The sequence below is a fragment of the Cupressus sempervirens genome, chromosome 4 (genome assembly GCF_028749045.1).
Source record: "Cupressus sempervirens isolate cs-2001-9-10 chromosome 4, ASM2874904v1, whole genome shotgun sequence".
In the NCBI taxonomy this organism is placed as follows: Eukaryota; Viridiplantae; Streptophyta; class Pinopsida; order Cupressales; family Cupressaceae; genus Cupressus; species Cupressus sempervirens.
Window position 1 is genome coordinate 519,132,372 of NC_143121.1, and position 72,089 is coordinate 519,204,460.

The 72,089-nt window shown below is 35.4% G+C and overlaps 1 protein-coding gene and 1 long non-coding RNA gene across 3 annotated transcripts; one reads left to right on the top strand and one right to left on the bottom strand.

Annotated features, from left to right (window-relative positions):
- The first annotated feature begins 16,331 nt into the window (after positions 1–16,331).
- Positions 16,332–17,457, top strand: LOC149562213 (uncharacterized). Its single transcript, XR_016363488.1, has 2 exons — positions 16,332–16,696; positions 17,073–17,457. It is a non-coding gene; the product is annotated as an uncharacterized LOC149562213 (long non-coding RNA).
- Positions 17,458–20,904: 3,447 nt separating this feature from the next.
- On the bottom strand, positions 20,905–37,283 carry LOC149562214 (C2H2-like zinc finger protein). 2 transcript variants are annotated; one of them, XM_089825755.1, is made up of 10 exons: positions 37,048–37,283; positions 24,936–25,551; positions 24,699–24,829; positions 24,467–24,517; positions 24,284–24,337; positions 24,027–24,131; positions 23,728–23,934; positions 23,498–23,583; positions 21,710–23,406; positions 20,905–21,591 (listed from the first exon to the last, which is right to left on the bottom strand). In XM_089825755.1, the coding sequence occupies exons 2-10, from the start codon at positions 25,417–25,419 to the stop codon at positions 21,209–21,211; spliced, it is 3,198 nt and encodes a 1,065-aa protein (XP_089681881.1). In that variant the 5' UTR covers positions 25,420–25,551; positions 37,048–37,283; the 3' UTR covers positions 20,905–21,208. The 2 variants fall into 2 exon arrangements, with proteins under 2 accessions (XP_089681881.1, XP_089681882.1); XM_089825756.1 differs by having other exon boundaries at positions 24,914–25,551; positions 37,048–37,225.
- Between the last annotated feature and the right edge of the window lie 34,806 nt (positions 37,284–72,089).

Genomic DNA, 72,089 nt, shown 5'->3' on the forward strand with positions numbered 1-72,089 from the left:
AATTAGATTTAAATACTTAAGAGAATGAACTTATTTAATTAATTATTTTAATTAAATAAGTAGAATAATGTGAGCAATATAATTAATTAATTAATAATTAATTACAATATCACGGGCTATATTAAAATTAATTAATATAGTGTTTAGGGACGATTTTAAGCATCTACATCAATAAAGTCTGCCTATTGAAGGGATAGATGTTGAATTTCATTGTTCTTTCCTTCTATCTCTTCTTTGGCCCTATCTTTTTCTTTCATGACTTCACACAATCTTACTAACTAAATTTCTGTATCTCTTTTCAGCATTCTAACTTCTTCTTGAATATTATAATTCTTTTTCTAATAGTTCTATGATTGCCTCATTAGTTTCATCTAAATTTGTTTCTAAATAGATATCTCCAATTCTTTCTTCAATATAGAGTTTGTCATTCATTTGTATTGCAAGATCTTTTCAAGGATTGAGAGAGTTTCTTCTTTTCTTTTCTTAAGTTGCCCAATAGCTAATTCTAAATCCAAATTTTCATTATCAATAGTCTTATCTAGTCTAAATACCTCCATTGCCTTTGATCTTTGGTCAAGCTGTTAAACTTCTTATTTGAGAACCACAACGCTCCGATACCAATTGTTGCAAATATAGGATAGGCTAGGTTACTAAGAGGGGAGGGGTGAATCAAGAACCAATAAAACTTAATCTTAATTTACCAATTAATCCTTCATATGTATTCTGATCTAATTGCATGCATGAAAAATTGAAAGCATTAAAACATTCATAACACTTTGACACAAGATATGGTGACCCAAAAACCTTTCAAATAGGAAGTAAAAATTGGGGTGGGGATGATGCCCACAAGATTTAGTACTATAGTATAAAGTTGGCCAGTTAAGCCTTACAATTGATCACTTTTGATGATCTACCCTGTTAGGAGCAATAAGGACTGTTAGGTCCACCTTGTGAAAGGATTTACAAAACATACAGTGAAGTATGCACTCGATAAAGAGATTTGCAAAAGACTATGAAGTCTACCTTGTGAAAGGATTTAACTAGTCCACTTGTTAGGATAAACTAGTAGTTGGTCTCTGATCTGCAACTCTTATTTGTTGGTTGAGATTCCTTTGGAGTGTGATGATCACCTTCCTATGATAGATAAATCTTTGTTGCTCCTTATACTCCATGTAGCCTTCTTACTTCACACTTCTCTTATTATTTATCACACATATTTCTTCTCTTTTTCTTACATTTGGATGTGAAAAAAATACATTACATATATACTAATCCAAATTACAATTCACTAAAGTTGGCTACAATACAAGTTTCACCAAAATACACAAAGTCGGCCCAACTGTTGGTACTCAGGTTCTGAAAACAAAGTTGGTGAGGTTCTAATACTTGAAAACCATTGTCAACACTCAAAATTATCATGCCTTTGGTAGAAATGGAAGCTCAATTCATACTAATCACTTCCAAGTAGTCTAAACCCAGTTAGTATTGGTGACTCAATGAACACTTGGAAACTCGGCATATAAACTGAATCACTTAGTTGACACTACACAACTCAATCAAAACTAACACTACAAACTCTATATAAAGTAAATCACTTGGTTGACACATCCTGGCTTAGTCAACACTACATTCACATCACTAATGTTGTGAACTTGGTAAACACTGGAGACCATGGTTTGCACTATGCAACTCAGTAAATACTATGAAGCTCAGTTTGCACTGATATTCATCAACTCAGTATATACTGCTTGATATGAAATGAATATTGATTTTGGAACTCTATAGAAACTATAGAACTCGATAGAACCTAAATTACTCAGTTAACATTGTAACGTGCAAGATAATCTCAATAGCTGCTAACCATTTGACTAAGTGTGAGTCACTAATAAACAAACTTGACCATAATGTCAACAATATGGTATAAAGGAAGGTTATTTTCCTTGTGAAAAAGTGTCAAGAAAGTAAGAAAGTGTGTGATATGTGAAGTATTTGTAAAATGCAAGTAAGATCCAAGGGATTATTTGGATGTGAAGTTGGTAATCTAGTATTGAGATCAGAAGAGGATTGGTTTGGTCAAGAGGACAGAGCAGTTCAAGATTGTTCATTTCTATTAATATACAAGGAATAATATAGAGACTATTTGGATAGTGAGTTCAATGGTCTTGCCCCTAAATTTGTTTGAACAGTGAGTTCTTCTACCTTCAACAACTCCTAACAAGGTCGGAATCTCATAACAGGGATTCAAAGTCTCCTAATAGGGACTGATATGTACTGAATGTATTTCATTGGCTCCTAATAGAATCCATCCTCTTATAAGGAACTTTTATATTAGTAAATCATTTTGTGGGTACCATCCCCACCAGGGTTTTCCCTCTGATTAGGGGTTTTCCTTGTTAGCATATCTGGTGCTATTATCTATGTATATCATATTATGGCTGTTGATTATATTGTTCACATGTTTAAGGAATAATAATATTGATAAATGTTTAAATAGTTGGATAAATAATTCATCCCCTCCCCCCTCTCACTTATCTTGGTGGACTTTACTTTCTAACACATATTCCCCTTGGGATCAAAAGAAATGAATCCACCTACACCCATATATCCTTGGTTAATGATATCTTCACAGTTAGACTAAGAAAATGTTAACTACTTGTGAAAGAGGCCTCATGTAGGAAATTAACTATATTTTTTTGCGATAAAGCAAGAAATTAAGACATTTACTTTTGAGTTTAGGGGGTACCACCATTCCTAAAAGGCTAATCGATAAAGTAATATTAACCCATCATTTTAAAAAACAAATTGACAACGCTCAAAACATGATATGAACCATCACTTGTCAAGATCTTTTTTCCATCATTTCCTTTTCACATGCAACTGCACTTGTTTCAACCTTAGAAGTAATCTCTATTTTTTGTATTGCTTAATTTTTTCTTTCCTTCAAGATAATTGTTGATTCTTTTCTTTCTTGTACAAGTTTCAACCCCTTGGTCTCCACGTGCCCTAGCTTAAGTTAATAGAATTTATTCTATCAAGCCCAAAGATTCAAGATTTTCAAATCTAGTACGCTAGATTTCCCAAGAGTCACCAAAAGTAGTAAACATTAATTTACACCTATGTGAAGAAAGTCACTTCCCACTTGAAGCACTTTCTTCATGCGAATATTAGTCAATAGTAGGTGACATGTGTTATTATAGTGAATTCCTTTCACACCCCCCTTTTTTTCTTCTTAGCTTTCCCTGATGGGTTACCATGTGTTCCCCTATTGCTTCTAGCTCTCACTGACATAGCATGGTCTTAGGCAACCCCATAGTGTATCAACCTCACAAAAGATATCTCAAAGGAAGAAGGTGGTCCCCCATGAATGATCCATATTTTGACCATGTGTTCGACTCCTTATAGTAGATATCTGTTGACACAAAAGTCTACGCCCTTGCTTGGGGTATGACCCTCAAGAGACCTCGTGTAACATGGAAACAACCTCCAAGTGTGGGACTTGTTCTCTAAGGTCGAATCTCCAGAGAAGGTTGGCTTCCTTACAATCAAGATGCACCTAACTACTCTTTGAAGGAAAAGGGAGAAGGAGATGCATGAAATCAAACTACCTAGTCTAATCTAAAGGGGGGTGATGCACCTAGATTGAATGGTTACAACTATGTCTAAAATTGTACATAACATCAATGAAAAACCCAAATACACTAATATTGACTCTATTCTACTTCCTAAGACACCATATGCAGGTTTAGAACTTGTTAAAGTGTTGAAAGGAAAGGAGTTTCACTATACAGCAACTGCTAGCAAACTTTGACACAACACATAGATCTAAGAAGATGAAAAGAAACATTCAAAACAAGGCAATATCATGCACAGATTAATGAATGGAAAGAAGAGGTAAGAACATAAATATTTCATTAATGGGAGGCAATAGTTGCACAACATAATGCCACTACAAAATAAAAACAGGGAAGAACCCTCTGAACATATTTACAATTGTCTTTTATAGAGTTCAGGGATAACTCAGGTATTACATTGAGTTCAAACTCCAAACAGGTGGAGTGAGATTATAGAGGAGTAAGAACTGATGATTAGAAGGAAATATGAGTAGATGCACATCCCCATACTGGAAGATTTCATCTTTATATGCAAATTTGGTTTTGAATGACAAAAATGATGGTCATTATTACTCTAGCAACATAGATGGATAACCTTAATGATGGGAAGATGAGAATTACATTCATGAGGCATGGAGAAAATGAAAGAGTGGTTGTAGACAATCAAAAGATCTGATCTGCCATTAAAGAACTATATCAGATCGTGCCTCTATGCAAAATCAGCCATGTCATCAATTAATTGAAGTCAATCGCCTAACCCTGCCACGTGGCCCAATGCCATTCAAATATTTTGCCACCTCGCTAGCCTTCCTTCTTTTTTTTGACTTGTTGACTGCCCAATGTTTGTAGCTTCATAGCCTATTTTCCAACTTAATTGTGTCACCTTGTGAAGTTGTGATGCCTTCATCTTTATGCTTATCGTTGCTTCACAACCTTTTCTCATTTTACCCCCTTGACTATTGCAACCTTGCGCTCATGTGAAATCAAACATTCGCACCATCATCATGGTTATAGGTCTAACATTTTAATTCCTTGCAATGATGTGAAGCCATCATTTTCCCTTGTTGCCCCTTTGCAGCCCATTTCTTTCTTGGCATTAAATGTCTGCAACCCTGCAAAGACCACGACCCTTGGTTGTTTGATGCTCAAATTTAGCATTGTATCTTGAAGAAACCTATCTATTTGGGACCATGTGATGTTGTGAACGTGGCTATCTTCCCCTATTGCACCATCAGGACTGTCAGCTGACTTCCCCCACTAATTGCTACAAATGAGCGAAACTTCTATACTGACCATCATCATGCCTTAACATTTTTGTCAATAGCTTAACTATGCGATGATGAAAAAGCATGGAAATTGCTACAACTACCCTTCGCAACTTCACAACCTAGATTTCTCTTTGACAATGCTAGCCTACGAGGCTGTGAAGACATGACTCAACTGTTGATCACCTCATTGCAACCTTAACCCATGATTACTCATTAACTCCTGCAAACATGCAAACATAAGCCATCACCATTTTGTTGCATTGACCTTAGGTTAATCTTAGCCACCAATGAAGATGCAATGAAGGAAGCTCATGCATGGGGTCAACTGAGACACATGTCCAAAGCTCGTTTCCCCACAATGGTAAAAGTTTGGGCATCTTTAGAAAATGCAAAAATATCAAGCGTTGATCCTCTTAGATCTGATGATCATGAAAACTGCACCGATGGCCCTAACCTTTGCAACATCACAACTTGAACTCAAAAGCTTGGTCCACCATGACACATGGCAGATTGTTTTTTCCTCACTTTGATTAAAGCTTGAGCAATTTCAAATTTCAGGAGAGCAACATCCCTAGATCTTTATCTAATCAACTGTCATTGTACAATTGGAAACCCTTTGGCGTAGTCAACATCCTCGACCAATTAGGCATTATCAATCTATCAACCGCTCTAACACATCCTTCATTTTGTGGCCCACCTCCTAAAACTAGTCCCACCTCATCTACACAGCAACCTGTTGCTTTCCCGCAATGGCTAAACATCATTCATTTTTAGAAAGTGCACAAGCGACAACCATTGATCCTCTTATGATCTGATAGTCACAAAGATTTTAGGCCCTCTAAGGTATCTTTAATGCAAATTGGTCTGTGACCTCGTGACTAACTGCATTCCCAACTTTGCAGCTTAACCACTAACCTTGATGTTTAACCTTGCGAGCAAGCAATTAAGGTAATCATTGTGTTGTAGCTTGAAATTTGATTAACTCTTAACCCTTGCAATTGTGTGAACAAGGATGATTCATGACTTTGCCACCCTGACCATGAGTTAAGCTTAACTCCATGTGAAGTTGCAAAAGAATTGGAATTGACTATTGTGGTTTGATCGCAACCTCACAACCTTCATATCCTTAAGCCTTTAACCTCTTGTGAAGTTGCATTGACCGTGGAGATAATTGGGTAAAAGCACAAACCTATGTCACCCTTTTATAAAGGAAAAGACTAACAAAAGTATAATTGTTCATCTTCAATGACATAAAAATAGTAGTATTATTTAGAACTTGATAATGAAGTAAACTAATGAAATTTGTAGAAGTGGATGAATTTTAGGATTATAATTTTTAATAATTATTTGGAATAAGAATTGATATATTTTCCTAATTTTTAAAAACAATTTTTTACTTGTTGAAAAACGTTGAAAATTATGGGTCTAGTTCCCACCATAAAATAACGTGGAAATAAACTTATTTCCCTTCTATCTTAGATTATGTTATAGATAACATATATAGCTAGAAAAAACAAAAATCAAAATTGGCTTTAGACCCATATTTTATCTTTTATAATGATTCAAAATAAACTCATTTGAAATCGATATTTTTCATCTCCAACCACATTTTTCAAAACAAATATTTTCTAACCAAAAGAAAAATTATACATTCTTGAAGAGGACTCTCTTCTCTAGAACATCATTTGATTTTTAAATTTTTTTGATATGATTTTATTTTTTTCCTTTCTCAAACTTGACATCTTCTTGAGTGTTAAAATACATACTTGTAGAATTTTTTAATTATAATATACTATATCTAATTAAAACACTATAAACTCTATATGAGAATATTCTTGACTTTGAACTCTATAAAATGGTGCTTATATGTTATTAAAAAAATATCAAAAAAATAGTAAGAGTTATTGAAACATTAGTTTTCTAAAATAATTTTATTTCTTTAGTAATTGGATACAAACTAGTATAAAGCATGCATTTAATAGACATTTCCAATTGGAAAAGTGTAAGACCATATATAACTTAGCTAGAGTGGATTTGTCTAGATCATATGTTTGAATAAAATTGGTTTTTAGATAGAAATACTCAAATTTAGTCATTTTGATAAGCCAACCTGAAAGGTGACACAGCTTTGTACTTTTACCCAATTGTTTTGCGCCTTCGTAGTCATCCTTACGGTTAAGACATAACTTCTTGCAATCATGCGAACAAGGATATGATCACAAGATCACAACTTAAACTTGCATAAGCATATGAGATGAAATATGAAGGATCTAAGACTTAGGAATATAAAATATATGCTAAGGTTTTTATGTATCCCATTAGACTTACATAGCAAATAATTGAATGATCAAATGAACATGAACATGGCTACCACCCTAGTTTTTATGAGTTTGCTCAACATTTGGAAAACAAGGGGGGCCAAAATGGTCAACATTTCTAGACACTCAGAGGGGATGCTTGCCTGCTAAGCATGGACTAGTGGCCTTAAGCATTTCATTGGGCTATAGAATCAAAAATGAACCTTGTACACTGCAAACAATGAGAAACTACAACATCTGCAACTACAAAAAATCAAAACTTTTCTATCTCCTATAGAAAATCCTATGCTTGTACACTTCTTGAAATGATGGAGAAATTGAAAAATACCTACTCTAATATGTATAGAAATTTACAGCTAGAAGTTTAAACAAACCCATTGACTAGTTTGTCGAAGTAGCTATTTTGACCAGTTGATTTCTTCTTTCATGCATACGGGTAGCTAAAAATATCAGCAAACATGACAAGTGTACTCTTGTATGGAATACTTCCCTCCCAATGCTAAGAACTACGAAGCTCTCTAGCATTGGGACACTATCAACCTGAGCACAACATGCATGCTCTTCTTTGTAGACTTCTCCCTCATGCCCTAGAATGAGCATGACCAGAGGAAACTTGCATATTTGTCGCAAAGCTAGATGCCTTATCGGGCACCCTCTTGATGGCTTCAGGACTAAGCAATCAACCTTGACCTCGTCATTGTGCTCTGCAATGGTAGCATCCAACTAATTTGGAAGTGGCTCCTCTTCTTGTGAAGAAAAAATTTCCACCTTGTCTTCATCATGTTCATGAGCCATCTCCTTGGGAGCTACTGGTATGGTGTGGCTTTCCACCTATTATTGCTAAAGAACATGATCTTCATATACAGGAGATGATGATTCAACATCTATGGAAGAGAAGATAGCATCAAACTCATCCAAAAGATCATCCTCATCATCAATCTCCTCCATTATAGCTGCAATGACATGCATAGGTTGAGGGGCAACCCCACACATGTCAGCATGTTCTTCCTCAAGGATAGAGTTATTCTTGGGGTCCTTTTTTTCATCCTCCATATCATGGAGGATAGTCTGCTACATTGAATGATCTTTCTCCTCCTTAGTTTGCAGAAAATCCTCGTCTTTTGGTAAAGGCTCAAGAGCCAGGATTTGTTCCTCAAGAGGAGGAACAACCTCTTCTTTCTCTTCCTCAACAAAGAAGGGAAGCTCTTCAGATAAGAGGATTAGATCCTCTTCCTTCCTCTCAACCAATACCTCCTTGTCCTCCTTAGTAGACTGTAACTCCTCCCATTGCAACTTTGTGGGCTTGGTCTCACTCTCCCAAAACTCTATATTTGGACCATCATGAGTCCATACAATTGGTCCACCTTGAAAGAGTGAAATGGTGATGGGCCCATGAGGCTCATGACCCAGCCAGTTTTCTTGCATGGGGAATGGAGGGGCTACTAGAGTAGGCTCTTTTAATGGCAAGGGCTTCTTGAAGCTTGGGATGACATATTTTGGAGAAGGGAATGCCTCTACTTCCTTGGTCTGAAAATGAGCTAATTGGAGCCTCATTTCCTCCTCTCTTGCTGTAGCAATACCCTTCATGCCCCAACCTAAAAGGATCACTCCATCAAAAATGCAACCCATTTTCAAATGTAAGGGACTACTTGTATGTCATGTGTCTCCAAGTAATGGTTACGTTCAGGGTATGCTTTCACACCATCAACATTCACAATGTCAAAGCATGATATTTTTCAGGTAAATTCCATGTTCACTTAGAAGCAATAGTCGCCAAATGTGGAAATAAAAATCAACTCCTCAATGCAAGACACAAGGTTAAATAGCTCCTCCCATAAGAGTTGATAAAATGAAGAGATGCCTTAGTCTTGTCAAAATGGCGACACCATTCTCATGACTAAATATCGATTTTGAAATCATCAGGCATTCTCCCTTTGAGGCTATATATTTTCATATTTGTAACAAAGAAAGAAGACTACTGTCTCTTGAAAAAGAGGAAGAACAAGTTAGATATCCATAAGAAATATCATCAGATGATTGAAATCCTTTTCTCCTCTAGAAATTCTTTGTAGGAGAATAGGGGTTAATGCGATCATGTTTGTATCTTTGTAATAGTAAAGGATATTATTGTGCATTGAGCTATAACTATGTCCTGGAATTATGAATATGATTAATCATTCACTTGGCCCTTTAATATATTCCATGATTCATTTCATTTATTGTAGTTTAAGTGTCAGCCAAACTTTATTTTAGCTTATGGAATTTCTATTTTTGGATGGATTATGCTTTGGTTTCTTCTTTATTCTTGATGTCATCATTATGTTCTTTACTTTATGTTGTCATAGTAGTAACATATGAGCATATTGTTGTATACAATGGTTGGTCCACATAGGCCTTGTGATTTCCACTCTGAAATCACATGTACTTCAAAGTCTTGGAGTATCTCTAAATCAAGTGAATGGCCTATTGGAATTTCATCTTTTCCATTCTTTTCTCAACTGCAATAATGAAGAGTTGGCTTTTAAATCTTGGAGGTTGTAGAATGGTATGCAATCGTGTCCCCACTGCGATTATTCTTTCCTATAGATTTTTTATGCCCTACCGAAGGCAACATCATATTAGAGGCAATTTCTAACTATCAAAACATACAATAAACCCCGAAACAAAGGATCTTAACTCCACTTCCAGGCACAAGGGGAAAAAATAAGGGAAAAAAAGACAAAATCACACAAAAAGGGGTTAGTACTAAAAACAAGACTCAAGATCAACTAGTGAAAGAAACCACAATCAAAAATGTCCAAATTGTGAAAGGATGTTCCACTTGTAGGAAGAGACCCTTCAATGGAAGAGATATCGGTTGCAAGACATCTACCTTTAAGAGGATTTATTAAACAAAGATAAAATCTTGAAGACAAAGAGGGGAAGAGAACAAAAATGCACCCTATTTCTAGGTGAAAAGGGGATTCTTGATGAGGGATGGCATACTTTAAAAAACAAAGTAATAGAATTTTCATATTATGAGCATAGATTTATAAATAAAGAAGAGGTTCTGATAAAGGATGTACACCTCTTATATATGATCTAATTTTAGGATCTAGACAATAGTTGCTAAGTGAAATTGCATAAAGAGAGATAATTACAACACATAGAAAGAGATAGAGAAGAGAGCACGAGATTGATACGAAGTTCATCCAAGTGGACATGTCTTTGAGTCTAGCTTAACTAAGTGACCAATCTATTAATAATGTTCCAAATGCAGTACAATCTCTAAATAGAGCCTCCTAGAAATTGCTTTGCAATATTTTGTAGCCTATCCACAAAGTCATGATAGAAAATAATCACTCAAATCATCTCACATAAAGGATCTCAAAGCCATAGGGTTCATTTATAAAGAGCAAGAGAAGGGCTTTGCTACAAAAAGGGAACATTATTACAACATAGATTCATTATTCTCTTCTGCAGGAAATCCTCTCATGACACTTCTTTTACAAGCAAAAGGAATACTCTCTAATTATCTTCACGTGAGAAGATGATCTTGCATTCTCCTCCTAGACAAGAGAAAATGCTCTGACTACTTCTCTTCTTCTCTCTATATCTGAATGCCTTACATAGGCCTCCTAACCCCTTTTATACATTAAAAAATTGCCCAAAATAGACTAAAACAAATAAAACTAATTAATCCCCCTTTTTACCAGGGCTTATCTTTGTGATAATATTCTAAGATTTTATGGTTTGTGGATTTATTGCATTTGGAGGGGTTGTTTAAACAAATTTCCCCATTTAAATAAGGATTGGCAGTTAGACATAGGTTAAATAAAGTGCATGCCTCTAATATCTCTAAAGTGCTCAATGGCACAGTTGCCGCCCAACATTTTAGGAGGTGGGCAATCGGGATTTTATCTCCCATCATCTATCACCTACCTCTTAATAGCATGTAGTTGTAACCATAATTTGAATGAGTGCCACCTAAATTTAGCAAACCAAAATGCTTGGTCAAGCTGCTAAGATGGTGTATGAAGGTCATAGGTTTGTACCCATGAGGAAATTTTGTCAATCCAATTCAAACAACCAATTTTTAAGGTGTCATGTCACTATGTTGACTAGGATGTTGACATCATGTTGATGTCACCAATATTTGTATTTTCCCTCCAACTTCAAATAATGATAACTTTCACATACAAACTATTTTCGATGAAACGAATGTCATTTGAAAGTTCTCGATGAGATCATTAATTTGAGACAAATATTGACCACTTTTGGAATAATGGATTTTTTCACCTTTTTGATAGCCCTTTTACCTAGTTTGACCAAAACTTTGACCAGCCATACATTTGGCATTTAAACTCCAATTTTGAGCCAGCTCAAGTTGCATCATGTTCATTTTGATGAGTTCTTCAATCTAATGCTACTTCTAGGAGATTTTGGGATACTTGTAATTTTAGTGAGGGATCCACTTGGATCAATATAAGAGAGAATCTCGAATCAAAATTAGCAATTCTTTATAATAAAATAATGTCATGTGATAAACAAATAACACTATACTAAAAAAATTAGATCATCATAAAACAAAGAGGAAAACAAACATGAAACCTTTACCTCCAAGTTTGAAGGCAAGATAAATATGTGATTCATCCCTAACGAAAGTCACTTCATAATAGATGTACAATTATAAGAAAAATAAGTTTCAAACTAGAGAGAACTCCCAATGTAAAATATACATATTAATGCTAAAAAATACATCACATTATAAAGGAATAAATTCATAAAGGAAAGGCATTAATGATATAAATGAAATGGAATATTATTTATGATAGACATGCCCTTTGAGATATGCAAAATATTGTTAAGGAAAGATGTTATTATCTTGAATGGAATAAAGTATCCCATACCAAAAAGGTTGTACCATCATAAAATAATACAAAGCCATGAAGAGATGATGAAGAATAGGAAAAAGGGATGTCCCATTAAGTTAACTTTTTGTGTAACACAAATATACAAGATATGCACTTCTAAGAAAGTAAGAAATTATGAGGTTGCTAATCTCATTAAGGAAAAAGATCATAAACACTAAGTCCATACACGAGAGAACATTGTAGATAAAAGAGATGGTCAACAAAGAGATAATGGATCCTTGAAAGTAAGGAAGAAATGCAAGATAATGATACCTTGTCCCCAATTTAAAAAGCAAGATGGTTTAATGATATTTGCATAATGGAGGGAAAAATAATAGGAAAATAACATGCTAAGGTATTTCTTTGACATTGAGGAAATGTAAAAGATCTAGTGTTAAATGAAGAAGACATCTATTAACCAAATCTTCAACAAATAACTCAACATGATCATAAAGAACGTTTGTTACTATGATGAAAGAAACTGAAATCTCACCATTAATAAGCATGTGGTTCTTTGGAACATATAAGGGAATCATATTCTAGAGTTATACTTGATACTCCAATAGATTCATTTGGCCAAAGCTAAATGATCATCAAAAGGTGATGTATCATTAGAGGGGCTTGGCAAGAGAATGTCATAAGGGGGTTTTGGTTAAGATGAACATGGTAAAAGATTGACATGAGTTGTGAAACCTACCGCCTTTATTTTTTTGTTTAGGAGGATTGGTAGGAGCCTTAATATTACCAAGTCTTAAGTATTTATACCATTTTTTAGTGGTGATATCATATCTTGTGTTGTAAGTAGCCTTTAATGTAGAGGGACAAGGTGACTCATCTTGCAGTTTGTAAATGTGTGGAGTATGAGGAGGACTAGAGGTAGAAATGTTCTCTTTGGGAAGATCATATTTCCTAACATCTTTAGGTTGTGAAGGAGTATTATCCAATAAGATCATAGAGAATTCATCTAGGAAATGTCTAACATTCAAATTATGAATTTGGTTTTGATAGGAACCAAAGGAATTGCTAACCCTTTTGAGCTATACATTAAAGTAGGATGAGAAAGAGGAGATCGGGATCAATCTATCACCAAATCACTAGGAGGTAGATTTGGAGGGAAATTAGTGGATAATGTGTGGGAGTAGGGAAATTATCATTACTCCTAGGATCATTGGCATTGCATGCATTTTATTAATATTTCAATGATGAAAGAACATAAAATGTTAAGAAAGATCTTGAAATATGCACTATAACGAGGAGATATATTGGCTAAACGTGTAATTCCATTTAACTATATTGTTTTGAATGTATCATAAAGTATAGCATTGTATACATACATGTCTTATCTTGTTCTAAAGGTTCAATACACAAACTTACTCCTAAAATAGAAGAAAAGAAGACTTAGACCACAATGTTTGAGAAGCTACAAACCCCTTTAGAACAAAATGTTTTAACATCAATAACAACATAAAAATAAATATATATTTCCAACAATATCCCCCTTTTTATTGATGGAAAACATCTATGAATAACAATCAATATCAACTCTCCAATTTCATTATCTTTTTCCTATTGTCATCAAGGACAAAGACCAATAACCTTTTTAACCGTTGCACAACATTGACAATTCAAGTACCAACATCAATCTTAAATATAAATAAGTTAGAAACTCCACGAGATAGATGCACCATTTGGATGCACCAAGTTAGCTGAAAGAGGGGAAACAACCTCAAGCACTTTCTAGAGAAACTTGAGATAATTCTAATCATATAATAGAACAAATATCTAGAAAATTTTAGCCTAGTTGAAATCTTTTTATCTAACATATAAACATCATTTGAAGGGATGGGAGAAGCAATTTTCTCCTCAACAACAACAACCAGAGCATTAACATTTTCTTGTCAATTTCTTTATTGTCCCTATACTTTGTCTTGTTGCCCCACAAACTTATCCTATCAAGATAACTTGTACAATTCATTGCATTTTTATCCAAGTCGTTCATGTGCATATTAATTTTTAGAATTAGTGGGCATATCATATTTCCAACCTACACTTGAAGACAACTTAGAACAAACAACAATCAAACAAATACTACATTGCTTATAGAATAAACAAACATTTTTCTAAACCGAACAACACAAACCATTCCTTTGCAAAAAAACTTCATGCCTTAACGTCATTTTGAGAGGATACCCAACATCTAATCCCAAGGGGGGAAATGGATTCAAATAAAAGCTCCTTTGCAACCTGTAGTCTAAGTCATTTAATAGAGGTAGAAGAATCATATGGGATGGATGTCACACCACCATCAGAACCATGTTGTATGTTCCATATCATAAATATTGTGTTCATTTCTTTTGAATCTTCCTCACTTATAAAATAGTCATCTTATTTCTCCATATATTTGTAGAACTTTGCAATATGTCATGTCATATTACATTTGTAGCAAACCAAATAATCTTTAGAAAACCTTACAATATGTTATGTCATGTTACATTTATAACACACTAGACTATCATTTTTCAATTTAGCAGCTTTATTATTTATTGCATTGATATTTATATTGCAATCAACCTTTCTAGGATCATATCCATTGCAACAATAGCAGTATCCATTGAAGTTTTTGACATCTTTATTTAGATTCGTCCTACTGAAATTCATCCTACTTCTGCACTAAATTGCTTTATGGCTAATTTTTTATAATGATATCATCTTCCATTCAAAAACTCTCATTTTTAAACTTATACACTCATTAATTGTGTCATACTTTATTTCAATGAAATAGATACCATCAAAAGAAGAGTAGCTAGAATAAACAGGGGATGAACTCCAATTTATCATTCCATTTTTGTTATTTTTTTGTACCAAATTCTTCTTGTTCTTCACTTTTTGGTCTACTAGTTTCATTTTGTCTTCCAATTGCTTCCAATTTTCCAAATTCTTCTAGCCTTCTACCTTCTCTAGGTTTACTTGTTTTCTTTCAACCTCCAATTACTTCCAATTTATTATGTTGGTTTTACCTTCTTCTTACTCCTAGTCTTCTATGTCCATTTGCTTCTAATCCATCATTTCCTTTTTGTCATCTTCTTGCATTAGATCTACCATTTCTATCTACTTCTAATCTATTATATAATGTTTATCATCTTACTTTTGGATCAATCCATTCAACTTCCATTGGATCAATCAATTCAACCATTATTTCTTCATTATTCAAAATAGAATCCACTTTGTCTCGATTTAGTTCCATTTAAGTTAATCTCCCATTTCTTTATATATTGAGTTAGAAACACATATTTTCACACTTGTCTTCAACATAGTAGATCTTTTTGTGGTCATGAAACCTTTAGCAACCCTTTTACTAATTTGTTTCATTTTCATAATACAATCATCACTTTCAAACATAACTTCATAACCCTTCTTGCACATTTGACTAACACTTAACAAATTATGTTTCAAACCTTACAACATAGCGAAGATCATCAGTTCTATGTTTACTATCAATTGAAATGGTTCCAATACCTTTGATTTGTGTCGTATTCTTCAATCTTAATTCGTGTCATATGATTTGAGCATCTGAAATCTATGATCCATGCTCCTGCAACAACTTTAACATGCAATGCAATCTCCTCTCTCTTTAGCAAAATTGTTAAAAATAAAGATGCATCAATTGTTTCAATTTAACATCATCTTCAAAGGAATGATCTTCCATGGAACATAAGCTCTTTTTACCTTTACCTTTGAAATTAAATTTCTTCTTAAATCTTTCTTTTGATTGTATTTTCTATCTTCATCTTTTAATTCATAAGGATATTCCTTATGCTCGCAATGTAAGAAAAATTTCCTATCCTTCCACAATTGAAGCACCTACAAGGTAACTTACCTTTGTATCTATTGATACTTTGCTTTAAACTTATTGAAAAATAAGTTGATCAATAGAATACTAACTTAGATCATTTCTCCCTCTTATTAAACATGTCATTAGTATGAACTCCTTTGTTATGTTTAATAAGAACTTGCGTATTACAGTTTCATCTTCTAGATTTCTACCAACAACTTTGATTACATCGCTAAGTCTGTAAATGTAACTTTCAACACACTCAACTTGTGCCTTCCTTGGGACCTCATACCTTTGTCATTCTTGTTTGTTTTGTCTTCAGATATTCTTTGTTGACCAACACTAACTTATCCTAGACCTCTTTATAAACTTTTAGACCTTGCTTTGGAAGCTAAATTTGAGCATCGCACTAGAGCATTGATAATAGTGGTCATGCGTCCCTGACTTCTACTAATGATCTGTGGTCCTTGGGGCGAAAAGAATATCCTCCAACTCAACCATAATAGCATGAAGGTGTCGGCGAATAACCTAAATATTATTGTTTCTAGGCGAGAAGGCTATTACCAAGACAAGGTGATTATCATTGTTGATCTTGATCCTGAGGTGTGGTTATTGGTCAGACTGAAGGGTCGGGCAGAAGAACTTGGGCAAGCCTAATGAAGAAAATTGTTACCATCCAAAGGATATCCAGGAGCTAAAGGCTACAATTCAAAAGATGAGCAAACTGGAAGAGGTCGATGTGACCATCAAGGATCTTGCCTAGTCCTATTATGTTGTGTGTATCTAATCATTTCTGTTGTTGATCATGTAGTTTCTTGTTTTTGCTGATTTGTTTCTAGTATCTGGGTTGTACGTTGGTCCTCTAACAATGTTTTGGGATGGGGAACTAAATGTTTTATCTATTGAAAGTTGGTCATATAGGGTTTTGGGTCTTTGAATTTTTATTTTTATTTTTTCCAATTAATCAAAAACTTGTAGACGCTTCAGCTTCCTGAATGTTGTCACATAAGATACCAAACAAATATTGTTCTTGCTTTCATGTTAGCTTCGTTTTATCTTTCGTCTTCAATAGTCAAAGGTCTTCCAAAAGAAGGATAAACCAATTTGTGCATACGTATTAATGCTTGCTGTGTTGCTCATATCCTTTTCAGCTTCACCTGCTCTGAAAGACGCATTTCAGAGGAAACTTCCTGCTTCTTTCTTCACCCCAAGGGCGGAATAATTTTTGCATTTATACGGCCTGGTTCAAGACATCAGAATGGATACAGAATTTTGAATGATAAGAAACAGAGATCAAATAAATCTGGTTCATTTGAAGACCCAAATCATTTAGTGGAACTACTGTGTAGTTGAATAGCCACCTATAGAAAGAGGTCTCTAGATTGAAGTAAGTATAAACAAACTAAAAATAAGCTACCTATAATCGGTGACCTAAACAGCAGTAAATGTACTTTACATAAAGTTTTGTATGTATGAATGGTCTAGTACCATCAATATTACATTCAACGATGGCCTGGCGTCATTCATTTACCGGAATCTGATCTGTGTTCCTTGCATAATTAATATTATTTTGATTGGGTCATGTGTTAATATTATAATATTTTTAATAATAATTGTTTTAAATAAATTACTTTACATATTTTTTATTCATTTAAACAAATTAAAATTATTTTATTTAATTACAAATTAATATTTTATCTAATTTAAAATATAAAATATTAGGTCACAATAAAACTTTTAAATTAATACATAATGTAAATATGATATAATGTCGTAATTTTTTGTGACTAAACTTGTCATATGGTAATACTGATTGTAGATTCATCATTATTTAAATACATACATAAATATTCCCATCCAGTATATCATTTATTAAACTATACCTTCTTAAATTACTACACCTTTTTATAATTTAAAGCTTTGAATTAAACACGAAGATCAAGACCAAAGCTGACAAAAGAAGTAAACAAAAAAAAACTACATAACAAGGGAACAAACACAAGTGAAAACAAAATTACATCAAGACATAATTTGAAAACAAAGCTGACAAAATAAGTAAACAAAAAAAAACTACATAACAAGGGAACAAACACAAATGAAAACAAAATTACATCAAGACATAATTTGAAAACAAGCAAATAAATAAACGTACTATATCTATGAGCGTAATCATTGCACCTTCTTCTGGTGCAAGGGCTAGTTACAATATAAAACAGGAAGCAGGTAATGAATAGAACCAGCAAAAACATAAACACAAATCTTATACATAGAAAATCCAAACTGGAAAAGACCACAACGAACACTCACCCACAAGGAATAATTCACTGATGTATAGATCTAATTGCAAAATATGGTAAGAGCTCACTGCTCCAGACTTGCGACCAGAAGCTCACTGCCAGTACAACAATGAAATAAATACGAGTTAATTGCTCTAGAGTTGCAACTGTAAGTTCATTGGTAATGCAACAAGGAGTACAAATAGGAGCTTATTACTCCAGACTTGCAAATAGAGGCTCACTACCAAAGTAGCAAGATATAGAAACAAACTTGTACACCCAAAATTCAATGTCTTCGGAACATACAACTCTTTACAGAAATAAAGAAAGATTTTTCTGACAATGCAGTTAATCTGCACAATACAATTAAACTCTGCAACACTTGATCTCTGAGTTTACTTCTCTGCCATAGCAACTGACCTGCTCTTCTGTAACTATAGATCTTCACTAGTTTGCACACTGTTCACTTGTTTCACAACCTTAACTGCTCTTCTGTAACTCTATATCTTCACTAGTTTACACACTGTTCACTTGTTTCACAACCTTACATTTTGTCAATGCACAAACTATACTTCTATACAATATAGTTCATTGGAGATTACAACAAGATCAATTATGTCAAAAGAATATTACAACTTATGTTACAAGTTGGTCAAGGCAATAGCAAAATGCAATTAAATCCTATCACAGAAGCATCCAAACCAAAACAAAGAGTGGACTAAATTGAATAAGAGATAATTATTAAATTTATGCGTCACAAATAGCACAAAACCATCCAGATAATAACAACTAAACAGAACTAAAACATTGGATGATACAATTTCTGGAACACCTCGAACAATTTCCAAAACACCAGAGAATGGCACAACCAAGACCAAAATCTGAATCCATCTTCACGAGTATCAGTACACCTTCAAGCCTCATTTCTGAAGCAAAAACCTTTCAGAAAGCACAAAATGAAGCAATATTAAACACCACTGAAAAAATTGTATTTCTTTATTCAGATCACATAGCCCTCCACATAATGAGTAAAATACCAAAGCAGTGTAAAACATCATTTGCACAAGACAACTGTATACACAACTATCTTTCATTATTCTGATTGTCTTCCAATGCACTGCAACATTGTTTTGAATGCATATGTTGTGGTAGCTTTGAATACATACCTTCCTTAAACTGGTCTAAAGATCCAACAGACAAACTCATTCCTCCAAAAATAGAGGAAAAACACTCTTGGATCACAGTATTTGAACCGCCACAAACACCTCTAGAATACAATGTTTGACATCAATGACAACAGACAACCAAACATATATTTCCAACAATGAACCTGCTCACACCTGGCAACGTCTAAACAGCAAACTAGAATACCTAAACAGCAAATTAAAAAATGTATCTTACCAGGAGGGACTTTTTTTCAGACACCTTTGTCTACTTCACATTTTAGTTGGCTATTTAACTGATACCGCTAAAACACTTGAGAATGTGCATGTGAAAAATCCAACAAAAAATCACGAATGCTGCACAAGCCATTTAAAATAAATAAAGCAGTCACGGATTGTATGAGCTCTTAAATATGTTCCCTGGCATAGTCCATTTGCATCACAAGCCATTAAAATAATATAAAGCAACCACAGTTTGTATGAGCTTTTAAACAGCAAATTAAAACGTGTATCTTACCAGGAGGGACACTTATTTTCAAACACCTTCGTGTACTTTACATTTTAGTTGGCTATTTAACCAATACTGCTAACACACCGTGAGAATGTGTATGTGAAAAATCCAACAAAAAGATCACGAATGCTGCACAAGCCATTAAAATAATATAAAGCAGTCGCAGTTTGTATGAGCTCTTCAATATGTTACTTGGCATAGTCCATTTGCACCTTTCGCTGCAACCAGACACACAAAAGGAGGCTGTAGCAACATAAGAAGAATAAGAACTCTGCTAACCAATCAAACTAAAAATATTGTATTTTATTATTCTTATGAATATTCTGAAGGGCAATGTTTGGGATTTCTTGGTTAAAGCACATCAATTGCTTAGTGATCATAAAAACAAAAAACCCTAGCGAGGATTTTTTTTGTAATGCGAAGAACCCTACTTTCTTCTTGAGGAGCTGATAAACAATCTGAGAGACTTAACAGGTGCAGCCTCAGACGCTCACCCCTACGACTAGGACATGGCACACCAGCACTTTAATAGTTGATTTGTTATGAAGCTTTTCGTACCCTCGGCCAATGTGCTCTTCCAGCGTGAAATGTAGATGACATGGCCTCTAAACTGATTAGCTCAGAACATTGCTTGGATAATTTTATAGAAACCCAAACAATTCTATTTCCAGAGTAAAATTTCCTAACTGCATACATGTACATAACGAATCGTTCTCCAATTGTAGTAGGCATGTGGAAAAATAAAATTTTATTTTGTTTTTTAGTAGGCAGAGCTGGATAGAAACACACAAAAAATATGAACATTGTGACGATAACTTTTAATACAAATATGGAACAGTAGATGGGAAATTCAACTAAAATTGTCCAAGTTAGATCCAGAATCTAAACTTGTTAGATGTATATTTTAGTGAAACAAACTTCATAGTATCCCAATGCAACTGGGATTCTTGTTATCGTAAATAATTATCATAAAGAACATGTAAAACATAAGTAGCAACCAACCCAAAAAGTGACCAACTGCAACATGCAAAGATGAACAAATTTAAATTCTCATTCACTTTCTATTTTATACAAGCCGTTGCATCTAACATCCATTACAGGTTTGACAGACAGACAAGTCATCATTTTGATGAATGGACTATGAATTTGAGGTTGACATAACCCCAATACAAGAAGCAGAACTGAAAAACAGCCTTGAGATCCACCCAACAGCATAAGAGCATTCTGCAACAATAACCTCCAAAATGGACTAAAGCAAAGCTATCAAAGCACATCCATTGCTGGAGCCCTTGGGCACAGGAGAAAATACATCAAACAGAGACTGTTTCATCGTATTCTCATTTTCTTTGCTTTGGCATGTATTTTAGATGCTCTATTTCTGGCTTTAATGCAGGAGGTTTTCTAAAATCACCCTTACTTTCCCTTTCCAGAATCTCTATTGCCTGTGAATCCTGTGAACTTGAAGATCCATCAGCCAAAGCTCCAAATCCACAATCAAATGATTTTTGCTTTCCCTGAACAGATTTAATTGATCCATCACCTCCACCTTTTGACTGAAAACTTGCACCTGACAGATAATTGATCTCTGAGACTGTTCCAGAAACAAAGCAACCAGTTCCAGAACCTATAGAAGACGCAACACTGAAAACCCCTTCAACTGCACCAGAATCCAAAATTTCTAGAACCTCTGCTTCACTGCTCGTTAATGCAGCTTCCCATCCTGCAGTGCATACAATTACAACCAAATAAGTATAATGAGCAAGATAACCTTGACTATAAAACATGATACAGTTTAGGCAAATTTCGTCAACAAAAGTAAAAACAGAAATTCTCCTCACTATGGGAAAGGAATGCCGCTGCTGCATCACAAGCTGATCCAAAATCCGTTTCACGCTGGTCTACAGTTTCAACAATTTCATTTGGTTTTCTACTAAAGCATTCACCTCCTTCATTTGTGTCATCTAACAGCTGAAGTTTGTTTTCATTTCTTAAGGTTCTATCAACAGGTTCTCCAAATTGTTTTTCATTATGAGAATTATCAACATTTTGTTGAGATTCAGAATCAGCGAAGCACCTGTCTTCATTTTGAGTACAAATCAGATGTCTTGAGTTCTCATGTTTCAAAGGGAGATGACCAGTTGCACTGATTTCAGTCCCTTCGGAATCAATCATGACACCGTTTGTTTGAACACTGTTCATAATAGAGTCTGATATACCTTCTTCCCCTTTACAATCTGTAGCATTGCTAATAGGTCGCCAAATCTTTGTCCCAGGCTTACTAATCCCTTCCTGCCTAAATTCGTGTTTGCCAAACATTCCTTGACCGTTCTGCTTAGGTGGATGTCCAAGAGAATCCCTGTCACTCAATGAGATGGCACAAGCTCTGTGAGATATTGCACTGGAATTATTTATCCCAACAGCATTTGAAGCACTCAAAAATTCAGTAGAACTGTCAATGCAATTACAAATTGAATTACAGTCCTTTCCATCAGCGTTACATTTACTTTCCTCTAATACAATGTCTTTCTTATAGGCCCCTCTTGGCTTTATTACTCCATTTGGAAAATGATCAAGACAGAGAGACATTGACCCTATCAACAACTCACCATCAGTTACTTCTGGATTTGTACAATGGCTAGAAACACTATCATCATTCAGAACTGGAGTTTTTTGTCCATCATTCACTTCAGCTTTTGTACTTGTTTCGACAGCCTTACTATCTGTGTCTTCCTGTGCTGCCATTACAGTGCTCTCACAAGTTAACCCACTGTCTGAGAAATCAGATGAAGACTTACAGGAATCAACCTGTTTGACCTCACTAGCAGCATCTGCCCCATCTTTTGGTCTATCTTCAGTTTTAGGACCTATGTTGATGTTTTTCATTGACATCTGATGAGATTTTTTGGTCCAAATTCGGTAGACATTACCTCCCAAGGAGTTTCGCTGAGCCAGTGGTTTGTTGTTATTACCAAACCTCTGGCCTGGTACTGAATCAGGATTTAAGACCCCATTTGAAGAAGAAACTTGCCAAGATGATGAAGCATTGGGAGATTTCTTAGTCCTCTTCAGAAAGGTTTGTTGGTTTTTGTATCCAGAAACATACTTCTGAGAGAGGACTAGATCTGTTTCCATAGAACATTTATGTTCTCTCCCACTACTCACAAAATTGACATCGATAAAAGCTTTATCCTTCCGTTGTCCTTGCTGATTGGCATAATCCAACTCTAGATCTACCGGAACTCCTAACACTGAATCTCGAGAAGCTCTGGATTCTAATTCCATATCAGGAGGCCCTATGTGATCTGTATTAGACACGTCACTTTCTCTAGCAACTGTTGCATCTTTGTAATAATCTGCAGAGCTTGCAACTGGAATCTGTCTAGGAGATGCATCTTCAGATAATGTGCTGGTTGTCTCAAACTCTGGAGAACTTGTTGCAGTATCCACAATTTCCACATTAACTACCTGCTCTTTTTCTTTCAACTCTTTCTGCCTTAATTTCTTGAGACGTTTCCTTTCCAGTTGTTCTACTCGCCTGAAAGAAGCAAATTAAGAAAAACATTGATCCAGTTTGCAAATGAGGAGAGTAACAAGAAAATGTTTATCTATGAACAAAAAAGCATTACCTTTTTTCAGCAGCTTCCTCTTCATCAACAAGCAATTTTTGAAACCGAAGAGCCTCTGCATCCTTGTCAACAAGCCAGGCCTCTACCTGCCCAGCATGACACATCATAATGGGTTGAATGCCAACAGGTTTAAAACTTTAAAAATAAATTAATTGTCAAAGCTTCAAGGAAAATACATTATACACATCATAACAACATGGAACCAAAAACTAAAAACCAAATGAACATACAAGTTTCTGCTCAACCAAGAACCCCATAGAGGCCACCAGGTTTCTGACTTCAAGAATAACCTTCCCTGCTTCTCCAGCAAATACAAATTTTTGCACAGAAAGAGCTGTACCCGCAGATAAAAAAGTTTTCTCACTTGCATCATCTAGTATACTAAACAGATCAGCGGCCGAAAGTGGAAATCTAGAAGACTTCATTTGAGCCACATCCTGTAACATAAACCATATATATTAACATCTTAAAGGCTTAGCTGTATACCACATACCTGAAAGTAGAGCACGCACACAACTAAATAACATACCAGGAGAGCAGCCCCAGCTTTGACATAGAACTGTGGCCAAGATGGACGACCTGGTTTGCGAATAAATGATGTCATATCCTTAATAATAGAGGAAGCAGGTACTTCCTACAAAAGAAAACAATGCACCATGGAAGGTGTATATTATTATTATAGTCTTATATAGATCAATTGTCTGAAAATCTATTTCCTCATTAAATGACAACAAATAAATCAATTATATAGACAAGCTTTTCAATAAAATTAGCAGAAAAACCCACCTCCAGCATTATGTTCTTAAATGACAGGATTTGTTTTGCCTCATCAGCAGAAAGCTGCAAATTCACACATATAATAAATATTAGACAAGAAGCTTTAGAAGCTATAAGATATATTATATATACATGCAAAAATCATAGTAAAGAACACATGGATGTCTGTATTTTCTAAAACAATCAACATACTTTGTCCCAAAACTCCGCTAAATCTGCCCTTTTTTTCTGTGTGTCACCCCGCTGAATGCAAAGAGTAAGAGAAAACATTTATAAGTATCCATTATCAAAAACAGCTTTAAATTTAAATTTTTCACAGTAGTAGACATGCATCCAACAGCAATAAATAAAAATACTTAAAAATGAACAAGACTGTAACAGAATATTAAACCACTCCCTAAGAGATGATAGCACACAAAGTAACCTTTTCCAGGTTTAAAAGGCGGCGATGCACTCGTGTATGTCTCCGATGATTAAGAGGAGAAACAAACTCGCGTGAACATTTCTCACATTTAAGCATTTGCACCTTAGATAATAACGGCCATCCAGGAAGATCTGCACAGTATTTGAAAATTGATAAGAAACAAAACAAACTTCAACTTAGCAATACAATGAAGCAAACAACTATGCCAAAGATACCTGCTGCATGACACTGACATACATTTTTCAGGCTCACCATTGACCTTTGCAGCAGCCTGGGCAATAGCAACAACAGCAGCCTCCGGAATTTTGAGGGAAGACATATGCTCCACAGGATTCTGCAGGCTGTTTCCAAATGATCTTGTTTCCTTCAGATTACTATGTAGCGACTCCTTTATGTTACTTGTTTCTGTTGAAAATGGAGTAGCAACTCCATTGTGATCACGTGTGAAATCTCTTGAATTCATTCCAAGCTCAACTGTTGAGCCTTTTGAAAATTTGTTCCCACTCTGTTGCTCAAAAGCATGAAGAAAGTGAATCAATTGGGCAGGATTCTCTCCTGACCGTGGAAATGGTAAAAGAGAGTCCTTCCCAATGGTTTGTCTTATGAGGTTGTCCAGAGTCTTCTGTTCTTTTCTCTCTGATGTGTCCGGATTTTTGGCTTTCATTTCAAAATTTGATGTTTCAAACAGACTTGCCCCTGCTAGTTTCTCAAAAGACCGCATGATAAATGATAGATTTGGAGAGACTTGCTATCCCCTTATTTTACTCACTGCAGCTGCCGCCTTGAAAACTTCTGGGTATATATGTATATATGTACAAATGGTCTATGAATGCTCAATTGCCCAACAAGGTACCTAGCATAACAATTAAAAATGACAGCTGATTAAATATGATACGAGGAATTGTATCACCCATAGCAATTCACACAAAGTTGATATTCTAGAAACTAAAGGTACATCAAAATAATGAAAAAGGCAGTTTTGGAGAATTTTGAGACTGGAATTATGAAAATCATGCTTATATATCCCAACGGTAGAAGACAGACTTGAGCCATCTATACAACTAGGCCAACTTCCGAATCTTAATATTCTATTGTAATGAATAGATGTAATTTTAACTTGATCCTCGAATTTCTACATGCTCTGAATCTGCCAATTAATGAGAGATTAAAATTAATCATATGAGTTAGACTAACGGGGGATTAAAACTTGACCAAGTAAAATTGTATGCAAAAGTATCACATTTGATTTAATTTTACATATGGCAAGAAAGTTAGCAAATCCTGCAAGTACTTGCCAACTACATAGGTTTTTTTACTGCACAAGTAATTGCAGTTAGAAGTCAACAGGAAAGTTTTTCTTCTTCTTTTGCAAAAACTCGCCATTTATTTTTGCCAGGCACTCACCAAAACTCAATGTCCATGGTGAAAAACTGCAATGCAGGGAAAAAAATCCTAAGCATATGAATCTAAAACAAAATACTTAAATGCCATACATGCTGAATGGATAAACAAGACTGACTTCACAAACCAAAACAACTTCAAATTGATATATAATTTTAAAGAGAGTCATCATATACTTTTTTAGAGAGTCGTCATAAATTCTAGTCATCAGTTAGAAGCTAGCTATTGTATCCTAAGTTGCATGTTCGAGATTTGGGTTTGAAATTCATTCAAATTTTTGGGGGCTGAGTTTGAATTGCTTTTGGGTTCGTCCATACAAAAAAATGTATTTTCTTAAAAAATGTGTGTGTGAGTGTGTACATGTATATGTATATATATGCAGCAGCAAACAAGTTCATAAACCACTATGCTAATAGTAAAGCAACATAGCAAAATAGACCACCATATATATATATATATATAAACCACCATACATATTAATGAATAAGTCCAAATGACATGTTTTACTTTTTTGGCCTTTTTAGTGGTCTATTTTAGGGTTGGAGGCTTGGATTGACTAAAATTGACCAAACACGAAATTTTAAAAAGATTTTTAAAATAAAAAATTGGTCAAATTCGGCCTAGGTCCTGCTGCAGAATTGCAAATTTTGCAATAAAAACAACAAAATTCGTGTTTAGTTCATCTGACAGAATTTGTGCAGACTTTGAAGGTCTATGTCAGGCTTTTGGAAGAACGTGACTAGGACCAGACTTTTGCAAGAACCAGACCAGACTTTGGTATTGCAAGGAAGATTTTGGTAACATAGATTGTATCCAATATCTGGATTTGCGTGACAATGCAATTTTCTAATCTATATGTATAGAAGAGTTAAATTGATAGGAAAAACTTCCTCAAGGTTTATAAGACTCATTCGATACATTTTGTTATTCAATTTTACAATAAAAACATGTTGAAGAATTAACAATTTTTAAGTTGTTGAGTTTATGCCTAGTTGAAAAAGTTTGGGCTTGCCAAGTACCCTGAGTCCAAGTCTACAAATTTTGGGTGCAATTATTGATTAGAATATCAATATCGATCATCCCATCATTGCATCAAAACAACCACTATTTCAGTAACGCCCATTAGTTTTGTTGACAATATTTTGATTTACATAATTTTGCTGATCATGCTCATTTGTAAGATGAGCACTAGTCCCATATAAATGGGATAGGTTTTTCAGGTCCCCATGAAGCAAGATGCCATTTTGATGTATAACACCACTCTTATGGAATCCCACAATGGATTTGTTTTTCCATTTGCCTTATATTTTATTCATACAGGACATGCATATCCTACTCTTTACTTGGGCCTACACAGGAAATTTCTCATTTGCAATGATTTGCTTCTGAATGGTTATTATAATAAGTGTGTAAATAAGCTTAAAACATCACAAATATGTTTTATGTTCTGAAAGACCGCCGAAAACTTCCAACAGTCCAAAAGCTTTTTAATTTAATCCTACATGCCCTTTCAATAATCCTACCAACCTATTTGGAAATGAATTTAACAGATAAATTTCTCCTGGTTCCAACATTAGATTTATGTAACGTTCAAAAAACATTCACTGGGACGACCTTTCAGCATAGAAGATATAGAGTTACTCTACAGCCAACAAAGGTGTGTAGTGCTTCCCCTACGAATTGGCACAAGTCCAAAAAACATTGTCTTTCAGCATAGATAGATATGGTTCCTTTACAGCTGGCAAGGCGTGTAGTGCTCCCCTACCAAATGGTATGAATCCAAAAACAATGTATTTCCTGCCAATAAAAAATGAAATCTGTCTCTATGTGAAATGGCTCATTCAACTTGATCTTTGGTCACATTGGCAGAATTTATGTCACACTAAGCTAGAAAATTGAATCAAACACATTAGGTCCAACTACAACCATAATTAGAATAGATATTCCATAACTAATTAGCTGAAAGGAAAATTTATCTTCGAGATTAAAAACTCAATTGATGTCTTGTTCCCTCTAGATATATTTGACTAAACTGGTATCTTGTTCCCTTCATATTTACTACAAAAGCAGTCAATCCGTGCTTTAAAAAGGGGCTATTTATTGCTGGAACAACTACAGATATTTATATGCCTGTCCTATAACAAGACGAGAACTAGAAAAATAACAAAAAGTAAAGCTCAACAACATTAGAGATTATCCTAAAAGCCCGACGTGGAAGAAATTCAGGCACAGTGATGTCCTTTCTTATCTTGCTGCTTCTCTAATGCAATTTACAGGCTTACTGTTTTATTGATGCATTCAAAGATACAAAAGAACATAACAGCAGCACCATAACATTTACAGCACTGTGTAACTTGCTCAAATGCATTCTCCCAATACACTAAAACAAGTAATAACTAAATTTAAAAGAATAGAAAGAAAATGAGAGATCTACGAAATGCTTGTAATGATCCCTAAAATATAATCACAGGTTCATGTAAAACAAGCGCATAGATAGAGGCAAAAATACCATAGACACAAGCCAAATGGTCATCCTGAAACAAAAGGTATTTTGTCACTGAAAATTGTACCCATTTCAACTTGTCCTACTCTAAAGATGATTCTGGGTCACCCCATTTTCTCTTTGCTTTCTCATAGTCCTTTAATATCAATTTTGCCAGCTTTCATATTCTCTTTAATGTTTCTTTTGCAAACTATCATTCTTTTTTACACCTATTGAGCACTACAAGCAGGGCAATGTGACTATTGGAGTTATTTGATATTTCAGATGCATTTGGATCACCTGATAGATGGATTCTATGAGTTCCCATAGAAGCTTCTCGTTGGTAACAGACTTCACTATGTTCCTTTACCAAAATATGCTTATATGCTTTCTTAAGATTTCTAAAATCTAGCCCAGTATTAGAGCAATCCCTGCTCCACATGAAATCTTTTGTACTATTTTACAGAAGTTCCATTTTTCTGTTGGTGCAGCTACTGTGGAAGCATTACTTGTTCTTTGTTGGCAATGCAGGTAGTTAAAGAAGAAAATTTTCCAGGCATTGAATGATCACTTATAAATCATCGTTCATGAATTTAACAAACATATCCTTCAAGTTCATTCATCCATCATTGAACCCTCAAGAAATCAAACAAACAAACAATCAGCAAGGTCAAGCAAACAATCATCCACATCAATCATCACTTATTTTGGGATCAAAAGTAATTCAGCAATCAAACATCCCTCTATCAGCATCCATTCAATCATCATTCAGTGTTCACCAATGTACCAAACCCAAATTCATTACACCATCACCCATTTAATCAACAATCACTTAATCATCATTCACCAATACCTCAAATCATACAATGAAGACAAGACATCAAAAAGCATCACTAATCTCATACCAGTGATCAGAGATCGGAATCTGTTATTGTCTTGGAGGCAGTTACATTTTCGCTCATTGTGGTAAGCTGAAATATATATTTAAATATGCCTGTTATATGCAGCAAAATAATGTACAATCCCATACATACTAAATAATTTAATGTATATAGCACATAACATCACTAGATATAAGTAATAATGTGGATTTCCAAATAGCAACAATCAGTAATGGCAAGTTGACGAAGGAAATACAAAGAGGGAGAACAGCCATAGGCTTCATCACTAGGTACACAACCTCATATGGATAGTGGAAGGCCACATGAGCTCGAGAGGAATGGTATATCCAATATTGGGCTCAAGGTAGAGGATTTCTTTGACACCTTAAATTACTTCAAGCACCCTAGGCATGCCATCTCATATAGGGTTGAGGATTACTTCAAGCATCCTATCATGTCTCGTTATCCAAGCTCCATTATGAATGAACCCAAACAATAAATTAGATATTTTATATGACTGAGATGATTATGAATATATGCTATTCAACCCTAGTAATAACCATTTATTTTAATGAATTGCATCTTCAATAATCATCTCACATGATTGCATGATCTCAACAGGAATCTACCTAGTCTTTTATAGTCTTTAGGTAAACTTATTTCCGACACTGTATTATGCTCCCTATTTTTTATTGAATCTATGATTGTGGGGCAAAACATAGGGTAATTTCAACAAGAGACATAATGATCTAAAAGCCAAATTCGCTAACAAAGAAACAAATCTACTAAGGGATCGAGACACAAGAGATTGTAGGACACACATCCACTTGTCTGTAACTAGCAACATGGCCAAGCTATTGTATCAGTTGCAAAATTATTTGTGCCAAAATGACTATAGCAAACATTAGATCCCAAGCCGCAACAATCAGAGTGATAATGATCTATAACATTAGCAATGCACAAAGGCATAGTCTTCAGACTTTTTAAGCAGTGATTGATTGTGTTTGTCTTCAATCATAATAAAGTTGGTTACTTAAAATTGGATATGTTAGTCCCCAAAAGCATTTTTTGTGAATATAAGTGTGATGATAATAACTAATGACTGATACATGTGCGCATCCTATCCAAATTTATTGTATGACCTCGGATGGAAGTGTTCGTATCTATCCTTGGTTCACTATGTAGATGTGGTTGTCATTACCTAACAAGGAGCATGGTAAGGCAAGTTCCACTATTGCTTATCATAAGCAAATGTGTATGTCCCTACTCATACCTAGTATTTTTCACGAATTACTGCATGTGTTCATCGAGTGTTGTTGACACACCTATTCTTGTTCAAAGTGTGATGGAATAAGGTGTGGGTTTGATTCTACATACACGTGAACCATCTAGTTCCAGTAAAAGCTTGTTGTTAGAGAGCAGAAAGTAAAGTTTGATTTGCTATAGTAAAGTTCATTATGTATACATATTCATAACCAAATCAATATACATGTGTGCCTGCTCAAGATTTCTGAAATCCAGTAATAACGCCATCTCCATCATTTGAAATTGAAGAAACAAAAGCATATAAATTTTCCATTTTCACAATGAAAAACAATATCACGTAAAGGAGGAAAATTCAATCCAACTCCATATTTCAAACAAACATCTAAGTGTATTTAGCTTCTTTGCTTTCATATCCTTTGTGCACAACTACAACCATACCTTGTCCACACTTGGTTCTTCACTCTAAATTGATCATATTTAGCTTTCTGCATAGCTCGAGTGTCCAACCTCTCTTACACTTTAATGTACCTTCTCAGTTGAACTTCAACTTTGCAGATTTCAAATGAAACTTGGTGTTTCTTTTGTTATTGTCCCCATAAGTACTTCAAAAATTGCAGTATTATAATAAATTCTTATCCCAGAGCTCTGGATAATCTTTGTTCTACCCCATCAAGAGCTCCACTAGTTTTGACTGCTTCAATATGAGCATGCATTTATGGTGAAATGAAGTACTCTTCAAAATTGCATATATCTTCCAAATGTGATCCACTACTTGCACATGAACCTTATATCCCTTTATATTGATCTAGGCATGCCAAACTGAAAACAACTCAGATGCATCATTTCCCTCAAGAGAATTATTACAAAAACTGAGAATCACATCTTAATAAACTGGTATGGAACAACAAAACATGTAATCATACTCTCCCATGGTGTATAATTTCAAAATGTGATCCAAAGCTAACAAGCCTTGTGTGGTTTTCTAAACTAAGAAAGCAACCAAACTGATAAATCGATTGCATCATTGCACTCAAGAATTATTAAATGAAATTAGCTTGCACATCTTGCAGAGACAGTCTACAAAAGAAAACAAATGATCACATTCTCCCATGGTCTAAAGGAACTGGTAGTGGCACACACAATCTCAACTTCCTTGAATTAGGCTTACATGTGCTACACAGAACACACAGCCTTATGAATTTGGCAACATCAAATTGTATATTAGACAACTAGACATAAATATGCAAAGCATTTGACACAACAATATGAACTGCAACTATTAAAATATAGTCTTCAATAATTAGCTGAATTCCTTTTCCTTTATGAACATAAAGCTTTCCCAACTTGTAGAGCAAAAATCCCTACATATAATTGGCCTTCTTGGTATCAGCATTTGTTCCTTAGACCCATGTAACTCTGGAAAGCATCTCCAAACTCTGCAACATGGTCATGTCCTTTATCATATGCCTAATGGACAAATGACTTAAGCAGATATGCAACATCCAAACTTAAAATTAAATGTGGTCTAGAGTCTCGCCAACATATCAACCAACTTGTTACAACTCTTTTCCTTTTTGATTGCCAAATTAAATAATTCTGAGAGTCCCGTCTAATTAAAATGGCATGCTCATTATATGTTTGTTTGTTTGCAAACATTCGAGCGGGCATGTAGATAATGATTTTCCTTTACCACCAGATAATCTTCTATCTAATGACCCGAACAAAGGTATACTATTCATGCCATACATACAATAATTCAAACTGCTTCATGAAAAACAACCTTGAACAATAATTATACAGAGTTTTTATCTTGACATAAGACATTCTAGCTTCAAATGATAAATTCAAATTAATAAGCAACTGAACCACCATTGAACTGTGATTCATTTGATCAGATTCAAAAAAACATTGTGGTGTTTTTTTGCTACAAGACTAATGTACCATTTATTGCAAGTAAATATTTAATAAATATTCTCAACTTCTGAAATCCCTCCTCATCTGAGTCACATCAAAGGCTTGGACCACTTCCAAATGAAATATTTGTTTCATAATTCCAACCACAAACCCAAAATAGACAAGTTAATGTTCACCAAATTCACATTTATTTTCACTGAGAAGTACGGTATTCTACTTCAAAACATGCAATAAATCAGTTCAAATGCATCAGATGTTCATCATTACTTTTAGCTGATAACAATTATACAATCAGAGTGAACAAGACAATAATCTCTAATGATATAAATAACCAATCCATCAAATTCATAATGTAGCCAAAGCATTACACAACTCAAAAGAAAGTGCAAACTTTGTCTTCCCTTGAATACAATTTTCCACATCAGCCTCTTTAATTCTTGCTTGAAACCCAAATTTCAAACTTCTTTTGTTCTTTTCAATGGACATACATGAAGAAGCCCGGATTTCAAATTACCTAACTGTCTAGTCTACATTGGAAAGAAGGTAAATTTTCCACAAGTATTAATCAATCTTTTAGTTAAGATACTCATCAAGGGGCTCGTAGATGTAGCTTTCCCTTCTTTGACCAACAAAGTACCTGTTTACTCTCATAAAAAATGGCACCTTCAATGAATTTGTCTATCTGCAGAAAAGGTCACCTGTTCTTGATGGTTATCTTATTCAAATCTCTATGGTCAATACACAGTCTCCATGAACCAATTTTTTAAGCACGATAAAAATAAGAGAGCCGGATGGTGAAGCAATAAGACAGATTACACCTTGACCTACAAAAAATTGCAAAATCGCTTTATCGCTCCATTTGCTTTGATTAGCAATTGTTTACAGAGACCATGTCAGGGAGCAGGCATTCTGTTAGCAACTAGATATCCTGCTCTACTGCTGTCCTAGATATAACTATTAAGCTAACTTCCTTAAATTGCAGCAACAACTTCTGACTTCTTTTTACATACATGAAAAAGACCACGATTCAATAATGTCAATGATCGTAATGAACTACAACAATGAAAATGTGTCCTAGTTTTTACAAATAGGTTGGAATCATTGTCTGTTAGTTTTTTTTCATCTTGCCATATATGTGTGTGAGATGATCTAGAGCATTGCAGAGATGTTTTGAAAGAGGGATGCAGATGTCATAAGTAGAAAACAAGTTTCAAGAATTCATCAGTTCCCATAGGCTGCAAAAATGAAAACAATCGGTGAAACATCTCAACCACAGAAAATTCATCATGAAATGGCTTTTTCGAAATTGTCTCTCCAAAACAACTGAATTCATCACCTTGTGGATGAAAAATGTGAAATAGGAAGGATCTTAACATTTCAACTTGCATTTTCAATATTTGATTGTCCATCCGATGCTAAGTTTAGCTCTCTTTGTAAGTCCTAGCCTTCATTATATGATAATGTTTTGCTATTGCAAGTGTCTGCACATCCCTTGGAAAGGGGTGTCCTTAAAAATAGAGTAGTCACTGCTAAAAGATTTTAGGAATGTTTAAAGGTGAGTGGTCCTGATGATTCAACTGAAGCATGTTAGAGTTAGGAGCATAAATGCTCACTCATGCTGGAGTTTTCTACTATTCAGGATTTCTCCAGGTTAATCTTGTCATTTTAGTCTATGACAACGTCTCTCTTCAATGAATTACCTCTGTCCCATACATGCAGTTTTTTAAAAATTAATCCAACTATTAATTTTCTGTTACATTTGATATTTACTTAATCTCATATATTTTATACTTGGGACAAGCGACAAAAATAAGAATCCATAAAATACTTAAGCATCAATTGCCAATTCAGACCCAAAGAGAGATGACTGCAAAATTGTGCAGCCTTCATAAAAATCATCTCTTCAACAAGATCATAAAGATGCTCTTATTTAGCAGTCCCATGAGTGGAGCTTCCTTAAATGTCTTAGTGGATGTTGCTCAAAAAATCAAGTAGCTTCCATAAGTACATGGTCAAATAGATTTTGTAAGAACTTCAAAATATTACAAAACTAGTGGCAATTTCTTTTGAATATTAATAATTGTTTAAGATGCCATGTTAGATCTCTGACGGAGGAGCATCCTGGGTGTAAGAGCAATCTTGCATCAACCAAAAATATTTCATTTCAAATATCTGAATAAGGGTTCTCTTAATGCAGAGTTGTTCTCTGTGGAGGCTTGCTACTTAATAAGTTAGTCATACAAGCTCGGAATGTCCTAATTTCAGAGGTGGATATTCACCTTGGATATATCAGTCTACCAGGTGAGGCTCAGTGTCATATCATGCATATTCATGAATTTATTGTGGATTTTTGGTTTACAATTTTGGTATATAAACTCCAAGCTCACCGTTGGAGGCCTAAAAGTGCCCGGCTAAGGCCTGAAAACTCAACGGATGGGTGCTTGCACCGAGATAAGCTTATAGATCAGAAGCTAAGGTTTCCAAAAAGTGGTTATAATAGCCAAATGGAGCAACAATTTGAGAGTTATGGCCTTCGAAAGTTGGGCCGACCAAAACTTTCAAAATAAATGTCAAAAATGTATTTGGCCAACTCTATATGTATTTTTCGGGTCTGTCGGCCCTAGATATTAAGTTTGAGTGTCTAGAACCTTCCCAAAAGGCATAAACTTGCCTATTTAAGAAATGTCTAAACATTGTCTCGTATAGCTCTGGGTGATAGTTCACAGCTTTGTCTTGTAGATTATTGTAATGAAGGCGTCCATGTGGGTTAGCACATTGTAATTCTAAATTTTGTAATTTCGCATTTGTGGCAATAATAAGAAGCCCATATTTTGTGTTCGCAAATTGTTGTTACTTCTTTGTTCCTATTATGTGTTTAAAGTATTAAAGGGAGCACCCTTCATCAATCTCCTATATTATATTCTCGGGCCAAGCAACAAAAATAAGAATTCATGACATGCCTAAGCATCAATTGCCAATTCAGGCCCAAAGATTGAAACTAAAATTCAAAAAGAGAAGTGAATGCAAAAATGCGCAGCCTTCATAATAATCATTTCTTTCACAAAATCATATGATGCTCTTAAGTAGCAGTTCCACTGAGTGCAGCTTCCCTAAATATCCTAGTGGGTGCCGTTCAGAATTTTTTGGGAGCTTTTATATCTACATGGAAGCATAGATTTTGTAACAAAGGGCAACCTTAAACTTTAAGCTGGAAAATCTAAGGAAGCTGGAAGGTTTCATGATTCTTTTAGAAAGAACGAATGCTGATCTACCATGAATCCTACAACTATATAGCTATTGGCAAGAATTTACAAACTACAGACCAATAAGATCTGAAAGAAAATATTTAGGAAGCTGGTGGTGGATACTTCCAGCCTCACCCCAAACACACCCTCTTAAATCTAAATTTTAAAAGTAGGACCTCCTATTATCTTGCTCAAAATTATAACTTATCCTATAACATAACATTCTTCTTCTGATGGGGCCCCCTCCTCCATAACAATTTTCTTGCACGTCAACATCAACCATTTGTATGTATTGTGATCTTTACAATAAGCATGGCAAAATGCCAACTGATGTGCTGAAATTAAGCCACATACAGAAAAGGTACACGCATAGGATTACAGAGTTCAAGCAAACCAACACGCCACACTGAACCCAAAGCAAGCACAAGTAAAAGATGTCTATAATCTATACACTCCCCTTGCATCTAACACAAGTATTTTCGTTCGTGGTTCTCCAAACTTCAAAAAATGCTGCTGTTATAAAGAATACTCCATGCCAGAAGAAAAAATTGCATTTTACCTTGACACATGATTCAAAAAATGATAGAATATAATCTATCATTGCCGTTGCCCAAGAAATAATCTTAATACGGAAATCTGAATAAAAAAGATAGTATCATTCGTTTAACTTGAGTTTAAAACATTTGAATTAATTGAAGCTGAATACAGGTGGCGTGCCTACCGCATAAATGAGCAAAGTCTACATGTGCGAATGAATTCAAATATCAAGTAGCAGTGCTTATCGAGGCAAAACTCTCACGTCCATTCCTTTTAAAAACTTAAAACAGACAAAGGTCCATTAAAGTGAAAATATAAAGTAAGATGAAAATAGATAATGGGTTTCCAAAAAGTGGGGCAACATATATAACTCGGCAACGTATTCCCAAGTTCCTTAACAAACACGAGTGGATCGTGATTTGAAATATTATAACATGACAAAGCGCGATTAAACAAAAGGCAGATTGAATACATGCAGGATCAACTGTCACAGACCCTGATCCTACCCTAAACTAACAAACAATGATAGGGGCATGCAGAGATCAATTACATCTTCCAAATGGCTATAATTTCAGAGCATAAATGAGATTGGATAAAAGCAAAAACGAGAGAAAGAGCAATACCTCGCAGGAAAGAAGAGGATCGAGCGAGCTAACAACCAAGTTGCAGAGCTCCGTTTGCTCTTCTTATAATAAATACAAAACCCTCGGACAAGGAAAGCTTTGTTGATGTTTGCTTATGGAGAGGCGAAATGATCGCGAATTTAAACGCAGAATGAAGAAGTCGGAACCCCTTCCTTTTCCTGCCCAAAACCAATTAAATTTGGTCTTATTAACAAGGCTTGCTTACTTTTTGGTATCTTTTATTTTCTTAATGTTGTTTTACCCACTTTGTAAGTGCGAAGGATGAATATTTAGCACTTTTTCCATTCTTTTTGCACTTACTTTACTTTTGTTATATTTTTCTTATCTAATAAAATAATAATTAGATAAATGGCGAGTCGGTTCATAATTTCACTTTTATATATTTTTATTCTTATTATTTATTATTATTTATATGTAGGTGTGTAAAGTAAAATTTGAGATTAAAATTTATAAATAATTGAAAGTATACCCAGATTAAATCTATTTTTTAACAATTTCATTATAAATTGTTGGATAAGTGTTGATTTGTGTGTTGGAAAGTGGAAATAATTTGAAATCATAACATTTTGATTGGATTATATATTATAAAATATTAAGGGATTGATCTTGAGTATAGATTTTTAGAGGAAAAATCAACTATGCCATTACAATGAAAGTTATTAAATAGAATTTTGTAATTTCAAAAAAGATGGGGGGATAAAGTTAAATTATTCAATTTAATTGATAGATAGATCTAAGTGTAAGAATGAAGTTTCTATTTGAAAGTAGAGTTGATTAGTAGATGAAGAAGAAGTTTCTAAAATCAAATGGTAGAGTTGACCAAGACAAAAATTGAAAATTTTTACTTGAAATAAGAGATGGAAAAATGAAAATATTTATTAATCAATGAATGATATGATGGTAGGATTTTTGTAGAAAAGCCCTCAAATTTTAGGGCTACATATTTAGGTTGGGGTTCCATGGAGGGGGCTTATTTAAAAATAGAGCAATCTCTTAAAAAAGTAGGAATGTTTAAAGGTGTTGGTCTCATAAATCATACAATTTATTGTAGCTTAAAAAAATTAGCTCTTTTAATTTAGGGAAGTTATTAAATTTAAAATATAATAAAAAAGAAGTAAAAACTTGTTTTCTTTCTAAATTTTAACTTTTTGTTAGGAAAAAAATAGTGAATTGTTGGCATATGGTAAAAAAAGGCTTAAAAAAATGAGGTTTTTATTTTTTTGGTAAATATTCTAAATAATCTTGTAATCCCCCAAAAAAGATTCTCATGGGACCTCCATATCCTTAAAAATAGAGCCCAAGCCCCCTTCACGTGACCACTACATTAGTGGTTGAAACTAGAAACTGCCCTACCATCTTAAGATTCTTTTAGCCACTTGTAAATTAGATAATACTTCAAATTATGCTAGAAAAGAACTAGTTTTTTATTTATTTTTCACAATGATTTTCAGTATCTTAAAATCTTGGAGCTTAAGCTTTTGAGCTAAATTGCACTACTAAACTCATAGAACCATCATCTTTAAAATATTGCTAAAAATATCAGCTTTTGGATTTTTTGAGAAGCACCCCCTATGGGACCTTCCTCTATAATATTTTTTGCACATACAAGAATGGTTTCTTAAAATTTTAAATTTTATCAGCTTTTGGATTTTTTGAGAAGCACCCCCTATGGGACCTTCCTCTATGATAATTTATGCACATACAAGAATGGTTTCTTAAAATTTTAAATCCAAATATGGAGTTGTCTTTACCTCTCGTTGTATTTTTTATGAGCTAACTCAAATTGTGAAATCATTTCATTTTTCCCTTGGTGTTGTATTTAAATGGACAAAGGTGTGATCCCATGAAGGGGGACTTCCAAAAATAATTTGGTCTGCTGAGATTTTTTAGAATACTTTTTTAAGTTGGAGGTCTCATGAATTTTTTAGTAGAGTTTCTTAAAATATTTAAGCCCTGTAATTTATTGAAATGGGTTCTCTCATAAATTTTGTTTAGTTAGAGTATTCAAATCACTTACTAAATAAATTAAAAGGTTAAAAAATATTATTATTTTTCTATTAAATATAAGATAAGTCTAATTACTAGAGTCTTTTGTAACACATTACAATATACCAAAGAGTCTTTTGTAACGCATAACAATATACCAAATGATACAGATACCATAGAAAGTATTATACAGACCTGAGTCTATTCTGATCAGCATGATTAAACATCGAGCCATCAAAAAATCAAAAAATGAAGCAAAGTGCAGTCTATGTAGTCTATTTAGCCATCCAGAATGTCCATGGCATATAACCCTCTACCCACTTGAAGCGCAGGTCATCCTCCCTGATAAAATTATGCAAGTTATTGAGAAAGACCACCATAGGTGTTAGGATTAACCAGGGACAGAAATAATAGTTGCATGCATATATAACCAATATTAGAAAATAATAAATCACACAAAAAAGAAACACAAGAAACAAGGATTTAACTTGGTTCACCCAATCCTTGGACTACATCCACCAATAGCAAGTCCAATATTAGTAATATCGAGTGATTACAATCCATAATCCCTTATAGCTTAATATCACCGCAAGAAGCTACAATATCACCATTCATTATAAAATGCCTAACCCTAAGCCATTTTATACAAGTTTTTGTCACTTACAAAATTAGGGCTAGAATAAATCATCCAAAAGAAAAATAGCAGCCAATGCCTTTTACAATAGTGAGTCATTTTTTTCTTTGGGGGTGTTGCCCCTAAAAATCCCCACAAGAGCATTGCCCCTCGACCCCACCTTGTACTATGATAGGGAATGCACCTGGGTCGCTGCCCCTGGTGCAAGGGGTGTTGCCCCTTGACCCCTGTAGAAATAATCTAGGGGGAAACTGTGTTGAATAAACCTCTAAGTCTAATTAGGCTCCACATCACAACAATCTACCACTTGGAGAGTGATCAAACTCCACAACAATAACCTTCCACTTGGAGATTGATCATAGCACTACTAAACTTGAAGCTCCTACTAGAATATCAAACTACCCTAGACTATGTTGTTCTTTTATTCTATTCAATCTAGAAGACCAACTAAAGCTGAAGAGGAGTTCAACTTCTCCCTTGTTACTGCCTTGGTAAACACGTATGTTGGATTATCATCTATATGTATCTTTTCCAGCTTTAATTGTCCATCATCCAAAACTGACCAGATGAAATGGTACCACAATTATATGTGTTTTGTCTTTAAATGTAGTGCATAATTCTTCACAAGATGAATGACACTCTGGCTATCTGTGAACAAATAATTATCCCTCAGTGGCTGTCCCAATTCTTCCATGTAGAATTGAAGCCATATCATCTCCTTGGTTGCCTTTGTAGCAACAACGTACTCTACCTCTATAGTGGATAAAGCATCAACCTTCTATAATCGAGCAACCCAGCTCACTGATGCCCCACCAATAGTAAATGCATAACCTATATTACTCTACCTGGTATCAATATCCCTTGCCAAATTTGAGTCAACAAAGCCCTGTAAATCAGTAGTAGAACCCCCAAAATGTAAACACTTACTGAATGTTCCTCTCAAATATCTGAGAATCATTTGACTACATTCCAATGCTCAATTCCAGGATGACTCATCTACCTGCTAAGAACTCCCACTTCATGTGCAATATGTGGCCTAGTACATACCATGACATACATCAAACTTCCTATAGTTGAAGCATATGGTACCTTGGATATTTTGTCCTCCTCTTTCTGTGCCTTGGGACACATCTCCATGGTCAATTTTAAATGACCAAGTAAAGGTGTGCTGACAGCTTTAGCATTCTCCATAGAGAAATGTTGCAACACCTTCGCAATATAATCAACCTAAGATAAAGTCAATTTTCTATTTTTCCTAGCTATGCAAATCTTCATACCAAGGATTTGTTTGTTCCCCCAAATCCTTCATAGCAAATGAATGTCCTAATTATTCTTTGAACACCTTAATATGATCTATGTTAGATCCAACTATGAGCATATCATCAACATATAAACATAAAATAATGTAGTTGTTATCATCTAACCTCTTAAGATAAACACAATGGTCGGAATGACATTGAGTAGAACATGATCATTCATAAAACTGTCAAATTTAAGATACCATTGCCATGGTGTTTGCTTCAAGCCATTAAAACTTTTCTTCAATCTGTACACTAAGTTCTCCTTACCTTTGACCTCAAATCCCTGTGGTTGTGCCATATATATCTCTTTATCTAAATCACCATGAAGAAAGGTTGTTTTAACATTAAGTTTCTCCAAATGCAAATCTTCAATAGCCACAATACTCAAAATAGTACGAATAGAAGTCATTTTAACAAGAAGAGAAAATATCTCATCAAAATCAATGCCTTTTTTTGTGCAAATCCTTTTACAACTAACCTAGCTTTAAATCATTCCTTACCTCCATCCTCTTCTTTCAACCTATAAACTCATTTATTCTATAAAGCCCTTTTACCTACAGGCAACTGCATAAATCCCAAGTCTGATTTTTCAACAAGGAGTCCATTTCTTCTGCCATCGCAAACCCCCATTGAATCTTAGTATCCACCTGCATAGATTCATCATAACATTCAAGTTCACCAGCATTAGTTAGTAAAATAGAATATAAAGAGGGAGAAAATCTTTCTGGAGATCTATTTAACCTTGTTGACAGTCTAACATTCACTAGGGTGTGTGATATTGGTTGTTGTAGTTGTTGCAAAGCATGAGGAATTGTTGGAACATTAACTTTTGGATTATCATTCGGCGCTACATAATCATTCTCTTTCTTCTCATGTTGCTACAATAGATCTTTATAAAACATTTTCTCATTGAATATGACATCCCAATTTCTTACAATTTTATGATTTTCAAAATCCCAAAGTCTATAATCAAATTCATCAATGTCATATCCAACAAATATGTATTCCTTTGACTTAGCTTCCAGCTTGGTTCTATTTTTAGAATCTGCGTGCAAAAGCTTCACAATCAAAGGTTTTCAGAAAAGAATAACTTGCCTTCTTACCAATCCATGCTTCCTATGGAATATCATAGCCCAAAGAGTAGAGGGACCTCTATTAATCAAATATATAGCACTATTCATAGCCTTCACCCACATGTTTAAGGGAAGCCCGACATATAACCTCATGCTCCTTGTACACTCTATTATTGTCTTGTTCATCCGTTTAGCCAGTCCATTTTTCTGTGGAGTCCTTGGAATAGTTTTATGTTTGTGAATACCATTAGTGGAGCAATAATCTTCAAATTCATGACTACAATACTCACTATCATTATCAGATCTAAGACATTTTAATCTCTTACCAGTCTCATTTTCAACCAAGCATTTCCATTTCTTAAAAGTTTGAAATACATAAGATTTATGTCTAAGGAAATAAACCCAAAATTTTCTAGTTGCATCATCACTAATTGTAACATAATAATAAGAGCCACTAAGGGAAGATACCTGATTTGGTCCCCATACATCTCTATGCACAAGCTCTAATTTCTCATTTTTCTTTTTGGTGTAGGGGCAACTAGGTAGGCTTATGGAAGACCTAGGGCTCCTAAGATATTTTGGCTTGTAGTGGTGATAGCCACACCAATAGGTGAATAATAGGGCTAACCTAGTCCTAGGTTGAGGTAATTTAAGGCTAGAAAGCCTCATGGAGGCTTAAATTGCTCATAGTTGTTTAATTAGGTCAAATGGAGCATATTTGTGTTTTGAAGGGTAGGATGGCCAAATAAGTGTTTCTAGGACCTTTTTACATGTCTTGTTATCCATTTAAGGCTTTTGGTAAGGTTTGGTAACCTTTGGAGCAAGTTCAAGGGTCAAACATGAAAAGATGTAAAAGTTGCTAAAAATTTATCAATGTTGTCATTAACAACATTGACAACTTTTAGGCCATGAACCCGCAAGTCCTCATGGAAAACCAAGAAGGGTCACGGCTTGAAGAACTCATAGACTGAACGATTGTGGCTATTTCAGATAAAGCAAGGGAAATTGGGATGAATATCTTGAACAATGTCTACAATAGTATGATTGATAACTTCAGATCAATCAAGTGGCTTTTCCATGAGCTAGAGGAGGTCAAAGAGCAGGTGGGTCATATGGAGGAAAATAGGAATGGAGCGGATTCTGATAATAGAGACGACCACGGTGAGAGGCTCAGTCTACCAGAGAGAAGGATTAACAACCTCGAGATCTACAATCACAATCTCTCGAACTAGATGATTTCGCTACTAAGCTCCATTAACAACAACATCATATCTTTAACTGGCTAGATTAAAGATAGAGTTATGAAGGAAGATGAGAAAGTAAAAGACAGGGAAAAAGCTAGACCGGTGGTCGACCTTGTAAAGGACAACATCAACAATGGTCAAGACCTGGAGGATCAAAGGGCGCACCAGCAGGAGGCTAAGGAGAACCAGATGGCCTATGAGGCTGCTCAGGTCATGCAAGAGCTAGAGAGAAAGAACAAGGACTAATCCACAGCCTGTTCTTTTGTTTCTATATGTGCCTTCTTTTGGCTTTTTGTCAAGGCTTTTGCCTTTGTTGGTTCTTGTTGTTTCTGTTCCTAGTCTTTTCTATGTTCTTTGTTTTTCGGCTGGGCCTTGTGCTTATTATCAGCCTTTGAACTTGAACTCTTTTGGTTGGGCTTTTCTTGCTTATTTTCAGCCTTGTTAATGTTTTAACTCATGGGTTTCAAGGTCCCTGTAAAACCTATTTATCTAATCAAAAACATTGACAACTTTTATTGCATTCTAACAACTTTTCTGTTGGAGCTTGGTAACTGTCTGAAATAGTTAGGATAGGAGTTGGAATGTGTTTATAAGGCCATCCTCGACCTTTTGAAAGGGTTGGGAGTTTCAGTCATTTTGGTGTGTACAGATTGTCAGCAAGTTAACAGTTACAGTTTTATGTTTTTTAAGGATCTTGGCACTTTAATGGATTGAATTTGGATCTACAGAGTTTGGAAGTTTTAAAGGATTTTTATTTATTATTTTGTACAACTTTAGTTTGTGTTTTTGTAGGGTTTAAGTTTCTTGAATAAATTATTTTGTTTCTGGATTGCTTGTTGTTCTGAACTAAGCCACTGGGCAAAATGGAATCATAACTCCTCTTCCCATCGTAGGATCTAGATGCTCTCTTGGGATTAGGAGGATGACTCCTTGTACATACTATAAAATGAAGAAGGGGCCCTGGAAAGCAAGGCAAGCATTTTTGTGGTGATGCCCTAGGCAAGCCAGAGATGCATGGCTAGGGATCGTAGTCCAATGTAGAGCTGATAAGTGGGATTGAATGCTTAGATTGCTTCAATCAAAGATTGTGGAAAGATAGTAGCATGTGTGGAGAAGATCCAAACTTTGTGGGAGACATTGGTGAAGATTATATGGAGGGTAACATTTCATTTTTGTCAAACTAGTTTAAGGTTTTGTGAATCTTGATTTTTAGGCTTAATTTGTGCTCGTACTGTACGGACTAGTTGGGAACCCAAGACCACCATAATCCTTGATATCTTTAAAAAGGATGCCTATATTGAGGCTTAGTTCACCCCCTTGTTAAGTACTTTTATAAGTTATTTGGAATTTTCTTCATTAAGAGGGCTAATTTCTTGTAGCCCTATTACAAGCATATTTGTGCAATTTTGCATGTCCTTTGGAACTCAATTAGGGTTTCAAGTTTAATTTTGGTTGTAGGTCTTGAAGAGAATCCAAATGCCTTCCTAGATGACCATTCCTTCATTTGGAGTGTCAGATGAGTTGTTGGGTTGATTGTGGAATTGGTGTGGAGAAGACAAGGAGGCTAAATCAAGCTCAGGGAATGGTGGTTGAGAGTGGTTATTCTTGTTAAATGATGTGCACTAGTTCAAGGACCTTAGACCTCATAGTCAAGATCCTAAGGAGAGTAGGGTAAGAAATAACCCTATTAGTCCAAGAGAAAGACCTAAGGAGACCCTAGAGGGAACTAGGGTAGGAGCAAGACTAGTTGTCACATCAGAGTGGTATCAGAGCCAAGTTAAAGACTTGGGAAGGAATTGTATATCTACAGCTATTGGAGAGTCAATGGGTGAGTTAAGTATGGTGATTAATGTAGACATAGCTATGGAAGTTGATGATAAAAAGGAGAAGAACATACTCCTTGAAGAGGCCTTAACAGAGGTGAAGGTAAAGTTAGATGCAATTGTTGATGTAGCCAAGAAAAAGGAAGAAGAGAGCAATATCAGGGGTAAGGAGATAGCAGAAGAATATGTTGTCCTTGAACAAGACCTTATCTTGAATGAAGAAACTTTCTTGAATGCCATAAAATCACTAGGAGGAAAGGCCTTGGAAGGTGTGCCACTATTTAGTGAGAAGATAGACATAGATGTAGTGATGGATTGGATAGATGGGATGGATAACCATTTTGAATGTGAAAGGTGTTAGAGGCAAAAAAGATCAAAGTAACCAAGTCAAGACTCAGAGGATTAGCACTGACTTGGTGGAAATATGTCCAAGATGAGAGAATTAGGATAGGCAAGAAGCCTATAGCCAATTGGAATGCCATGGTGACCAAACTAAGGGAGAATTTCCTACTAGAGGACTATGAGATTCAACTCCACAAAAGGAGACAAGGACTGAAGTAGAAAGATTTGGATGTGGCCTCTTATACAGAGGAGTTTCAGAGATTATGCCTTAGATCCAAGAAGCAAGAGGAAGAGCCAATAAAGGTGGCTAGGTACTTGGGTGGTTTAAAGTGGAACATCCAAGAGGAGCTAAGCTTATGGACACCTAATATTGTTTAAAGGTGTCATCAACTAGCCCTAAAGGTGGAAGAGAAGATTAGAAATAAAGGGGAATCAAACTTCAAGGATAGAGGCAAGGGCAGAAATCAAAGAGGACAAAGAGGAAGATAATAAGGTAGAGCTAATGAGCAAAGGAACCAAGGTGAGACCAAGCTCACTAAACAAGCCATTGAAAGCATTCCTAGAGGAGGTTACAATAGAGGAACAGGTAACCAGGGAGGTTCCAGTAGAGGCAAACAATCAGGCAAAAGTAACTCATACTTTTCTAGTATGAAGTGTTACAACTGTGGTCAATTGGGCTATCCATAATATAGATGCCTTGAAAAGCCCTCTTCTTCAAACCATGACAAGAGAGTGGCCTATGCTCAAGAAGACAACTCTAGTGGCAAGGAGAATGAAGTGGACCACATAGAGTCTCAAAAAGGTGAAAACCTTATGTTTAGAAGGGTATTAATTAAGCAACCATCACCTAATGAACCTAAGCATAGGAGGGCTTTGTTTAGAATCAGATGTAAGATTCTTGGAAAGTTTTGCAAGGTAGTGGTGGATTCAGGCTCTACTTACAACATCATATCAGAGGAGGTAGTTGAAAAGCTTAAACTAACTAAGATACCCCATGTGAATCCATACAAAGTGACTTGGCTCAACAAGGGTCAAAGTATACTAGTGAATGAACAAACTTGGGTTGATTTCTCCATACCAGGGTACAAGGACATGTTATAGTGTTATATCTTTCCAATGGATTATTTCCATTTGTTGTTAGGTAGACCCTGGTAGTATGATAGAGAGGCAGTATATGATGGGAAGGAAAACTCCATATCATTCAAGAAAGGAGGCAAAACTTTTAAAATCTAGTCTCTATTGGAAGGAGAAGAACCACAGTTCAAGGTGCCTAGTGTGTTACTATGTAGTGGGAAGGAATTTGTCAATTATCTTAGGGATGATGAGAGCCAAAGTTTTGTAGTTGTGTTTAAGTCCAAAGGAGAGAAGACAGTCAAAGAGCCACTGCCAATAGAGGTACAAACATTGTTTGAGAAATCTAAAGACATTGTGAGTGATGGTACTCCTACCACTTTACCTCCCAAAAGGGTTATAAGCTATCAAATAGACTTTTTTCCTAGTGTATCTTTTGCCAAAAAAGTAGAATACAAGCTCACCCTAGACCAAAACTTGGAAGTGGCAAGACAAGTGCAAGAACTAATGGATCAAGGTATGATCAAGAAGAGCATAAGCCAATGTGCAATCCTTTTTGTACTAGCATCCAATAAGGGAGGAAAATGGAGATTATGTACATACTCAAGGGCTATAAATAGGATCACAATCAGGTATAGGTTTCCCATACCTAGGATTGAAGATCTCATGGATTATCTTGGAGGGGCAATGTACTTCACAAAGTTGGACTTGAAGAGTGGATACCACCAAATCAGGATTAAGGAGGGAGATGAATGGAAGATAGCATTCAAGACAACAAATGGGCTAGATGAATGGCTTTTGATGCCATTTGGTCTCTCTAATTCTCCTAGCATATTCACGAGGCTTATTAATGAAGTGCTCAAAGACTTCACTGGATGGTTTGTGGTTGTATATCTAGATGACATAGTCATCTTCAGCAAGACAAAGGAGGAGCACATCAAACACGTGGAAGCAATGTTGTAGAGACTTCATGAGGAGAAGCTTGATATAAACCTTGGGAAATGTTACTTCTTCAAGAAAGAACTTTTGTACTTGGGCTTTGTGGTGTCAAGAGGGTCCTTGAAGATGGATCAAGAGAAGGTTGTTGCTATCCTCAACTGGCCACCACCTACTACATCTATTGAGGTAAGAATTTTTCATGGTCTAGCTTAGTTTTATAGGAAATTCATTAGGAATTTTAGTGGTATACATGCATTGCTAGACACCATAAAGGGTGGGGTCAAGTCTAAGTTCAAGTGGACCTTAGAAGTAGAGAAACCCTTTGAGATGTTAAAGAAGCAAGTAGCTACCCAACCTATTTTGCAATTGCCTAGTTTTGAGAAAATTTTCACCATAGAGTGTGATGTAAGTGGCCTAGCAATAGGGGGAGTGTTGAGTCAAGAAGGTAGGCCAATAGCATTCTTTAGTGAAAAGCTAAATGAAGCCAAAAAGAAGTATCCTTCTTATGATTTAGAACTCTATGCCCTAGTTCAGTCTCTTAGGAAGTGGAGGCATTACCTATTATGCAAGGAATTTGTTGTGTTTACTGACAATCAAGCTCTCAACTACATCAATTCTCTAAAAAAATTTAGTAATAGGTATTTGAAATGGATGGAGTATCTACAAGTTTTCACCTTCATAATCAAGCATAAGAAAGGACAGATGAACAAGGTGGTAGATGCATTCAACAAGAGAGTGTTAATAATCCAAGAAGTTTAGCTACGTAGCATTGGGATAGAGAGATTCAAGAACATTCATAAGGAGGATGAAGACTTTGCAGAGGCATATAAGTATGTTCTTATTTTGAGAACCATTTCCATCGCAAGTTCCCTGCATTTACCTTGCAAAATAGATTGTTATTTAAGGGCAATCAATTATGTGTACTAAGCAGATCCATAAGGGAGAACCTAATTTAGGAAAAACTTAATGGGAGTCGAAGTGGACAATTTGGTGTGAGCAAAACCTTAGAACTAGTTCAAAGGTTCTATTATTGACCTAAACTAGTTAGAGATGTGACTAGGTATGTTGAGCAATGCATGGTGTGTATGAAAGCTAAGGGCAGAATGAGTAATGCAAGACTTTATCAGCCCTTACCAGTCCCAAATAGGTCATTGGAGTGTGTGAGCATGGATGTCGTAGTAGGTATGCCCAAGAAAAAAAAGGGCTATGGTAATATGCATGTAGTTGTTGACAGATTCAGTAAGATGGGGCACTTCATTCCATGTAAGACTCCCAATGATGCTAGCCACATTGCACACCTATTCTTTGAGGAGGTTGTAAGGATTCATGGACTTTTGTTAAGCATTGTTTCAGATAGAGATGTGAAGTTCCTAAGCCACTTTTGGAAGACTTTGTGGAGCAAACTTGGTACAAACCTCTCATTTGGTTCAACATACCATCCTCAAACTGATGGCCAAATTGAGGTGGCTAACAAGATGTTAGGTGATCTCTTGAGTTTCCTAACTAAAGAGTATGGGAAAACATGGGATATTGTCATTCCCCAAACAAAGTATGCTTACAATGACAGTAGGATATGACCACAAGCAAAAGCCCTTTTGAAATTGTGTATGGGATGCATCTAAGGGGTGTATTTGATTTGAGGGATCTTGGAGGAATGGAACATAGAAGTGGAAATGTTGAAGTTTTTGCTCAAACCATGAAAGAAATCCAAGAGCAAGTCAAGAAGACTATTCAAGATAATACATAGATATTGAAAGCCAAGGTGGATGAAAGAAGGAAAGAAATTTAGTTTTCTATTGGTGATTATGTTATGGTGCATTTGAACAAGTCCAGGTTGCAAAAGAGAGTGCCAACTAAGCTACAAATGAAAAGAGTGGGGCCTTGCAAAATCATAGCCAAATATGGAGCCAATGCTTAAAAACTTGATTTTGCATCAGATTTGGGCATCTCTCCTATTTTCAATGTCCAATATTTGGTTGAACTCAAGGTTACACTACCTCAAAGTAGTCAAGGGACCAATGTTGATGTAGAACGTATAGTAGTACCTTCATCAAGCAAGTTGGAAGCTAAAAAAGTGTTGGACTCAAGAGTTAAGAAGGCCACCAGACACAAGGTGTACATGGAACACCTTGTCAAGTGGAAAGACAAGCCAAATTCAAAAGAAACTTGGATTGTTGAGGTAGATTTCAACAAGGCAGGCATCCCCTAAGACCTATTGTTCACAAGAGTGACATAACTTTCTCTTGTAGGTGAGTATGGTGTAGGGCCACCTAGGTAGGCTTATGGAAGACCTAGGGATCCTAGGATATTTTGGCCTGTAGTGGTGCTAGCCACACCACTAAGTGAATAATAGGGATAACCTATCCTAGTCCTAGGTTGAGGTAAGCTAAGGCTAGAGAGCCTCATGAGGCCTAAATTGCTTATTATTGCTTAATTAGGTTAAATGGAGCATCTTTGTGTTTTGAAGGGTAGGATGGATAAATAAGTGTTTTTAGGACCTTTTTACATGTCTTGTATCCATTTAAGGCTGTTGTTAAGGTGTGGTACTCTTTGGAGCAAGTTTGAGGGTCACACATGAAAAGATGTAAAAGTTCCTAAAAATTTGTCAATGTTGTCATTGACAACATTGACAACTTTTGGTACATTCGAGAAACTTTTTAGTTGGAGCTTGGTAACTTTCTAAAATAGTTGGGATAGGAGATGGAATAAGTTTATAAGGCCATCCTTTACCTTTTGAAAGGGTTGGAAGTTTGAGTCATTTTGGTGTGTATAGACTGTCAGTAAGTTAACAATTATAGTTTATATTTTTGAGGACCTTGGCACTTTAATGGATTGAATTTGGATCTATAGAACTTGGAAGCATTAGAGGAGTTATATTTCTAATTTTGTACAAATTTATTTGTTTTTTTGTAGGGTTTAAGTTGCTTGAATAAATTTTTTTGTTTCTTGATTGCCTGATGTTTTGAACTAGGCCACTGGGTCAAATGGAGTCATAACTCATCTTCCCACCATAGGATCTGTACAATCTCTTGGGATTAGGAATATGACTCCTTGTAAATATTTTACATTAAAGGAGGGGCCCTAGGAAGCAAGGCAAGCATTTTTATGGTGATGCCTTAGGTGAGCCAGAGATGCATGACTAGGGATCACAGTCCATTGCAGAGTTGATAAATGGGATTGAATGCTTATATTATTTCAATAAAATCTTGTGGAAAGATAGTAGCATGTGTTGAGAAGCCCCAAACTCTATGGGAGGCATAGGTGAAGGTTCTATGGAGGGTAAAATTTCATTTTTGTTAGACTGGTTTAAGGTCTTGCGAATCTTGATTTTTAGGCTTAATTTGTGGTCATATTGTACAGACTAGTTGGGAACCCAAGACCACCATAATCCTTGAGATCTCTCAAAAAGGTGCCTAGATCAAGGCTTAGTTCACCCCCTTATTATGGACTTTTACAAGTTATTTGGAATTTTCTTCATTAGGAGGGTTAATTGCTTGTAGCCCTATTACAAGCATATTTGTGCAATTTTGCATGTCATTTGGAACTCGATTAGGGTTTCAAGTTCAGTTGTGATTGCAGGTCTTGAAGGGAATCCAAATGCATTCCTAGATGACCATTCCTTCATTTGGAGTGTTAGATGATTTGTTGGGTTAATTGTGGAATTGGTGTGGAGAAGACAAGGAGGCTAAACCAAGCTTAGGGAATGGTGGTTGAGAGTGGTTATTCTTGTTAAATGGTGTGTACTAGTTGAAGGACCTTGGACCTCATAGTCAGAATCCTAAAAAGAGTAGGGTAAGAAGTAACTTTATTAGGTCAAGAGAAAGACCTAAGGAGACCCTAGAGGGAACTAGGGTAGGAGCAAGACTAGTTGTCACATCACTTTTCCTTACCACTCTTCACAAAATTCACTCTCTTTTGTTTTCCATACACACAACTTTCATAGAAATCCATCTTGACACATTTTAGACTAGCTAAAACTTTCTTTGAATGAAGTGATTTCATACATGTCTCACTCATGTAAACAAGTCTATTGTGCTATAGCGTTGTATCAGAATCTACAACAACTCTTTGTTCTCCCTGCTCAACTGTAGCAACTGTTACTAAACATTCATTTTCCTCTAAATTAGTTAAAGTAGAAGGAACTATATGACATGTACAAAGATATAAGGTGTCTACTTTCACACCTTTTGCTACTACAAGGGAACCTTTTTAAACCTTCCAATTTGCAACCCTCATCACTGAGTTGTCCTATTGAAATTAAATTCCTACTTAGTCTTGGAACATGTCTATCTCATGTAGTAGTCAATGATTCCCATTCTGCAACTTGATCTTAACTTTTCCCTTTCCAACAACCATACAAGGTTCATTATCCCCCAAACAAACAAGCCCAAAACCCCTTTGGACATAATCAATAAAATAACCTCTATTGGGTGAAGCATGAAATGAAGCCCCAAAATCTAAAACCCAAGAATCATCAACACTTTCTAAAGAAAGAAGTGAAGCATCCTCTTCAGATTTATTACTTACCACATTTGCCTCCTTTTGAACCCTTTTAGTTTATCTCCTTCATTACTCTTTCGATACTAGCAATCTTTCTTCTTATACCCTAGTTTCCCATGGTACCATCAATCTCTCGGTCCTCTGGATTGAGACCTCTTCCCCTTTGATTTTCCTCTTGATTTCCCATGATTTCTAGAATTACTTCCTCTCTCATTCATTCTACCTCTGCTCTATGCATTCAAAGCACTTCTTGATGTAGATCTACCTGAGGTTTTCCTATGATTTTCCTCACTCAGAATAACACTAATCACATCATCAAATTTTAGGGTATTAGATCCAGAAATAGAATTACTCATAGCCATTACCAAGCTATTCCAGCTTTTAGGCAAAGAACACAAAATCAAGAGAGCCTTAATTTCTTCATCAAAATTAACATTCATAGAAGATAATTGACTAGTAATTGTATTAAACTCATTTTAATGATCTACAACAAATCCACCTTTTATCATCTTCAAATTAAATAAATGCTTCAGTTTCACTAGAGTTTGCATCAACTCTTCCATCATCTTTGCTTTTCTAATGTTAAATGTCACTGATGGTGCCAAGCATAATTGAATACTTCTAAGTGCCTTTCTACCTAGAATATCTTAGTTCTCATCTATCATAGTTCTTTTTCCTTCCAATGGCTTCCATAAATCCTTTTGATAAAGATAGTCCTCCGTTTGCATTTTCTATAACTAAAAGTTTTGCCAATTAAACTTGTCAACCTTTAGCTTACTCTTGTCTTTCATAGCTCCCACTCAACTGTGAGACCTTCCTATAGAGGATAGCTAAAAAAATGACACTCTGGGCCAAAAAAAAGAACTACTACAGTCTAGCTCTAATACCTCTTGTTAGGATTAACCATGGACATAAATAATAGTTACATGCATATATAACCAATATCAAAAAATAATAAATCGCACAGAAAAGAAACACAAGACATAAGGATTTAACGTTGTTCACCCAATCCCTGGGCTACATCCACCAATGACAAGTCCAATATTATTATTATCCAGTGATTAAAATCTACAATCCCTTACAGCTCAATACCATCACAAGAAGCTACAATATCACCATTCATTATAAAATTCCTAACCCTAAGCCATTTTATACAAGCTTTTGATGCTTACAAAATTAGGGCTAGAATAAGTCGTCCAATAGAAAAATAGTAGCCAACGCCTTTTACAATATTGATCATAGCACACCTAGGGCACTACCCCAAGACCCCACAAGAAGTGTTGCCCCTTGACTCTGTCTTGGGGGTGTTGCCCCCAAACCCCTATAGAAATAATCTAGGGGGAAACCACTTTGAATAAACCTATAATTCTAATTAGGCTCCACATCACAAAAATAGGACTACAAGGGGCATGGACATTGCACTGATAGAGATGATAGGTCATCTTCCTACCCTGATTTCAGCACTATCTTGGACAACCATGATTACATTTTATGTACCATTGTTATGGATTATCTTGTTAATAACTTCACTGACTATTATATTGCCATTGTTCTTGTTACCAACATATCTGGGAATTGAAGTCACCAAGTTGACTAGACCAACAAGGTGGGTTGAGCATTAGATCTAGATCCACTTGGAGCACTATTGATTTGGGTTGTAGGATTATCAATCATTTTCTTCTTCTTAATAAACTCTAGCATTTCCTTCAGTATGCACTCTACTCCAACCTCATTGTTTTCCTTTGACTAGACCTCAAAAGGTACTCCTTCATTCTTAAGAGTGTTAGTTCCTTGATTACTCTATAAAATTATTTTACTTTGATTTTGAAGCAAATTGAAACATGCATATAGACATATTTCATTATGAGTCTCCTTAGAGACTTGAAAAGTACCCTTTGTTTACCTTTGAATATATCCTCATTTCTAGGAATCCACAAATGCCAAACCATAAAAGAAAGAAGGTTTCCCAAAGGACGCCAAACTACTTAGAAAGGTTATGAATGGAACTAGAGACAATATGAAAGAAAGAGATATGATGGTCTATGGTGATATTGAATAAGCTCCAGATCCCTTTGGTAAAGTGAGGATAATAAAAATGGTTCACTGACTTAGGTAACTAGAAGAAAAAACATAGAAAAGGGTTACCATTGACTTTAACAATGGGGAGGCTATGAAGTGAGGTTTTCCATATAAAACATTAGATTTTAGGTTCTTCTAGTTTGTGCCACATAGTATGCAAGCATTTGGTCCAAAAGGATTAGTCAAAGGCAACATTCCACTTGTTGTTGAGATGATGGAAATAATGTCAGAATTAGAGAGCAATTTGTCAATAAATTTTGCTTTGGTAAGGGATACAAGGGACCCATCCTATTAGATCAACAAGGGTAATCTATCAATGGTGTCACCACATATAAAAGGTAGCTTAGATTGAGACAAACATACTTTAGAATATAAAAGGTTCTCTTTTGGGTAAGGCATATCTTGTACTTGAGTGCAAGCTCCTCCCAAGGGATCAAGCACGCACCACTAACAAGGTCATTCAAATATGGAGATATCCAATGTACTCTAGAGTCTAGTTGGGCATCCTTGAAAAAGGGCCAATGTTTTATCATTCATTTCCAAATTCTACTATGGTGATCTCTCTCCACAAAGTTTAAAATTATTATCAGTCAAATTTTCTCCAAAGACCCATTTTTTAGCTTGATCCCAACCCTTCCAAATAGCTTGGAAGACCTCAAAGCCTTCTACCTTAATTTTCCACATACCAACTAGGAGATCATGGATATGCAGGTTCTTCCAATTCTTCCTTGATTGAGGAACACCCTTGGTTATGTTATTCCTAGTCAGTAAATTCCAAGGTTCCTCCCCTAGAGTAGCCTAGGCTATCCACTTAACTGCTAAAACAATCCCATGCCACCTCAGATCCTTAAACCCCAACCCCCCAATCTCTCTTTGCCTAACACAACATTCATACTTAATGACATGTCTCTTCTTTTTGCCTTTTCAATAAGACCACAAAAAGTTCCTAATGATATTTTGTACATAATTGATATGAGCCTGGTTAAAGAGTCAAATCAAAGAGTAGTAAACAATATATGCTGAGAGGATCTTTTGGCAAAATTAGATTTTTCCACCAAGTGACAGGTAGTTATTATTCCACTTCCAGAGCTTTTTCTCAATCTTACACTAGACCCATTTCCATATATTGTTGAGATTAGGAATAAAAGAGAAAGGTATTCCCAAATATCTAACCAAGTGGTTATTTCCTCCCCAAGAAAAACCAAACATGATATACCAAATAGGAGGATGATCATCCCACCCCAGCATAATAGATTTAGAGATAGAATTTTTGTTGTTGGATGCCTTTCAGAATAATTCCAATTTAGCTAAAAGGTGTTTAGCATCACTCTTAGAAAGGTAAATGAGAAGGGAAGCTTCATTGAAAAATCAAACACTTGAAATCTTAGACTAGTCAAGTAGGCTTATCCCTTTAACTTTAGGAGATAAGTTGTTATCTCTAAGGATGTAGTGAAGATAGTCTGTTGCTAAGACAAATAAAGAGGAAGCTAGTGGACAACATTAATTAATAGATCAGGATAAGAAGAATTCATTAGATCTTACCCCATTGATCTCAACTGAGGCCTCAACATCCTTCATGAAAACAAAGACCATTTTAATAAAGTACTCGAGGAATCCCAGACATTCCAATGAACTTCCACTCCACCCTATCATATTTTTTTTCATAGTCCATTAAAAACATGGCCAATATCTATCATGAGCACTTGGCCCAATCTATTGCTTCCCAACAGGTGAATAGATTTTCTAGGATGCATCTTCCTTTCACAAAGCCAAACTAAGTGTGGCAAATAACACTTGGTAAAACATCCTTAACCATTAGGGCTAAAATGTTTGCTAAGATCTTGTATGACACATTGAGGAGAGTTATAGATTTCCAATTCTTAATTAATGATTTATCTTCATCCATAAGTTTAATCAATCCTTTATTAACCCTTGATCCTAGTGATCCAACTTGAATAACATACTCATACAACTAGAGGAGATCCAATCAATGTATTCTTTGTAAAATTTAGTTTGGATACCATTTGTTCTAGGGGCTTTGTAATTTCTCATCTACAAGATTGACTTAATAATCTCTTCCTTGGAAATTGGAAGACCCATTTTGAGTCTATCTTCTTGTTTTACCTTGTTGGGAATAATCTTGTAGATCTTCCTCCTCTCCTCATCCATCTTTGGCCCTTAATCTTCTAATGTAAATAATTGTGCATAGAATTTGCAAAATGCATTAAGGATATCTTCTTGTTCTAAAAGAGTTTTATCTTCTTTGATAATCATTTCAATCTTATCTCTAGCCTCCTTACTTTTTTGTATCTAGAATAAATATTTTGATCTGTTATCCCCATGCTCTAGCTAGTTTATTTTGGCTCTAGTTTTAGTGCCCTAAATTTTGTAGTTTTGAATTATCCTTAATGAATCTTTAGGAACCACTAAAGAGAAGCGAGACACCTGATTAGAAGGATCCTTTTGAATCATAGATTCAACATCTACTAGTGTTTTGTATAGGACACTTTCTTGTCTTATGGAGTCTTTAGCTTTTTTCTCACCTACAGTCTGAAACAACTTTTTCCAGTTTTCTACCAACACATTCCATCTACTAATAGCATCTGGATGTCTAACAATGGTGTGGTTGTACCATCTAATTGGGAGGGTGGTTGAGTTAACACCTTCATCATTGACCAAAGAGGTATTAAGGGAAAAGCTTGAAGATGTGGACTAATTACACCATAACGGTTCAGAAAGAAGATTAAAGCAACAATTGGGTGATGATCAGAGAGTGTAAAAGGGTAAACTTGAACATTGTCCCTGTACACTAGAATTATGCACTTCTCTAACCTATTCTATCCAAGGTATTCCATAGATTGGAAAGCTTGAATGGCAGCTTGGAGCTCCCTAGTCATGGAGTGCAAAGGAGTGTGTATAAGCATAGAAATAACTCTTAATTGAGACTTAGAGATGCAACCCTTGCTAGTAAACAATAAAATGGGATATTCTTTAGACAAGAGCGAGAGTGCTAGTGTCAAAGAACTCTGAAATATGCAATGCAAAGATGAAACTATGCTAGAATGAGATGCACAATGCAACTAAGCTAAACAAATGAGAGTGTTACAACCATGCTAATTAAGCTAAGTGATCTAGGCTATTGCAAAAGGAATTCTAAGCTATTTTAAATGAGCTATGATAGTATGAATATGCAAAGAATGAGACAAGAAGATAGAAGTTCTCCTCAAAATGCTCCACTAAAATTTGTATGTAAACCTGCAACATAACAATAGCTCAAAAATCAAGATCCTTAGAGAAGGAGTGAGCTCTCCCTTTTAAAGGTGTAAGAACAGTTAAGATCAAGATCAAGAAATAGAGTTATCAAAGGTGAGGGTTGGCTATTGACATGATCCATGTGCAACATCATTTCCACCAATGAGAAAGAGTTGACTTCTCATGCGAGACAAAGTCTTTTCTTTTAATTTGTAAATAGGAAAAAGGCTTTATGTGTGCACATTAGAATGGGTTGGAAAAATGGGGTCTTTTATTTAATTAAAATAGGACATGTTATTTTAATCAAATATGGACTTAGGATATTATAATCAAACTATAGGTTAAAATCAAATAAATTGGTTTTTAGCAATTTGGCCTAGGTAAATGATTAAATAATTTAGCCAAAATGTTGGGAAGGGGGCTAATAGTCTAAGTGACCATTTTCAAGTAATTAAATTTGCCCCTCTTTTCCTAATGTGTGATCGATCTAGGAACACATTACATCAAAGAATGAAGAAGGTAAGTAGGCAGCAGTAGATAGAGGGATTTGATTTCGAAGAACAAAAGTGCAAAACTAGATAGCAAGTCTTGAATACTTAGCTTGATAGTGGTAGTATTAAATACTAGGAGAAAGAGATGATATCAAGACTCAAGAAGATTACTAACATCAAGAAAAATAGATAGATTGAGAGAAAATGGAAAGGTCGAGCATATACTCTTGAGAAATAGATAGTTATAGCAAGCAAGCCATGATAGAGTATTCCTTCCCCCTTAGGATCAAAATTGAAATGAGGTAAAGGGGATGAAGAAATGAGAAATATATGACTAAATAAAGATAGAGCAAGGTCCATGATGACATATATGTGATAAGAACCCAAGGGTGACCATAAGGAAGTGATAGAATGCACCAGTTTGACTGGAGTTGACCAAGAAGGATAAAGTATTAAAATTAGATCAAATCAAGTAGAAGGATGATATGAGGTGAATTGGAGTAGGTATGAAGTACATATTTCATGTAGACACGAAGATGCCCTAGTGAAGATTTGAAGATTAGACCTCAAAAGGTCAACTAACTACATAGAAGGAGACATAATTTTAAACTATGAGTTTAACCACCAAGATGAAATTGGATTTCGATTTTCATCCCAAAAATGGATCCAAGATGTCAAAATCAGCTAGGAGTACAATTTTCACCATATTCAAAGGATTTTGAAAATGGGTCAAAATTGAGTCAAAGAACTATATAATGGGTCCAAGGGTCATTTTCAACTCATTTTTTCTTTTGTGAACTTGAGAGCTTTTGAGTGGTGCAAGAGAGAGAGAGAGAGAGAGAGAGAGAGAGAGAGAGAGAGAGAGAGAGAGAGAGAGAGAGAGAGAGAGAGAGAGAGAGAGAGAGAGTGATGGCTTTGGCAGCTATTTTGACCCACCGACACCATTTCGAGCATAGCCAGTTGCAGAACCTATCACCAAAGTATAAGGCCCCAATAAATTTTGAAGATTTCAAACATTTAGGTCATTTATTGTTCTTTTAAACACGTTTTGATTCTTTTTGTCCAAACTATCACATGATACTTTAAAATTATTGCACACCTATTGTGAAAAATATCGCACATTAATTTTGACAGCAACATTATATCTCATGAGCGTTAGAGAATCTATCATATGGGAGACACCCAATAGTCACATGACATTGTGTGAAGTATTGCATGACACAAAATTGTTGCATGCCTACTAAAAGAAGTATCACATGATATTGAATCAACAAAAAGTATTGCACGTACACTATAAAATGTATCACACAAATTATTTTTGGGCATTTTTCCATGTTTAGAGGTAGAATTTGAGCATGTGATTGTTGTGTTCTTTCATGTTTAACTTTTTAGAACTTTACTTGATCCATTATCATTGGTACTGATAGTCTTTTATTTCTCAATTTGATTATACAAATAGTTTTTTTGGTGTTGCTAATCAGATCCCCCAAGGTGGTGGGTTACATGTCATACATCACCTAGATGGTGACAAGCTCACAGTAGTAGAGACGATGGGTTTCAGGTGGTTACTGCATATGCCCCATATCTGGGTGAACCATGGGCTACTAACAATGTTGGCCAAGAGATGGCACAATGAGAATACCACCTTCCATTTTCCCATTGGCGAGGCCATGATCACTCTTATGGATGTGTATCACATCCTTTGCATACCATGCCATGGTGATCCAATGAGTATGAAAGATATGTCTTGACATTTGTTCTTTTGGTTTTCCATATGAGTTGTACTAATAGGAGAATTTGCATGTCATAGGTTTACTATGATTAGACCCCAATAGAGGGGAGAGCTGTAGTATAATAGTTGTTTGAGGATGTCACCATCCTAGACTGCCATCTCAGCTGGTAGAGATTGATAGATGAGTATAAATATTAGTATCTCTGAGCCTATCTTGTTTGTTCATTAGTAGTCCAGGCCCTAGTTATAGACAAGATCCATAAGGGCTTCTCTTTGGGTTGGGGTCGGTTAGTGGTAGATCTTATTGGATGACCCTAGAGGATGGCATGGGGGACTATGATCCTTGCCAATATGCACCATGAGCTACATGATATAGCATACCAAGAGTTATAGACATGGGCTTTTGTTAATTTTGGCCTAGATTTGGGTGTGGGAGCACATAGCAGTGGTGCGACCCTAAGTATAACCATGAGAGTGGAGTCATCTATTCATCTATATAGATATACAGGTTTCATCCCATGGACCCACAGTGGATATTATTAGCATGAATGTTGATGATACTACTTTGGGGGAGTATCCTAAGCATCAGAGAGTATTGACATGTTCCATTCATGACTATGTTTTTCATTAATGTCAACATGGTATGGTTTCTATAAAGACTGGCTAAGTAGTAAACAAAGATATTAGTCGTACAGACAATGGTTTGATTTTTTGGTGATGCACAGTAATGGACATATTCTACACTACATCCTAATGACATGATCAAGTGCATAGAGTCTAAGTCAAAGATGTACAAAAGTTGTACCTAATTCATAGATAGCAATTCAGAGACAAAGTATTGGAAAAGCTTATGAGCCTATAAAATGTCATATCTATATCCATTTGTTATAACACTTTACCCCATGGTTTTAATATATTTCCAAGCCATTTCCATACATTAACTTGGTTTATGAAGCATTAACTATGATTAATGATTTATTGAATAACAATTGCATGTGTAGCTAGTTGATGCTAGATTATGATGATTTATTGTGATAAATGGTTAAAATTGAATAATAATATTCTTGAGGTGGTTAAAATGTTGTTTGTGAGCTATTTGAGTCATTCATGCAGCTGGAAAGAAGGAGAAGCAAGTTGACACTGGTCAATATTCAACAAGTGCAAGAAATGAAGATAAAGTTAAAAGTCAGTTTCAGAAAAATAATCATATCTCACTCAATTCTTAATGAAATTAAGAATGGCTTATGGTTATGGAAAGCTGAAAATAAGGAGCATAAAATTTTTTGAGCATTTGAGTTGGTTCAAAACAGTTAATGAGCACCACAAATCAAAAGTTGGTTGAGGAAAAAGTGGCACGTTTTCAAGTAGCATAAAACCACTTTCAGAAAAACGACCATAACTTTCACATTTCTTAATAAAATTTAGATTTTCAAAATGATCTAGAAAATTGAAAAGGAGGAGCATAACATGGTAAAGTGGTTTGATCTAATTCACAATAATGAAGGAGAGCCATGCATGACTACTGAAAATGTGGAACTAAAATTCAACACACTTTGTCATTACTTTTGTAATAAGATTCTTCCTTGTTTAAAGGAATGATGGAAAACTTGTTAGATTGTTGTTAGGGAGTCAATAATCTTATATATTTGAAATTTTAATCAAGCATTGGAGATATAGATGCAGACATATATGAAAATTTGTAGTTTGTAGTATACAGTTCCTACAGCCATTACTGTGTAGTTTCTTGCAGCCATTACTGTGTACTTAGATTTATTTTTAGCATTGTTATAGTTTATGTTTTGCAATGATAGAATAACTTAGAGAGTTTCATGGTGCATATACTTTGCAAGCTTGTTTCAAGTATACATCCTCAGGTTGACAATTTAAATGAACCTTCTCTATTAGAAATATAACTGCTCATTTTGGATGTCTAATCTGTGAGTTGTGTTTGTAAACCAAGTTATTGATCTTATTGGGAAGCTGACAAAAGCAGTTCTTGATGTTTGTTCACTATCTTACTTTTGAGATGCAGTAAGAAGATGCACAGTCAGGAAGTGATAGAGGAGAGTCTATTGGCGATGTCAACAAGTGCGCAAGCCCTAGTATCGCATGTGTGAAGTTTTATATAAATTGTGAATTGACAATGTTAATTATCTTATTATAATTAATTGGGAAAGCCTCAAGGCCAACTCAAGGAATTATTTTGAAGATATGGTATAAAAGAAAGATGTTTTCCTTGTTTGTAAAGTGAGTACGAGTGTTGTGATCATTGTATCAAGTGCGAAGTACAGAAATGAGTAGATTGTTTAAGGAATGCGTATAAGCAATCCAAAGCATTATTAGATGTGGGATTTGTGATCTAGTTACTGTATGCACCTAAAAATGGTCATCTAGACTATTAGCCCCCTTTTCAACATTTTGGCTAAATTAATTTAATCATTTACATAGACCAAATTCCTAATAATCAATTTATTTAATTATAACCTATAGTTTGACTATGCTATCCTAAGTTCATTATTTGATTAAAAGAACATGTCCCCTTTTAATTAAATAAAAGACCCCATTCTTCTAACCCACTTAAAGTGCACACATAAAGTCTTTTTTCTATTTTGCAATTAAAAGAAAAGGCTTTGTGACTTTTGTCTTATATGACAAGTCAACTTATATTCTATTGGTTGATTTGTGTGTGCACATGGATCACTCCTCTTTTCAAATTCCACCGTTGATCATCCACCATCTTCATCTTGATCTCTACCATCCATACATCTTTAAAAGGGAGAGAGCTTTCCCCCTCAATCAATTTATCATTTTGAATATTGTTATGCTGGAGGTTTTCTAACAGGTTTCTTTGGAGCTTTGTGGAGAACTTCTATTTCTTGTCTACATTCTCTCATTCATGGCATTCTAGCTTAGCTTAGCTTTCATTTTTACATGTAGCTTAATCTCACATAGCTTAATATTTGAATTGTAACGCTCTCATACATGTTTTAGCATAGCTCCACTTTTCATATTCATTCTAGTTTAATCTTTAGTTGCATTGCATTCTTGAGGAACTCCTTGGGACATTTGCATTCTTGCATCTTGTCTTTGGAACCTCCCATTGCATGGTTTACTAGCAAGAAGAGTATCTCTAAGGCTCATCTGAGAGCTTTCTTATTCTTGAAATACACTCTCTTGCACTCCGTGGATAGGGAGCTCTAAGCCGGCATCTAAGCATTCCAACTCATGGAATTGTTTGGATAGAAGGGTTTAGAGTGGGACACTTTCGAGTGTACATTTTTGGCGCCCACCGTGGGGCTTGAATCAAGTTCTAGCTCCATTTGCTTTCATTTTTTATCTCTGATTTTTTACAGCAGCATATTGGATCTAATCAAATGCTTTTGTAGAATTATCACTTTGGTTTTAAGGCCAACCCATAAGTAAATTGGTTTGAAGGCCAAAAACTTAGTTGGTTTAAAGATTTGATCATATCTTTAAAACCGCTTAGAGTTTGGTTCTGAATTTTTTTTTGCAGGTTGGATATATGCTCAAAATGTCTCAGTCCAATTTGCAGAGCATTTTGACGTGATTTTCAGGAGTTATGAGTTTTTCTTAGTTTTTCATAAAAAGCCATTTCTGATCGCAAATCAGAGAATTTTTCAAAAAAACTTACATTTTCAGAAAGGGTTTTCAATTATAATGGGGGTTCTTTCTTTGTGTTTTGAATTTTGAGGTTGTATTAAGGATCAAAAACTTTATTTGATAAATTTGGCCTGTTTTGACAAAATCGATCTCTAGGGAGAAAATGAAGAGATTTTTTTGAATTTCTTACATTTTTGGAAAGCTCTATGATTTTTAGTAGGGGTCTCTTCTTTTCATTTCTATTTTTGGATCCGAAATCATAGCAAACAAGTCCAATCTTGTTGACTAGGTCAAAACCAAAGAGTAAAAATGAGAGCATTTGTGATTAACTTGCACTTTCTTTGCATGCACTTGGTTGGAAGATAAATTGGATTTTTGAGGCGACTCACCACTTTTTATTGCATATTTTTATGTTATTTCATACTAACTTTTGGTGCTAACAAATTGTGATTACAGGTTGCCATCTTTATGAAAAAAAAAATTGAAACATTGCATAAAAAGAACGCATGTCAAAGCTTCAAATGCGCAAGGGCTACTAACATTGTTTGCAGGGCTGCCCAAAGCATAAAAACCAAAAATTTCTTGCTTTTTAGTTTTCATGTGCGGCATATACTAGTTGTTTATTTTTAGGCACATTAAAACTTACAATTGGGATCTTTTGGTGATAGGAGAGTATGCTCTTCACCCTTGTGGTGAATCAGAAATCTTGACTTACCATTTGGTTTCAAAAGTAAGAGGCAACTGAATCTTCTTGGTGTGTTTGGGAGAAAACGATTGAAATAGGAGAGTATGCTCTTCACCCTTGTGGTGAATCAGAAATCTTGACTTTCGAAAGTTGATCCACTCTTTGTGTAGTTTAGAATCCTTTAGAGGGCCTGCTCTCGGACAACCTGAGAGGAACGACCCAAGTGGAGACAAGCCGATTACCTGGCTCTTCCAACCCACTATAAACTCAAGGCTACCAAGGACACAAAACTTTGGTAGACATAGTGTTTGTCTTCGCCTAGTGTGATTGCTTATGGGATTTCGACCATAGGGAGATCACTAGGCAAGAATGCTTAAGGTACTCTTGTGATCGCGAGATCGGTTACTCATCGCAAGGTGACGTGTCCCGTGATTGGGAGGAAGAGGAACACTATGAACGGATGCCCTATCTAAACACCCTAAGTTAGTAACTACCCTTTTTAGCCGCTCAACTTCTTGGTGCAAGGATCGATCCTAGTGGATTACCCGGATCACCCCAAGATTTTACACTCACCATATGTGTTCCCTTGGTTATGCTTATGGCATTTCCATGACAAAGCCAATATCCCTTGTGGGAAACCACTTGGTGTGAGGCAAAGGAGCATCAAGCGTGGGCCAAGTTGTTGAGTAATGAACCATGTCCTTTAGGTAGATATTGCTTGATGTGTTCTTGAATGTGGTATACCTGTGGAAATCTTTGGAACATACACATGATGATAGTTATACGACTTTCTTTTAAGACCTCACATATGCTTGTATCATGCAAGGTTGCTTTGTCCCTTGCTTGATTGTTTGAAGACTACTCCATGTGTCACTATCTTGCTTGGAAAGAAATTGCTTTTGAACATCAAACTTGCTATGCTATCAACTATTGTCAAACTTTATCAACCAAGTCAAAGCATCAAGTCTTAATATTTTTCTTGTGTTGCTTGCTAAGGGGAGTCTCATCATTTGACTTTGATTTGCTATGTCTCTAGTTCTTGAACATGCTTAAAGTGACTCTTTGGTCTTGGTTCTCTTGGTCTTTCTATCTTCATGGTCTATGCATGCTTGCTAGTTATCTTTTTGCTGAAATGGTTGCCTTGATTTCTTGACTACACTCTTGGGTTGGAGAGTTGTTCACTTGTCACCCCACTTGCTCTATCTATTTGGCTATTTGGGCATCTTGCCTAGCTATTGACTTGAGTCATTCATGTCGTAAGTTTCTTGGACATATTGTTTGACAAGTTGCTTTAATCTCTATCTACTATCTTGGCAAGTGAACACTCTATTTCCTATAGTTTCAACATCAAGTTATCTTCTAGACTATTTTATGCTTGGCTTTGCATCTACCACTATGGAATTCAAATCTTGTGCTACCAAACTTCAACTGAATCTAGATGATCATGATATCCTCCATGTTACTAAAGAGTTTCAAGATCTATATGCACAATACAAAGAACTAGATGAGACAAATGATCTTTCTTACCTTCATCTCTCTAAGCGCATGAAAAAAATGAAGTCTAAACTTGAGAAAAGGTTAGAGGAGAAGATTGCATCATTACATGAATCTTCCTTAAGGTCTTTACATGCATGTGATTCACCTTCTTTGAGGTCATCCTCTTCTTCTAGGTCTACATGCTCTACTTCAAGACATCAAATGTCTTCATCTTCTAGATCTAAAGACCTTTGTAGAGAAAAAGCACTTGAGCCTATGCCAAAATTTCATGATGGACCTATCTTTGACGAAGATAATGATGAAGACATGAATTCATGCTATTCACTTGAGAAACAACAAGAAGATCCTAGACATATTTTTGAGAGGACTTTTACTCCCTTGGAACATTCTTATGATGACATTTTGCAAACACTTCTTGAAACTAAGCTCATCATGTTGCCTAAGTCTATCTCCTATGGAAATCCTTTCTTGGATGCTTATTGTTCTTATCATCAATCTAATGACCATGCTAATTTTGATTGTATAGAACTGAAACATAAAATCCAAGATCTCATTGATGATGAGATTGTTGATCTTGGAACCTCTAGTGACTCATGTGGTGAAGATACTTCTCTTGAGCAAGATTACATTGATGAACCTATGTCTAGTAGTGGCTTCATTACATCTTCCACTTCTTCCAACACTCATGCATCTCCCAACACCTCAAAGCTTTCCAACATGCCTCCATCAAATAAAGAACCTAATGCTTTCCACATTGACTACGTGTATCCTAAAGGGCTACCTCTAAAAGAAACTCAAGCTAACCTTCACTTGGCTGCAAAACTCTTCCATGCTACTAATCCTAAAAATCCTCAACCTTCATGCACTACTATGCCTAATCCAAGCACTACTCCATTCACTCTTCATTCTCCTTTGTCCTTAGAAGTGGCTCCATGTCAAGAGGACTCTCAAAAAGAAAAAGCTATAAATGTCAAGAAAGATCAAGATCAAGCACCCTTTCATCTCTTTCATGATTTTTCCCCTCCATATCTTATAACTTGTCCACCTCCTAAGTATGATGAAGATACCACTTCAATTATCTCCCTTGAGCTTACTGAAAATTATGAGAAAAGTTCTCTTCATATGCTATCCAAAGCTACTTGTCAAGATCAAAGTGTCCCCTCGTGTTCTACTTCTCCATATCCACTTCAAAATTGTGCTCAAGCTTCAAGTGCTTCTATTAAAAATGTTGTTCCTATGAAAGGTACTCATGAGTCTATTGATGGCTTTGACCATGTTGCTCACTCTAAAGTTGTTGATATCCCTTTCCACTATCGCTTTGCATCTTCTAAATCTATCCTTGGTCCTTATTCATCAAAGCTAAAGCCTTCAAACCTTCCATCTATATTGGGACCTTATGTTCCTCCATCTCCTACATTCACTCATAGCTCATTCCCTAGCTCTCCTATATTACCTCAAGATCAACAAAGACACTCATCCTTGATGACTTTTCACCCATCTATACATCTAAACCAGTCATATCATCCTTATTCATCCACAAATCCCAAGTCCTTTGGAAGTGAGAATAAACATAAGAATCCATTGAAAAAGAAAGATCACTATGTCCCATCTAATCGACATGTGAATGCTAAGAAGGAGAATGCACAAAAGAGACCGCAAAGGTCCACTACTCAAAGAGCTAAACCAAAGAAAATATGGGTTCCTAAATCCATCATTATACAAATGCACTCTCAAGCACCCAAAGAACAAGGAAAATCTAAAGCTATGTGGATTCCCAAGTCTCTTTTAAAAGACTTGAATATTGAAAATACTTCAAAGTTGACATTCAAGCTTCCAAAGGCTTCCATTCCATCTTCTTCCAAAAATCTTCCTAAAATTATTCCAAAGCCTTCCACTCCACTTTTTTCCAAATCTCTTCTACCACCTCATACATCTAAACCTCAAGCTACTTCATCCATGATTCCTCCATTGTTCCAATACCCTTCAAGGTGTGTGTCAATGTTGGTCTTGTCCAATATTTCAGCTACCCTCATGAAATCCTCTAAAGCTTACACTTACTTTCTATACATGAACTATTATCCTCCATATACTCTTCCTACTACCATTTCTCTTTCATCACCCTATCAACATCTTTGAGCATACCTTTCTATGGTCTTGGCTTATCATGACTTATCTTTCCTATAGGAGCACTATCTACATTCAAAAAGCTTGAGCTCTTTCTAAAAATTCAAAATAAACAAAAAAAAAAAATGAAAAAATGAAAAATATGAAAATGTGCCTTGGTGAAAACCACTTCTTGTGGCACCTTGGTAGCAAAATTAAAGCAAAATAAATTCATCCTATGGTGAAAACTACTTCTTGTGGCACCTTGGATAAGTACTATGATGAAAACCTGGCAAACAGGCATCATACGTAATTCTTCCATCATCCATCTATCCCCTCTTCTCTCTTTGATCTTGACAATGTTGAGCTATCTTTGCATATTGGCTATCTTATCCATGAGATTCTCTATTAGTGCTTTCTCATTCCCTCATAGCCTCTATCTTGAGCTTTATTTTTATTGCTCTATCCCATCGCTATCCTATCTAGTCAACCCCTTGGTCTTGATCATAATAAATGAAACATGGTTCTCATAGGTCTCTTGACATGGCTACTCTTTTGGACTACACACTTCATGCTATCTCACTTGTTGGCTTCATTGCTTATCCTACATGCTATCTTGCTCATTTCTTCCATTGCTTATCCAAAACATGCTTCATATGACTATTTCACCTCTTTCCCTAGCTTGGGTACTCTTGAGGAGTCAGTTCTTGAGGATCACTTTCACTTGCTTCACATTCCTTTCTTATGCATTATTGCTTATCCACTGGCTTGTTTCTCCATCATGTCCTATACCTTGCTAGACATTGGGAGAAAATGATGCGATCTTGCTTGAGAACTAGTGATCTCTAAACCTTCTAAAAAATTCAAAAAAAATCATTTATGATGCTGAAAACAATCCTAAAAATTAAAAAATGTCCTGAAAAAATGATCATCTTAGTGAAAACCTAGCAATAAGCACTTTGATGTATCACCAAAAAAATTCAAAAATTCAAAAATACAAAAAAAATTGTGAAAACCTAGAAACAGGCACTACTTGAAACCCTTGCACCTATGTCTATCAGTCTCAATCACCTACTTTGCTACACATTTCCTAACTTGGAATTGTTTCTTGTCCTCATCTCGAGGGCATAACTACTTAGCCTTTTTGAGGTATTCTTGTGCATTTGGGTTTCTTTGACAACTCACAAAATAGTGTTTCTCAACACTCCCCCCACCTTGACATCAAGTGTTTTTCAACACTTTTCAGATAGTTTACCTACGGTCTCCGATGTTGTGATATTTCTCACTATCAGAATCGAGTCTGAAAGAAATGGCCAAGTGACTTACACACACGCACGTTAACACCTAAACGACTGAGCTATGCTGATCTTTATCTACTTTGTGTGCTGTCTATGATGATTTCTTTGCCAGGTGTTCCCTCCCTAATTGTCTTTCAAGGATGTCATTGACTAGAAGACTGGGGGCATGGGACATATTTTCTTGATTTCTGCTTGTGGGTATACTTTTGTTTGTCTATAGTGTTGTAAGCATTCATGCTTGTCCTATTCAACACTTTGACTTATAAATGTATCATCCTTGATTGTTTTGCAAGACCGCACTCAGGGTTTATCCTGGCGCTTATGCCTTGATATAGGTGTAATCTTGCTAAATTAAACTTAGGGAATCTAATCATGTAGTTATCTTGACTTACATGTCTCTGATGCTTAGATTGGATTTCCACATACCTATCTAATATCGATCATATTCATATCCTCATAGTTATACTAGTGATGGTTGTATGATCTCATGATGTCCCTAATAAAGGCCCAATGATGAAAATAAGTTCTTTTACATTCTCTAATGAATGATGAACACAAAATCCTATGTTACAGTTGCTCTTTTGCAAGTACACCATTGCATTTCATGTAGCTTGCATTATTAGACTTCATGTTAGTTTGCATTTTTAGGCTGCATTATGAGTTTGAGAGGGTTCTCCTTTCATATTTATTGTGGACATTTAATCAATTGTGGTCACATTTTGATCTTCATTTCCTTATTTTCTTTCGTGATCTCAATCGAAATTTCTATCTTAAACAGTTGATTGATTTTTGGAGCATTTTCTTTTCTTATTTCTATTTCTTTCCATATCTTTCAAACTTCTATCTTCCATTTTCTTTTTCCCCACTTATTTTCTTCAAAATCACCTTTGGGGCATAATATTTCATGCTTGATGATCTACCTTGGTTCTATGATTCTTATATCTTTCATCTTACATCAAGAACCTTATCTTTTGTTCGATTTGGTCAAATTTATCAATTTGTTGTTTCTCCTCTATCTCATTTCGATTTCGATCACGAGGGGGCAGTAATTATCAATTTCAATCCTTGATTCAGTTTTATCAATTTTATCCTCGACTTTTTCAAGTTAAAATTTATTTGTATTCTTTGTCTTGATGTGTTCCCGAGTCGACCACACATCTGGGTTGTTTTGTGATCCCAAATTGACCTCACACTTCAATTTCTTTCTTTGACTACATGTGTTCCCGAATCGATCACACATTAGTCAAAGAGGGGCAAATGTATGCACCTAAAAATGGTCATCTAGACTATTAGCCCCCTTTTCAACATTTTGGCTAAATTAATTTAATCATTTATATAGACCAAATTCCTAATAATCAATTTATTTGATTATAACCTATAGTTTGACTATGCTATCCTAAGTTCATTATTTGATTAAAAGAACATGTCCCCTTTTAATTAAATAAAAGACCCCATTCTTCTAACCCACTTAAAGTGCACACATAAAGTCTTTTTTCTATTTTGCAATTAAAAGAAAAGGCTTTGTGACTTTTGTCTTATATGACAAGTCAACTTATATTCTATTGGTTGATTTGTGTGTGCACATGGATCACTCCTCTTTTCAAATTCCACCGTTGATCATCCACCATCTTCATCTTGATCTCTACCATCCATACATCTTTAAAAGGGAGAGAGCTTTCCCCCTCAATCCATCCTCATTTTGAATATTGTTATGCTGGAGGTTTTCTAACAGGTTTCTTTGGAGCTTTGTGGAGAACTTCTATTTCTTGTCTACATTCTCTCATTCATGGCATTATAGCTTAGCTTAGCTTTCATTTTTACATGTAGCTTAATCTCACATAGCTTAATATTTGAATTGTAACACTCTCATACATGTTTTAGCATAGCTCCACTTTTCATATTCATTCTAGTTTAATCTTTAGTTGCATTGCATTCTTGAGGAACTCCTTGGGACATTTGCATTCTTGCATCTTGTCTTTGGAACCTCCCATTGCATGGTTTACTAGCAAGAAGAGTATCTCTAAGGCTCATCTGAGAGCTTTCTTATTCTTGAAATACACTCTCTTGCACTCCGTGGATAGGGAGCTCTAAGCCGACATCTAAGCATTCCGAACTCATGGAATCGTTTGGATAGAAGGGTTTAGAGTGGGACACTTTCGAGTGTACAGTTACAAGATCATAAGGAGCAAAGGTCTGATTGACATGATAGATGAAGATGAAGAAAGTACATTTCATTTCTATTATTCTACAAGGAATAATACAGAGATCATTTGGATAGTGGGTTCATTGGTCTTGCCCTTGAAGTTGTTTGGATAGTGGCTCTAGCTATCTTCCACAACTCCTAACAGGGTTGCCACAACTCCTAATAGGGTTGGAAAAATCTAACAAGGATTCAAAGTTTCCTAACAAAGACTCATATGTATTGAATGTATTCATAGACTCCTAATAGGATCCATCCTTTAATAAGGAATATTTATATTAGTACATCATCTTGTGGGTACCATCCCCATTGGGGTTTTTCCTCTGATCAAGGGTTTCCCTAGTTAACATATCTGGTGTTATTGTGTATAAGTATCTTGTTGTGGTTTCTGATTATATTGCTCATATGGTTAAATTTTGGTAAGGTTGATAATTGCGATTTTAGTTGGAAGACTAATTCACCCCCCCTTTCAGTTATATTGGTGGACAATATATTCTAACAATTGGTATCAGAGCATCAGGTCCTTGAAGGATAAGCTTAACAACTTTGGGAGATTGATGGTGAATCTTTTCAGAAAGGATAGTCCTAGATATGATGGGGCCAACTATGATAGTTGGAAGGAGAAGATGAAGACTCATATGTTGTGCATGGGTTCAAGTTATTGGATCTTGACATAGAGTGAAAAGACAATTGTGGAATAAGATCAGCTTGAACAATGCATTGAAGCAGAGAGAGGTTTGTTCATGTGTAACATGAGAGCTAGAGAAACTCTACTATCATCTCTTCCAGAGAATGAATATAGTCAGGTAAAGTCACTTCAAACATCTCATGAAATTTGGGAAGCATTATAATGTTCTTTTGAAGGTGATACACATGCAAAAAGAATGAGATTGTAGGATTTGGTATGTGCATTTCAAGATGCTAAAATGATGGAAGATGAACCTATAAGAAGCTATATTGGTAGAATATCATAAATTATTGTAGGAATTCAGTCTCTTGGTGGAACCAAGGAAGAAGATGAAGTAGTATGGAAGATCTTGAAAAGTTTGACGCCACCTTTCAAGCAAGTAGCTCATATGATTCAGATATTAATGCCCTACACTAAGGATTTCACAATGGAAATGTTGATTGTAAGATTAGAATCTGCATA

Coding starts and splice junctions, on each gene's coding strand:
- LOC149562214 (XM_089825755.1), bottom strand. CDS start 25,419: ATGCGGTCTTTTGAGAAACTAGCAGGGGCAAGTCTGTTTGAAACATCA. Junction 23,935..24,026: donor AAGCTGGGGCTGCTCTCCTG/GTATGTTATTTA, acceptor TTTATGTTACAG/GATGTGGCTCAAATGAAGTC. Junction 21,592..21,709: donor AGCGGCATTCCTTTCCCATA/GTGAGGAGAATT, acceptor TATGCACTGCAG/GATGGGAAGCTGCATTAACG.